This window comes from Pinus tabuliformis, chromosome 7, assembly GCF_031772625.1.
Source record: "Pinus tabuliformis cultivar Carrire ecotype Pingquan chromosome 7, CPIR1, whole genome shotgun sequence".
NCBI classification, from domain to species: domain Eukaryota; kingdom Viridiplantae; phylum Streptophyta; class Pinopsida; order Pinales; family Pinaceae; genus Pinus; species Pinus tabuliformis.
In genome coordinates, this window is record NC_142293.1 from 665402712 (window position 1) to 665474800 (window position 72089).

Here is a 72089-nt window from a genome sequence, read left to right on the forward strand (position 1 = left end):
ATACATACATGACAAAAAAATATATAAGTAACATTTACAATGATATCATAAGGCTAGAGTATGTTAAAGATCAAAGTGATCCAAAGAGTGTAGAGTGTTGGTTTAAGGAAAACACAGAGAGTTTTTTCTTCTACCAAAAACAAGATCTTGTTGAAAATATCCCTTTTATCATAGGCATACAAACAAAGTGGATGTGTTCAATGATGCTGAAATACTCTCACAATAATATTATCTCAATGGATTCAACCTTTAGTACAAATAAGTACGGGGTGAGTACATATTTATCCTAAATCCGATTCATTTATTTAACCTCATATTAATGCATGTATCTTATATAAATATAATTATGCACATTTTTTGTAATGCAGTATCAACTTTACACCTTAATGGTTTTCGACGAACATCACAATGGGGTTCCAATAGCTTGGGTGATATCATCACGCAATATTATAACTCATCTTTCTAAATGGATGTTGGCCTTACTTGCAATTGGAAACAAAGAGCGACCAGATTGGCATGTTCTTTCCTTCATCACAAATGATGCTACTGTCGAAATTGACGCATTGAGGTGATGTGTTTATTATTTTTATAAGAGGCATAAAAATATTGTTAATGTATAATCTCTCTAAAAATTATGTTATTGCAAGTCTTCAATCAAGTGCAAAGTATTATTATGTGTGTGGCATGTTCGTCGTGCATGGTTGAAAAATGTTGGAAACAAGGTCCAAGGGAGGGAAAACCAAATACGCATTTTTCGTGGTTTAGGAGAAATCATGCACATGTGTAAAGATGATAAATCTGTGAGAAAAAAAGTTGAAAGCTTATTTGAAGAATTCAGTGAACAAAAAAGATTTTTGGAATATTTTAGAAATACTTGGTTAGCCAACAACAAAATATGTAAGCTTCTTATTGGTGGTTTTAGTGACTCTATTTTTCATGTCATATGTAAACTTATTAATATATAACTAATAAATTTCTTTCTACAGATATGTGGGCAAAAGCATACAGAAATTTTCCACATTCAAATCAAGATACAAACAATGCCATTGAATCTTACCATCAGTATATCAAGGAAAGGTACCTATGTGAGAAGAACAATGCATGCCATAGAAGGGTTGATTGGTTAATCTATGTTTTGTTGACAAAGGTTGTATTATATTACAATCATATGCACCATTTAAAAGAAGTTGGTTTTGTACGACCCAGAAAAATACAGGAACAATTGAATTCATCCAAGTGTAGAGCTAAGAAAATCCCAAATGAAGATTGTGTGCCTGATGAAAAGAGTAATGACTATTGGGTTCATAGCCAAAATAAGGATACTCGTGACATTTGGTACAATGTCATATATAAGGGTTCTACTCTACACTTCTGCAATTGCAATTGGGCCCTAAATGGAAATATTTGTAAACATGTATTGAAAGTTGAGATGTTAGTGAGTAACACTATTTTGGGTGAAAATGTAGCACCTGGTGTCACTGATCCCAGGACAGAAAAGCCTATAATTTTATTTGATTTGAATGAAACACCTATATTGGGCCCAGAAATCCAAACAGAGCTTTCGCCATGCTTTGATTCTCCTCCCAATATGAATTATCATAATGAAGCAAGCATTGATAATTTAGAGAATTTCTCATACAATGTTGAATCGACCAATGTACGACAAGATAGTGCATTCTCTGAAGATGATGAGATGAAACGTGTTAACTCATCAACTCATGAGAAATTGAGATCCATAATACCTACAAATTTGGAACAGGCATATGCATTGAACAACTTGGTAGACAAAGCATGTCAAGAATACAACAAAATGTTTTTCAATACTATAACTCCATCCAAGATCACTACCAAGAGAAAACATAGTTTCTTGAGTCCAGTAAATAAAAAGAGGCGATGTGGTCGCAAGTCAAAATCAGGGATAGATAAACTACAATTTGAAAGGGTTGGACGAGTTCATGCAAGGAAAAAAAGAATGGATGAACAATTGGAGTCATCTTCTCAAAAACAAAGAAATGTGGACCACGCACCTGAGATAATGCAAGATTCTATTATACCCAATATTGGTATGGAAATTTCATGCTATGCATTGTTTTACGTTAAATGCGATATATTAGCATGTTCAACACATTTGCATGACTGTATGAACTATTTTTATTGTTACAGTTGAGGGACCCACATCTCACAACATTTGAAATTGTCGAATTCATTTATTTGATGAACATGCTATTGAAAAAATATCTAGCATTGGGAACACCACTTCAGCCATTAACACCCCAATATCCTCCCCAAGGGTGCTCCCCCCTATTGTTGAACCAATTAGGATATATCATCGCCCACACCCACCACCTTTTTCCTCCATAAATTCTTCCATGCCTATAACCACCTCTGTAATACCTTCCCAATGCTCACCCCTACCCTTCAGTCATACACCATTCTCATTTTTCAATCGTCCACCCTTAACATTCCAATTTCCCCCCTTAGGTTAATCCCCCGGCCTACAGTGATTCCCACTATCGTATAACCGGTGGGGGTGTATCGCCGCCCACACCCACTACCTTTTCCCTATTTCACATCCACCATGCCTTTATCCAGCACTCCTGAACCATGCCTATATCCGTCACGAAGTGCTCCGCCATCTACCCAGGAAGGGTTGTCTTTTCCATTGCCTCAAATCCTCACGGTGAGAATGAGTATTTGATCAAAATATCATCATGAATTAATGAAATTGATTATATGCCTTTCAATTTTTACAACTAATTGATTATTGTAATTTTTTGCAGAGATATCAATTTGGAAATCCACCTGGGAGTGCTAAGAGGGACGAGGGTGACTTATAGACCCATACTTTAGATCCATCATGATGTTGTTTTTCCATTATGTCATTTATGGGCATGAGATTCCATTATTTATGTTGGAAATGAAGTTCTATTTTGTAAAAAAGAAACATGTATAGTTGGACCTATTTTGAATAAAAATACATAAATTTATACTTGTTTTTATGAAAGCATCTTCATTGAATTTTAAATCCTTATGTGGATGCGATGTTATATTCTATCAATATTACATTACTTTTGATGAATAGTTGTAACGGATTTTGCTTTTATTATTTACAAATTATCAAGTTTATAAGTTAAGTTACTTTTATATTTATATCTTATTTGATGTTTAAAATGTAATCTTAAGACTTATACCTCGCACCTCAAGATTAATCTGTCTAAAAATACATATGCCTTTCAACCTTGATACTAGATAAAAAAACAATAACCACACATTACAATCCAATATCACTTTAAAAATATTCTTACCAAGTCTCTTAACAAATATGTAACCGTAGATATTTTTATCATAAGCTACCATACAATAACGACTCTTAAGTATAAACAAAATATATATCGAAAAAAATATGAAAGCTTGAATATATTTTCACATCCTCAACCCTAGAATATTCATTTATTTCTTTACATATGAATTATAGTTTATAGTTTATGTTCATATTCCATAGATTTTACATGTGAGAATAAACTCATTTAATAAACATGTACTTGTTATTTAACCTCTTTAATCTTTATTAATTTTATTTTTTTTTATGGGGTTAAGGGTGTGATTGGAGAAGAGGGAATATTAAGATTACCAAAATAAAATTACAATTGAAATAGTAAGGAAGTATAAAGTTAAAAGTTGTAAATTTAAATTTTGAAATGGTTAATATTCTAAAGTGAAATGTTGATTTTTAAGAGTGGAAATATCGATGGATAGAAGTATGTATTTGGAATCAAAAAATGTGAATTCCATTAATTTCAAACCTCCAAACTGCGAATTTTGATTTCTAAAGCGTTAAGTGTCATGTTTTGTTTCAAAAATATAAATTTTGATTTCAAAATTGTTAATTTAAATTAAAAAATAGTGAATTTCACTTTCAAAAATAAGTTTTTCAATTCCAAAAGTGTCCATGGTAATTATGAAGTTGTGAATTTTGATTTAAAAATATTTATTAATTTCAAAAATTTAATTATGAAGTTGTGAATTTTGATTTCAAAAATATTTATTAATTTTAAAACTTTAATTTTATTAAATTTGAAATAATAAGTAAAATCTAAACTAAAACATTATGAGTTTTTATTTTAAATGTTAATATTAGTTGTTTTGAAGTGTAAATTTGGATTTTCAAAGTAGTGATATTGGTTTTCAAAATGCCAATTTTTAAAATAATTTCAAATTACAAAAACGACATTTTTGATTTCAAAAATATTTATTAATTTTAAAACTTTAATTTTATTAAATTTGAAATAATAAGTAAAATCTAAACTAAAACATTATGAGCTTTTATTTTAAATGTTAATATTAGCTGTTTTGAAGTGTAAATTTGGATTTTCAAAGTAGTGATATTGGTTTTCAAAATGCCAATTTTTAAAATAATTTCAAATTACAAAAACGACATGCATATACGGAAGATATGCACATACAGGAAAGTTAGGGATATATGGAAGATATGCGCATATCTTCCGTATACGCAAAATTTTCGTATATGCGTAGTTTCTGCATATGGAATTTGCGCATATACTATGTAGATACATGAACGAAGATATGCGCAAATTCCATATACAGAAATTGCACATATACGGAAGATGTGCATATACGGAAGATATGCGCATATCTTCCATATATGCACAATTTCCGTATATGCGCACTTTCTGTATATGGAATTTGCGCATCTACGATGCAAATACATAAACGACGTGCACATTCAGGAAAGTTAGGGATATACGGAAGATATGCGCATATCTTCCGTATATGCGCATATCTTCTGTATATGCACAATTTCCGTATATGAAATTTGTACATATCTTCGTTTATGTATCTACATCGTAGATGTGCAAATTCCATATACAGAAATTGCACATATACAGAAATTGCACATATACGGAAGATATGCACATGTCTTCCGTATATCTCTAACTTTCTTGTATGTGCATATCTTCCGTATATGCACGTCGTTCATGTATCTACATCGTATACGCGCAAATTCTATATACAGGAATTGCGCATATACGGAAATTGTGCATATACGAAAGATATGCGCATATACGGAAATTGCGCATATATGGAAGATATGCTCATGTCTTCCGTATATCCCTAACTTTCCTATATGTGCATATCTTCCGTATATGCACGTCGTCTGCATCGTATACGTGCAAATTCCATATACATGAATTGCGCATATATGGAAATTGTGTATATACGGAAAAAATGCGCATATCTTCCGTATATGCACAATTTCTGTATATGCGCAATTTCTGTATATGAAATTTGTACATATCTTCGTTCATGTATCTACATCGTATATGCGTAAATTCCATGTGCAGAAATTGCGCATATACAGAAACTGTGTATATAGGGAAGATGTGCGCATATATGGAAATTGGGCATATACAGAAGATATGCGCATATGTTCCATATATCCCTAACTTTCCTGTATGTGTATATCTTCCGTATATGCACGTCATTCATGTATCTTCATCGTAGATGCGCAAATTCCATATACAAGAATTGCGCATATACGGAAACTGTGCATATACGGACGATCTGCACATATACTGAAATTGGGCATATACGGAAGATATGCGCATATCGCGCATATCTTCCGTATATTCCTAACTTTCCTGTATGTGCATATCTTCCATATATGTGCGTTGTTTATATATCTGCATCGTATATGCGCAAATTCAATATACAGAAATTGCGCATATACGGAAACTGTACATATACGTAAGATATGCGCATATACGGAAGATATACGGAAGATATGCGCATGTCTTCCGTATATCCCTAACATTCCTGTATGTGCATATCTTCTGTATATGCACATCGTTCATGTATCTATATCGTAGATGCGCAAATTCCATATACAAAAATTTCACATATACGGAAACTGTGCATATACGGAAGATATGCGCATATACGGAAATTGGGCATATACGAAAGATATGCACATATTTTTCGTATATCCTTAACTTTGTTGTATGTGCATATCTTCCATATATGCATGTTGTTTATGTATCTGCATCGTAGATGCGGAAATTCCATATACAAAAATTGCACATATATAGAAACTGTGCATATACGGACGATATGCGCATATACGGAAATTGCGCATATATGGAACATATGCGCATGTCTTCCGTATATCTCTAACTTTCCTGTATATGCATATCTTCCGTATATGCACGTCGCTTATGTATCTGCATCGTAGATGCGCAAATTCCATATACAGAAATTGCGCATATACAGAAACTGTGCATATACGGAAGATATGCGCATATACAGAAATTGGGCATATACGGAAGATATGCGCATATCTTCTGTATATCCCTAACTTTCCTTATGTGCATATCTTCCATATATGCACGTCGTTTATATACCTGCATCGTATATGCGCAAATTCAATATACAGAAATTGTGCATATATGGAAACTGTGCATATAAGGAAGATGTGCGCATATACGGAAAATATGCGCATGTATTTCGTATATCCCTAGCTTTCCTGTATGTGCATATCTTCCATATATGCACGTCATTCATGTATCTGCGTCGCAGATGCACAAATTCCATATACAGAAATTCCGCATATACGGAAACTGTGCATATACGGAAGATATGCGCATATCTTCTGTATATGCACAGTTTCCGTATATACGGAATTTCTGTATATGGAATTTCACATCTGCGATACAGATACATGAACGACGTGCATATACAGAAGATATGCATACACAGGAAAGTTAAGGATATACGGAATATATACGGAAGATATGCACATATCTTCCGTATATGCCAAGTTTCTATATATGCGTTCATCTTCCCTATATGCACAGTTTCCGTATATGCGCAATTTTTGTATATGGAATTTGTACATATATTCATTTATGTATCTACATCATATATGCGCAAATTCAATATACAGAAATTGTGCATATACGGAAACTGTGCATATATGGAAGATATGCGCATATACGGAAATTGCGCATATATGGAAGATATGCGCATGTCTTCCGTAAATCCCTAACTTTCCTGTATGTGCATATCTTTAGTATATGCACATCGTTCATGTATCTGCATCGTAGATGCGCAAATTCCATATAGAGAAATTGCGCATATACGGGAACTGTGCATATACGGAAGATATCTGCATATACGGAAATTGGACATATATGGAAGATATGCACATATCTTCCATATATCCCTAACTTTCCTGTATGTGCATATCTTTCATATATGCACGTCGTTTATGTATCTGTATCGTATATGTAAAAATTCCATATACAGAAATTGCGCATATACAGAAACTATGCATATACGAAAGATGTGCGCATAGACGGAAACTTGGCATATACGGAAGATATGTGCATTTCTTCCGTATATCCCTAACTTTCCTGTATGTGCATATCTTCTGTATATGCACGTCGTTCATGTATCTGCATCATAGATGCACAAATTCCATATACAAAAATTGCGCATATACGGAAACTGTGCATATACAGAAGATGTGCGCATATACGGAAATTGGGCATATACGGAAGATATGCGCATGTCTTCCGTATATCCTTAACTTTTTCGTATGTGCATATCTTCCGTATATGCACGTCGTCCATGTATCTGTATTGTATAAGTGCAAATTCCATATACAGGAATTGCGCATATACGGAAGATATGTGCATATACGGAAATTACGCATATACGGAAGATATGCGCATGTCTTCCGTATATCTCTATGTACATATCTTCCGTATATGCACGTCGTTTATGTATCTGCATCGTATATGCGCAAATTCAATATACAGAAATTGCGCATATATGGAAACTGTGCATATGCGGATGATATGCGCATATACGGAAATTGCGCATATCTTCATGCGCATGTCTACCGTATATCCCTAACTTTCCTGTATGTGCATATCTTCCGTATATGCATGTCGTTCATGTGTCTGAATCACAGATGCGCAAATTCCATATACATAAATTGCGCGTATAAGAAAACTGTGCATATACGGGATATATGCGCATATCTTCCATATATGCATAGTTTCCGTATATGCGCAATTTCTGTATATGGAATTTGCGCATCTGTGATGCAGACACATGAACGACGTGCATATACGGAAGATATGCACATACAGAAAAGTTAGTGATATACGGAAAACATGCGCATATCTTTCGTATATTCGCACATCTTCCATATATGCAGAGTTTCCGTATATGCGCAATTTCTGTATATGGAATTTGTACATATCTTCGTTTATGTATCTGCATCGTATATGCGCAAATTCAATATACAGAAATTGCGTATATACGGAAACTGTGCATATACGAAAATTGCGCATATACGAAAGATATGCGCATGTCTTCCGTATATCCATAACTTTTATGTATGTGCATATCTTCCGTATATGCATGTCGTTCATGTATCTGCACCGTAGATGCGCAAATTTCATGTATAGAAATTGCGCATATAGGGACACCATGCATATACGGAAGATATGCGCATATACGGAAATTGGACATATACGGAAGATATGCGCATATCTTCCGTATATCCTTAACTTTTTTGTATGTGAATATCTTCCGTATATACACATCGTTTATGTATCTGCATCGTATATGCGCAAATTCAATATACAGAAATTGCGCATATACGGAAACTGTGCATATACGGAAGATGTGCGCATATGCGAAAATTGCGCATATACGGAAGATATGCGCATGTCTTCCGTATATCCCTAACTTTCCTTTATGTGCATATCTTCCGTATATGCACGTCGTTCATGTATCTGGATCGTAGATGCACAAATTCCATATACAGAAATTGTGCATATACGGATATTGTGCATATACGGAAGATATGCGCATATACGGAAATTGGGCATATACGGAAGATATGTGCATATTTTCCGTATATCTCTAACCTTACTGTATGTGCATACCTTCCGTATATGCACGTCGTTTATGTATCTGCATCGTATATATGCAAATTCAATATACAGAAATTACGCATATACGGAAACTGTGCATATACAGAAGATGTGTGCATATACGGAAAATATGCGCATGTCTTACGTATATCCCTAACTTTCTTGTATGTGCATATCTTCTTTATATGCACGTCGTTCATGTATCTGCATCGCAGATGTGCAAATTCCATATACAGAAATTGCGCATATACAAGAACTGGGCATATACAGAAGATATGCGCATATCTTCCGTATATGCATAGTTTCCGTATATGCGCAATTTCTGTATATGGAATTTGCGCATTTGCGATGCAGATACATGAACGATGTGCATATACGGAAGATATGCACATACAGGAAAGTTAGGGGAGCATATCTTCCGTATATGCACAGTTTCCTTATATGCGCAATTTTTGTATATAGAATTTGCGCATCTGCGATGCAGATACATGAACGACGTGCATATACAGAAGATATGCACATACAGGAAAGTTAGGGATATAAGGAAGACATGCACATATATTTCGTATATGCGCAATTTCCGTATATGCGCACATCTTTCGTATATGCACACTTTCCGTATATGCGCAATTTCTGTATATTGAATTTGTGCATATATTCGTTTATGTATATGCGTCGTATATGCACAAATTAATTATACAAAACTTACGCATCTACGGAAACTGTGCATATACGGAAGATATGCGCATATACGGAAGATATGCGCATATACGGAAATTCCACATATACAGAACATATGCGCATGTCTTCCGTATATCCATAATTTTCCTGCATGTGCATATCTTCCGTATATGTACGTCGTTCATGTATCTGCATCGTAGATGCGCAAATTCCATATATAGAAATTGCGCATATATGAAAACTGTGCATATACGGAAGATATACTTATATCTTCCATATATCTCTAACTTTCTTGTATGTGTATATCTTCCGTATATGCACGTCGTTCATATATCTACATCACAGATACACAAATTTCATATACAGAAATTGCGCATATACGGAAATTGGGCATATACGAAAGATATGCGCATATCTTCCGTATATGCATAGTTTCCATATATGCGCAATTTCTGTATATAGAATTTGCGCATCTGCGATGCAGATACATGAACGACGTGCATATACGCAAGATATGCACATACAGGAAAGTTAGGGATATACAAAAGACATGCGCATATCTTCCGTATATCCGCAATTTTCGTATATGCGCACATCTTTCCTTATATGCACAATTTCCGTATATGCGCAATTTCTGTATATGTAATTTGTACATTTCTTCGTTTATGTATCTACATCGTATATACCCAAATTCAATATACAGAAATTGCACATATACTGAAACTGTGCATATACGGAAGATATACACATATACGGAAATTGCACATATACGGAAGATATGCGCATGTCTTCCGTATATCCCTAACTTTCCTGTATGTGCATATCTTCCGTATATGCACGTCGTTCATGTATCTGCATCGCTGATGCGCAAATTCCATATACAAAAATTGCGCATATATGGAAACTGTGCATATACGGAAGATATGCGCATATCTTCTGTATATTCCTAACTTTCTTGTATGTGCATATCTTCCCTATATGCACATAGTTTATGTATCTGCATCGCAGATGCGCAAATTCCATATACAGAAATTGGGGATATACGAAAGATATGCGCATATATTCCGTATATGCACAGTTTCCATATATGCGCAATTTCTGTATATGGAATTTACGCATCTGCGATGCATATACATGAACGACATGCATATATGGAAGATATGCACATACAAAAAAGTTAGGGATATACGGAAGATATGCGCATATCTTCCGTATATGCACAGTTTCCGTATATGCGCACATCTTCCACATATCCACAGTTTTTGTATATGCGCAATTTATGTATATTGAATTTGTGCATATACGATGGAGATACATAAACGACGTGCATATATGGAAGATATGCACATACAAGAAAGTTAGGGATATACGGAAGATATGCGCATATCTTCCGTATATGCCCAATTTTTGTATATGCGCATATCTTCTGTATATGCGCAGTTTCCGTATATGCGCAATTTCAGGATGTGGGATTTGCGCATATACGATGCAGATACATGAATGACATGAATATATGGAAGATATGCACATGCAGGAAAGTTAGGGATATAAAGAAGATATGTGCATATACGATGCAGATACATAAACGACGTGCATATACAGAAGATATGCACATACAGGAAAGTTAGGGATATACAGAAGATATGTGCATATCTTCCGTATATGCCCAGTTTCTGTATATGCGCATATCTTCCGTATTGCACAGTTTCCGTATATGCGCAATTTCTTTATATGAAATTTGCACATCTACGATGCAGATACATGAACGATGTGCATATACGGAAGATATGCACATGCAGCAAAGTCAGGGGTATATGGAAGACATGCGCATATCTTCCGTATATGCACAATTTCCATATATGCGCATCTCTTCCGTATATGCACAGTTTCCGTATATGCGCAATTTCTGTATATTGAATTTGTACATATACGATGCAGATACATAAACGACGTGCATATACGGAATATGTGCATATACAGGAAAGTTAGGGATATACGGAAGATATGTGCATATCTTCTGTATATGCGCATATCGTCCGTATATGCACAGTTTCCGTATATGTACAATTTTTGTATATGGAATTTCCGCATCTACGATGTAGATACTTGAGTGACGTGCATATATGGAAGATATGCACATACATAAAAGTTAGGGATATACGAAGACATGCGCATATCTTCGGTATATACGCAATTTACTTATATAAGTAATTTACGTATATACATAATTTACGGATATGCGCATATCTTCCGTAGATGCACAGTTTCCGTATATGCGCAATTTCTGTATATTGAATTTGCGCATATACAATGAAGATACATAAACGACGTACATATATGGAAGATATGCACATACAGGAAAGTTAGGGATATATGGGAGATATGCGCATATCTTCCGTATATGCCCAATTTCCGTATATGCGCACATCTTCCGTATATGCACAGTTTTCGTATATGTGTAATTTCTGTATATGGAATTTGTACATATCTTCGTTTATGTATCTGCATCGTATACGCGCAAATTCCATATACAAGAATTGTGCATATACGGAAGATATGCGCATATACGGAAATTGGGCATATACGGAAGATATGCGCATATCTTCCGTATATCCCTAACTTTCTTGTATGTGCATATCTTCCGTATATGCACGTCGTTTATGTATCTGCATCATATATGCGCAAATTCCATATACAGAAATTGCGCATATACGGAAACTGTGCATATACGGAAGATATGCGCATATCTTCCGTACATGCACAATTTTCGTATATGCGCAATTCTGTATATGGACTGCCCTTTAACTCAAAAACCCTCTCCGACCTCTGGACTGGATTCATCTGAGGCAAATGGCTTTACCAAAGTAGAAAATCGCAGGAAATCCCACAAGAAACAGGCCTCAAACTCCAAAATGCAATATACCAGCTCCTCCAAGCCCTCTACAAGCAACAACTTTGAAGTCTTAGCTAACCAAACTGACCCAAGCTTGGATTCTCCCACTCCACCCGAGACAGAGTTGATGAAAGATAAACATTTGAAGCAGGCAGATCCCACAGCGCCTCAGGCAGATCCTCGATTCAAGGGAGCCTCCTCCTCAGATAAGCAAAAGGTACCAGCATGGAATACTCAAGTTATGGAGGTGGATGCCCTACAACCTAATGCCAGTTTAGAAGAAGAACCAAGTGAGGAGTTAAATTATCCACAGATCATGGAGGAAGAAACAGAAGCAATAGATATGGGGGAGTTGGACATTCCAGGCCTGGAGCAGGCTTGTACTACAAACAATTTTGACAACATTCCAGATGGACAACTTAAGAATCTGGAGGAAGTCTTATCTCGTGCGCAAAGGCAAAAATCTTTAGGTATCCAGACTGGTGGCCCTTGGGACGGAAGATTTATAACCAAAGATATCAAAAAGCGAGGTAGGAAAACAGATCTCCAGCGAACAATCAGAATAGGACAAATGTTAGTGGACTCAGGCAGGTATTCCAAGCTAACCAAGTACTACAACTCTGATCATAATCCTTCCCAATGAAGTTAATCTCTTGGAATATAAGAGGGCTCAATGGCCCAGGGAAAAATCGAATCCTTAAAAACATGATAAAGCAAGAAAAACCTCAAATCCTTTTCTTGCAAGAGACCAAATGCAATTCAAGTGCACTAGATAGATTTGCAGCAAAAGTATGGCCAGGAAGCTTCAATGCTGCAGTGGATGCTGATGGGGCTTTTGGAGGTCTGGCAATTGTCTGGGACTCCCGAGCAATCAAGCTAGACAATATCCACGCAAGTAGGAATTTCCTACAAGCAACCTTTCACATCATCGGGACAAATATACACGGGCTCTCAACCAATGTATATTTTCCACAGGAGGCATCGCTTAAAGCTGGAATCCTTAACACTCTCTCTGCAATCAACCATGACAGGCCACACCCTTTATGGATTTCTGGAGGAGACTTTAACATGATTACTAGGCTGGAAGAAAAAAGGGGAGGAAGATGCAGAGGAAGTCAGGAAGGGATACCCCTAAAGGACTTCATTCAGAACAACTGGCTCATCGACCTACCCTTCAATAATGGTGTATTTACTTGGAACAATAGGAGAGCAGGTAAGCAGCAGATCACTTCTCATCTAGACAGGTTCTTGCTCTCAGACAATGCTATTCATCTTGGTGGAGACTTCGCAGCCTCCATTTTGCCTCTTTCAGGATCTGATCACTGGCCCATCTCCCTCCATTGGTCGCGTCCTGGCAATCTGATCTGCAGACTGTTCCGCTTTGAGGCTTTTTGGATGTCTCATCCGGATTTCCAAGGCTTAATCAATTCAGAATGGAACAATTTTTCCCCTCCTCCAGGTTCAAAAATGTTCCAATTCCAGCAAAAGCTTAAGCACCTCAAAAGCAAGATCAAACGCTGGAATCACACTTCTTTTGGTAATATCTTCCAGGCTCAGGAAGCCCTCGAGCTGGAAATGAAGCAATTGCAGCAGAGGATTATTACTGAAGGCCGCTCAGAGGACCTGTCAAAACAGGAAAAAGTTATTGAAGCGCAACTCACAGAAAGGGCTAAGCAGGAAGAAACGTTATGGAGGCAAAAATCAAGAGTCAGATGGCTTAAAGATGGAGAGAAAAACACTAAATTTTTTCATAGTACCACAATCCAACGCAGAATGAACAATAACATAACTCATATTCAGAATGAGCAGGGCGTCAAAGTGGAAAAGCACGAAGAAATTGAAAGCGAGCTCCTCAATTACTTCAAGCAAATACATCGCGAGCCAATTGCAGATAGATCACAGGCTATAGAAAAAATTACTCGAAACATTCCTAAACTTATCTCAGAAGAGCATAACCAACTACTTCTCAAGCCTGTGGACTTACAAGAGGTGGAACTAGCAGTTCGACAACTGAAAGCAGGAAAGGCTCCAAGCCCAGATGGATTTACCTCAAACTTTTTTCACAATTTCTGGGATTTGATCAAGATGGAAGTCTGGCGAGTGGTTGTGGAGTCACGATACTTAAGATAGATGTTTCTAGGGGTGAATGCAACATTCATAGCCCTGGTTCCCAAGGTGGACATGCCAAGCACACCTGACAAGTACAAGCCTATCGCACTATGTAACATAATCTATAAGATTGTCTCCAAAATCATTGCCTCTAGGCTCAAACTGCTGCTTCCTCTCATCATCTCGCCTAAGCAATCTGGATATGTCGAAGGTAGGCAGATCACCGATGGTATCATCTTAACTCATGAAATAATTCATTCCTTGAAGATTTCCAAGAAGCCAGGTATGCTCCTCAAACTAGATCTCTCAAAGGCCTTTGATAGCCTAAGCTGGATGTATATTAAAAAAGTTCTAATTGCTTTTGGATTTGCTGCTCCCTGGGTCAGATGGGTCATGAGCCTCATCTCTTCCTCTTTATTTTCTATTTTAGTCAATGGTATACCCTCATCTCCTTTTCATCCTTCCCGGGGAATTAGGTAGGGGGACCCTCTATCCCCTTTCTTGTTCGTTATCATGGCAGAAGGATTAGGCCAAAGTATTAAATCAGCTCAGCAATCCCTCTGTCTCAAAGGCCTATCCTTTCATAACTCTCCAGCCTTCACACACCAAAAATTCATTGATGACAACATGCTTTTTGGGCATCCCTCGGTCCAGGAAGCCCGACTGCTCAAGTCCCTTCTATCAGACGTTTCGGAAGCCACAGGTGCCTCTATCAATAAATCCAAATCTCAGATCTTCTTTTTCCATACTCCTTCTTTAACTCAGGCAGCTATAGCCCGTATTCTAGGATTCTCCATTGCTACCCTCCCATCCAAATATTTAGGTGCTCCTCTGACTGCCTCAGCCCTAAAGCACTCCTCTTGGAAAATCCTCTTAGAGAATCTGGAGGCGCGGCTATCCTCTTGGACTCACAGATCTCTAAATATGGCGAGTCGACTTGTCCTCATAAAAGCAGTACTTCAGGCTATGCCGCTATACCTCTTCTCCATCCTTGCAGCACCCAAATGGGTTCTCAAAGAAATCAAGCTTCTCCAAAGATCTTTTCTCTGGGGCAGTAATGGTCACAAGCGAAAGTGGGCTCTGGTCAAATGGGACACTGCTTGTCTACCAAAGAAATGGGATGGTATTGGTTTAAGGGATCCCTCTTAAAGCAATGAGATCATGGAAGCTAAAATCTGGTGGAAATGGCTTACGGAGCCTCTCACCCCTTGGGCCTCTCTGTGGACGGCTAAGTATGCAAGGAATTACCCAGCGGAGGAACTAATAAGAATATCAGAGGTTAGCATGGGTTCCCTTATATGGAACTTGGCCAAGAAACACAGGAATCTCATTCAGCAGCACAGCTTTTGGGAAGTGAAGAATGGCAACACTGCAAGATTTTGGGAAGATTCATGGCAGCAGATGCCCAAATTAAAGGACCAAATCCCTCTTACTCAACCCCTGGAGCAGGAGATGCAATCTTATGATAAGGTGAAAAACTTCTGGAGAAATTCACCAACCCAAGAGTACCGAGAATGGCTCAAGGCGGATCAGATTTTAAGACAGGGCTCGACACAAGTCCAACAAATTCTAGACACAGAATTAACAAAAAGAAGAATTCAACATTCTAATGAAAAGGACATTCTTCGGTGGGGATATGAAGAAAGAGGTACCTATTCTACGAGAGAGGCCTATAATATCATTATCAAGGCACATACAGTGAAAGATCCTCTCTGGAGCATAATCTGGGACCCTTCCATATGGCCGAAAATCTCCACCTTTCTCTGGCTCCTATGTCATAACAAGATTCTCACGTGGGATAATCTCAGAAAGAGGAACTTTCATGGGCCCTCAATATGCCCTAATTGCAGACAAGAGGAGGAAACCATCAAGCATCTAATGCTGTCCTGTCAGACTGCGCGCAAGCTCTGGGAAAAGGTCAGTTTCCACTGCCAAAAGGAAGGAAGAACTCATGGAGACACCATTGCCACTGTGCGCAACTGGGATCATAACCCTTATCAAAGCAAGATTTTAAATTTCCTTTGGAAGCTCATTCCAGGCTTTCTCATGTGGGCCATATGGAAGGAGAGAAACAACAGAATATTTAAGGATCACTCTATGCAGCTGGAAGATATCTGGAAAATAATCTGCCAAAATATTGAGGAAACCATATCTCTCAAAACCTGGTATCAGGAGGATCTCCCAACTAACCCCCAAGAACAATCCATATGGGCCAATTGGAACTTCCAATGCAAGCAAGAACAGCTTATCAAAGGAACAAAGCCTCTAAGGAACCATTTACCTGAGAAATGGTTACCTCCCCCTATGCATATGTACCAGCTAAATTTTGATGGCGCCTCGAAAGGCAACCCAGGAAATTCAGGCTTTGGAGGGATTTTCAGAGATCACAAGGGGGCTCCTCTTTTAACCTTCTTAGGTTCAAAGGGATGGGATACCAATAACTCGGCAGAACTGGAAGGTCTCTGGCAGGGACTAATTCTTGCGCAAGATAAAGGTTTCTTCCCGCTCATAATCGAGGGCGATTCCCAGATCATCATAAATATGGTCACAAAAATCCTGCAAGGATCCTCCTCTGGCAAAGTGAGCAACAGCTGGAGAATGGCAAAAAGGCTTGAACTTATTGAATGCTGGCTCTCCTCTAACAGAGCGATCACTTTAAAGCATATTCGAAGGGAAGGGAATAAAATTGCGGACTTACTTGCTAATATGGGGGTTGATTGTAGGATGGATCTTCATGTTGGATCAATTTCAAGCCTAGCATCTGAATCTCAACTCACGGATTACAACAACCTAGTGAAGAAGGAAATGCAACAGGAGGAAGGAGAACACCCGGATGCGGGTGAAATTAATGAAACATAATGAGCTTATTCACTGATGGACAGGCTGGGTACTGCCAGCTGCAGCTCTACGTGGCTTCCCAGGATTTCACCCGATGCAAATTGGATAGCCTTAAGAGAGGTAGATTTGGAGGAATGTCTGCATTAATGGCTCGCTTCGTCCAAGGTGATGCTTCAACTGTTATATTCATGGCGCTCCGTTTTATCCTCTCCGTAACTTTTTCTCAGCCTCCATGCTCCAGGTTCTGGCCTGCAGCAGGTCTGTGGTCTTGTTATGCTGAGGGTCGTGATGGTAGGCTAGTCTATGCAATTGGTGGCAAGCTTTTAATTGCCCCTGAGTTTCGAATTGGGCTGCACTCTCAGGCCCGTCTTGAGCGAACGAAGAGGTCCCTTGTGTTGTTCTATAGCCCTCCAGCCATTGCCCCTGGTCTCATTGTGCGCTCCCCTCACCGCCTCAACATGGTGCGTCAAAGTATGAGGAGTCGCTCCAGGGGACACCGAGGTAGCCGAAGGCGTTCGAAGGTTAGCGGTTCTGTGGATCCTGCCTTGCCTCCTATTACTATCCCCTCCTCTACGGTGGTTTCGCCTCCTCATAGCCCTTCTCGCAGGCCGACCCCGAACAGTGCGTTCCAGACCACTCACTTCAAATTTCAGAGCAATCTCAGTAGGCCAATGATCACCGCTCATATCACTATTATCCTTTCTGAAGAAGAAAGCCAGCTTCATCCTCTGGTGCGAGTGGTGTCTGAGCAATCTCAAAGTAGTGAGCAGTTTACGGCAGAAGGAAGTCCGGTGAATCGAAAGGGCAAGATGCTCGACAGAGGAGACGCTCCTAGCGGTATTATGCCTTCTGATGCCATCATCCCGGTGGACGGGGAAGGCAATTCCATGGCCACTCATCACCCCACGGCGAACCCAGAAGGCGAGAAGGTAGGAACTGAAGATATGTGGACTGGTATTGCGTGTCAGGAGGTGGAGATGCCTCCGAATGAGGACGTGGAGGTATAATGCCACCTGGGCATGCCCAAACTTCTTTTGGTTTTGCTGATGTTTTATATGGTCAACCTCAGGCAATTTTGTTTGCAGTTCTGGTTTAACATCTACAGCCAGATGATTTTGTTATTCCCCTCGAGCAGCGGCAGTATAAAGATCTTCTGGGCAGCTAGGGAAAGTCTCTGTCTTGCTTTCGTGTGCTTTCTTATGTTATGCTGGTCTATCTCTGGTTTCGATATCTGTTCTCTTGTCCTCTATAACTGCTTCTCCCAGGCTCTCCCTATACTGGGGTAGGTTTGTTGTGTTGAGTGCTCTCGGGTGATGTTATCCGAAGCCTCAACTCCTTGTAATATTATTTTACTTTTTAGTTAATAGAATTAGTCATTTACCGAGAATTTTTTTTATATAAAAAAACAATGATATATATGTGATTTATAGTGAAGAATATAATATTTCTTTTTGAAGTGAATTTACAAAAGATAATTAATTAAAAAAATAGAATTTTAAATCTCTTTTGCATATAAATGTTAATAAAAATATAAATAAAATCATAATTACCTTTTTTTCTTCTTTCTTTATTTGATATAATTTTTAAGATTAATTAAATAAAATAAATTATGAATTGATGATAATATTTATGAATATCATTTTAATTTATTATGTTTTTAAAAATTTTGAATAATTTAGTTAATAAGATGATGTTGATAAAAATGAAAAAGTAACTTTAAAATGAATGAAATGAATCATATAACAATAATAGTTGTTTTGGCCCAGTTAAGTTTATTTTGAGTGGTTGAGAGAAATTTTTGTTATTCTCTCCACAAAAGTTTAATTATTGTAAATGATATGTTGAGCTCATGTTGAGTATATTGTTGCAATGACTTTGAATCTTGTTGATTGGCCTTGTGGCTAGAAGATTCTAGGGTTTAACCTTTATAGTCTCAAGTGGTCATCCCAATTGTTGATCCACGTAATGTTAGTCTCTTCTGACTAATAAATCCAAGGTTCAAATACCCATGGTTTGATTTACGGAGAGGAGATGAAGCTTGATCCCAATTGTCGATCAAAGTAATGTGCTAAAAAGAAATTACTTTTCAGACTCTATATTGTAATTATTATTATTAAGTTGGTTATCTCGATTATTAACATAGATATTAATTTTTAAAATATTTGTGGATAATCCACATATAAAGAATTAATATTAAACCTAAAGTGTAAAAATAAGATAAGCATGGCTAAAATAACTTCCAATTTTTATGAGTTTCATATTGTTCAATTTCCAAAACATTAATGAAAGATTTATCACATTTTTTACATTATGAGGATTGAGAGTGCTTTCTCTTAAACTCTCTAGTTTATACTCATATTAGATGTAAACTAAGGCAGCGATATAAATGAAATGTTAGGTAAATGGAGAGAGGCATGAATATATACTAGAGATTAAAACACTTCATCATAATACATTGAATGTTGCTAAAATTTAAAAAGCCATAAAAAATAACTAAATTATGACATTATTTTAAATTATTATTATTAATAATACTAATAAAAAGATTATATATATATATATATATATATATATATATATATATATATATAGATATATATATATATATATATATATATATATAATAACATTTTTATCCATAGAGATTTATCCCACTTTATGAGAAAGTATTATAGTTCATCAATACCACATGCCCCAAAAAAAATATTCAAATCATTTTTTGTATTACCAATTTTTGACCTTTTAAATAATAAAAAAAATAAGATCTTAAAGTGTTTGTTTATATGTTTTTCAAATACAGAAATAAAATAAAAAATTCTAAATAATTATTTCCTATTTGAAAGTTTGATAAATCATTTTTCATAACTACCATCATCAATTTCTGTAAATGATGAGATATTGAAGTGTTTCTTTATATATTTTTCAAACATAAAAATAAAATGCTAAATAATTATTTACCATTTGAAAATTTTATAAATCATTTTTCATAACCACCGACATCAATTTCATCAGTTTCTGTAAATATATGTTGAAAATATTATTTAAAGATACCAAATTTCATACTACCAAATTCTAACGCTATACTAAGTATGCCAATTAATAAATTATTCTTTAAATTTTTTAATATTAAATTAGTTTCAATTAATATTTGGTACCGAAATACATTTTGCTCCAATTTTTTGTGAAAAAAAAAATCATTCATATAATATCATTGAAAATTACATTATATTATATATATATGTATTAGTTAACGGCCCCATAAATAACAACCATTTAGCAAAAAAAATCTCACATAGAGAAAAAGTGAGATCTATGAACAAAAGATACAAAACAGCAGAAAAGAAACGGTTGATAACTGTTCGCAGAGTGGTACAAACAGTGCAGCCCAAAAGATCATAAAGATGTTGACAGTAAGAATCTGTAATCGCAGACATAAAAAGAGTGGATAACTATTCGCAGAGTTGTAGAAACAGTGAAGCCCAAAAGACAATAAAGAAGTTGATAGCAAGAACCTGTAATCATAGACATAAAAAGACAACATGCCGAAACAGAATAGAATTAAAATTTTATATTTAAAAGGTCCATCTACATAAATTTTTATTTTTATTTAAAAATTTAATTTTTAAAATAAATTTATCCACTTATTAAAATAATTCTTTATTTTCTGATTCTTTTATCAATATCATGTAAATCTTTCTTTTCTGATTCTTTTATCAATATCATCGCACCCACTGCCATGAAGCTGGTCCAATTGAATGACAACCAACATCCAACATATTAATAGAATATATGAACATGAAAAAGCAACCTCATAAAGCAACTGAACCAGAAGCATCCTGGATAGATTCTTTTGTACTAGAAATATAATAAAATTCAAATAAATGAAATCTATATGAATACATAAACAAGAGTGAGAATAGATAATATTTCAATTTTAAAAGAGAAGTTCAGAAGTTGGGGTTATCTTTATTGTGTACATTTTGAAAATACTTTAAAATTTAATTGGAAGTAACCAGATTAATTGGTTGCATATTCCAAAAATATACTGAAATTCCATAAGTTAACCTCACCGCTATGCATTGAATGTGGAAATATTTTGAAATCTACAATCTGAATAAGTTCAGCTCACCCCGCATCCTGCTAGCTAAATATGAAATGGAAATTCTGAATCAACATATACTAAATAAGCAATGAGCAGAGCAGCCTCACTAACCCCCTGTATCTTTAAAGAAATGGAAATTCTGAATCAACATATACTAAATAAGCAATGAGCAGAGCAGCCTCACTAACCCCCTGTATCTTTAAAGACATACTTAGCACCTGGAAACAATTTTTGGAAAAAAAAATTATGTATTGAAAAGTCCAAAAAATATAGAGATTTCATGTGAGAGACATTGATGAAAACCAACCAAAACCCATGTCAATAAAGTCCTTCTAGACCAACCCCTGTAACAAAAGCGTCTTGTTCGATCTGCCACTAAACATGCTCAACTCTAGCCAAACTATCCAAGAAATAAGCACTACCAAAAGGAAATGGTTTCCACTATATATAGAAAATACAAATTTCACACCTACATATCTCACTACCAAAATCATCCAAGCACTTTCAACAAAATTTCCATTTCGGTAAATACAGTATGACTAATAAAAATTCATGTCACATTAAAAATCATAAATCCAACCTTTCAGCACGTAGAAAGAATCACAAACATAATGATCCGTAAAGCAGGGATTCCTCATTCTAGTAATTCTTTATTATTTTATTAAACATTTATTCAAGATGCCACAGATCGGCATCTATGAATACATAATAAGATATAACTTATATTGTGAAGCACTGTTCTGTGCATAGTGTGTTCTACTTGTCTGGCTCCTTCAACATTTTCTATTCAAACAATGTTTTCATCACCCAAGGGGGTTTTGATATTGTGGTATGACTCAACATAACATATGCCTTCAACTAGACAAAATCAGAATATCTTAAAATACTTATGTACAACGGATAAAAGCTTTTTGTGTATTGTTGTACCTTATTGTGAAGTAAAACTGTGATCAGCAATCTAATAAAAGAAAGTTAATATATTGAAACTGTCCTTGTAGCCCCTTTATAGACAAAACAATGGCTAAAGTTATATTATTGTAGCCTAAGTCATTTAAACTTGTTGGAATGTTTAGCCTTCAAAGTAGCAAACCTAGTGGGTTTAGTGAGAGCAATGCTAGTTGAGCATATATGCTCTATGTATTGTTTGCGTGACTTGAACCCACGTGCTTTCAAGTCCTTTGGCGTGATTTTGGTCCTTTTAACCATAGCATCAACATTTATCTTTTTTGTTTTCTGTGGAAATTAAAACATTATCAATAAATATCAAAATCCACATAGATATAATGAAAATATGGGGACCTTGTAACGAATATGAAGAGACAATGCATTGACTAGCTATCAATAAATATCAAAATCTATATAGATATAATGAGAATATAGGGAACATGTAACGAATATGAAAAGAAAATGCATTAACTAGTCATTAAAATATGTCAATGTTATTATGAGCTAAGATATGTAGTATATAACTTATCTCTCTTAATTTGTCTTGAAGTCTAGGTGAATGCCGCAATGGTTGAGGAGAATGTGATTTTTGCTGAGTATCATGTCCACCATCATACATGTGCAAAGGTGTTTTAGGAGATGTATATTCATTACTCTGAACATTAGATTATACATAGATATAAGTATGTGACTCAAATAGAATTAAATGTAAAAATATGATAAAATTATAAGAGTATAAATAAATATAATCTTACCTTGCATTGTGACATTGGACATGAAGATGGTTGTAGCATTTGAACCATTTCATTTCCATTCTTCTTAAGGCTTCGACAAGGGGTTTTCATTGATTGTGATGGTTCCAAAGGGAACACCTGCACCATAAATAAGAAATAACACACACACACACACATATAATCAAAACAAATCAAGGATAATGATATATAATACAGAACATCCATTTCTCATCCCATCATTATGGTAAAACATAACAATTTATATATTAATGTTTTTAGTGGAATAGGTTATATGGATTAAAAACTTACTGGCCCAATAACCCCTTGAAAACCTTGAAATCTAGGTGAGCGTCGTAATAGTTGGTGGCTTGAATTTGGGGAATTTTGTTGATTAGGCTATGCATATCAATAACAATGAGAAATTAGTATACAATTATAATAAATATAAATATTATTTAATGTTAAAATGTCTAAAAAATTAATATATGCAAAAAAATGGACTCAACTGTGTTGTCATTGTCCTGATTAGTTTCATCAAAGTTTAATATATGGTTGTGCCCATCTAATCCTTCTTCCCCCACATCATCAGGAAGCTCAATCCTTAATTTCTCTTTTAAAGCAATATCTATGCGCTTCATTGTCTCCATACATCTACGAGGTAGACTCTGATCCCAACGTTGAATTTTTTCACAAATCCTTTGCTTTGAAGTATCGTTAAGCTGATAAAATGTAACAACTGACTGTGAAAACAAGTTTCAATGAATTTAGTCCACAACAATAAATTAATATTAATAAAAAACATATACAGATAAATACTAATAAATACTTACAACTGAAAGAATTTCTTCATTGACAATATTAATAAAAAGCATATACAAATAAATACTAATAAATAATTACAGCTGAAAGAATTTCTTCATTGACAAATCTTTTATATGCTTGTTGTCGTGCACGACATAGCCTTGCATCTAAATCATATTGTATTTTGGCATTTTGCCTCTTAACTACACTTGTTGATTTGACCACCCATGTAGCATTTGCATCTCTTACTCGACCTCTTTGACGTGGAGGAATTGGTGGGAGATTGTGGGTGGTAGCCCGATGATGATTAAGGCCAGATAGCTTAGATCGACTCAAGTTCCCCGCACAGCCACCAACAAGACAAGTGAACACTTGCTTGGTGCCTTTGATAGTTACCTCCCATTCATGTCTATTTTCCTCCATTTTCTTACTTCCTTATAAATGAATATGTAAACAATAGTGTTGTTAAAAACATCATAAAAACACTTTAAAGTAAAAATAAATATTCATATCTATTTTTTTGTGGTTACCATAACTATCAATTTTTATAAAATATAGGCCAAAATATTTAAAACAACTCTTCAAGATTCTTGTTATATCAATTTGCATGATTTGTAAATGTTACAGTTTTAAGTTCTTGTTAGATCAATTTACATGCTTTGTAAATCTGACAGTCTTAAGTGAACACAGGTTGGGATAAGTGGTCTCATTGGGACTACATGGTTCCCAACAAAGCCAGCCCCTCATTAATAAACCTTCTTTACAATCCAATAAATATTTTTTAGAAGAAAATGTTGCCCTCTCTAATTGACTACTATCCTTGTGTTAAATGGAATTCCCCGCATCCAATATACCTGCTGGATACCTTAATATACAGTAGACATAAGCTCATGAGATGGAAACAAGCTTGGTTCAATAATACCACACTACAAAGTGATTCTAGAAACTGATTTAAATCTCAAGGCCTTCAATGTACTTACTTTTATGATTTACAGGATTATGATATAAATTTTAGGGTCTTCAATGTAATTTTATAATTTTGAATTTGAAGTATTGAAATTACTGGAAATTCTACTATCAATAATATTTGAAGTCAGGACATAGCAGAAATCTTACAATAGTGAGGAGATATGGTAAAATTATATAGCCTTTCTTTTTGATAAAGCTATTTTAAATATCGAAATTGGCCAACATTTGCTTCACTGGTAATGGTGTTATGCTCTTCTGCTACACGGACGGGGACTAGATGACAACTATATTCGAATTATTTAAAAAAAAAAATTGTATTTAAATATACAAGCTCTCTCTCTCTCTTCACATTTTATCAAACAAGGACAAAATCATTTTCTCTGCTAACTTGTCCCTTACAAAGACTTGTAAGCTTGTACTATAACTGTCAAATTCACTAATGCTTGGAAGCTCGTAATCATGTAATACAATTCACATATTTGCTCAATAAATATTCTTATAACGAGATGCCGGTGTAGTTTGCAAGCGTTTTATACGAGATAGTTGCAATTAATAACCGGTAAGGCTCTCCCCTACATATTCTTGTTGCATTTGGCATACTTTACTTCTATTATATAAGTTTTAAGAAAATTTTCAGGTCGAATGGTGGAATAAATTTCTTTATCTGCATATTTCTTCCTTTTGATGTGTAGGATTTAGTTTCTGTGTTCTCTAAAACAGTGTACATCAAGATTAAAATGACTTCGCAATTTGAACATAAACAATATGCTTTCGAGTCAGTTATTCTTTTGGATCGTCGCCAGATCCGAGTGGCGGATAATCTAGTGAAATTAATGTATAAATCTGTAGAAAATGTTGAATGCTTCCGAATCTTAAATGTCTTAAAGATTTAATTCAGATCCGTCGGGAAACAATGAAAAGATCTTTTATTTCACCCTCATCCGATAAGAAGCATCTTTACACATACGTTGGAAGAGATCTGTCGGAAAGAGGAGAAAAAATAAGGAGGATTACTAGTTAATCCTATTGACAGGATGTGTTGCAGAAATTTTGTTAATTTCAGTTTCTGTGACACATTGTCACTACCTAGTCCCTGCCTACATACTTTTCTTGTTCTCAAGAAAGCTATTCTTGATTTCAAGAAAATAATTGCCGCGGTTTTCGAAGGATCAATACCATACCAAACCCTAGAATTGCGCTTAAGATATGAAAATTTATTATTACGCAGCTTCTATTTTAGATCAGTTCCATAAATTATAAGCTTGCTCTTCACTATATGCTTTTATATCATCTTTAAATTTCTGCAACATTTCATGGCGGGCGTCTAAAGATTTGATCTCTGAATTCGTTGTGTAAACTTTAGCAGGAGATTCCAGAAGGTTTCAAGTTTCAACAGTAACATGTATATTCCTCAAAATAAGATATCAGCGGTCGTGCTATTGATCGGTTGCGAACATTGAGATTAAGGTTTCTGATCTTTGAACAGTTAGGGGACGAAGGTACGCTTCCCTGTCTTTCGGTGAAAGGAGAAGGCGCGAATTACGTATGCTGACTCCAAGGATGAGTTAAATTTTCCATTGCGATTTCTCTCTATCGTTTCCCTAGGCAAGACAAAATATTACGAAATGAAACTCAATTAAAAGGACAGATCCATCAATTATTTCTATATCAAAGAAGTTTTCCAAGACCAATGAAACAAAATCAAGGAGAATTCCAACAATTGTTTTTAGCTTGTCTAGTGTTGTTTCTACACAAGATCACTGTGTTCGGCAATGGCGAAATTCCTTGCAACCGAACCTGTGGTTAAAAAACAGTTAACTTCCATTCGACTTTAGCGGCGCTTGTCCATACATGCTAGATAGCCACTACTTAGAAAGAGGTGATATATATTTGAGAGAATTTCGGGTTTTGGATTTTACTGATTCCAGCATCATCATTCAGCGGTGGCAAAGTGAAAATAAAAAACCCAAATGCTATGAGGATTCAGATATCCTATCAATTTTCAAAGCACAATTTGGCCTTACGCACAAGACAGAGGTCGAAAGAGCATTTGAAATACCTGTTTCGAAGAAGTGCTACAAGGGATCACCTTCTGTAACCTCTGTTCGCCAGAGCTCCACAGTGAATTTGTTCAATGGTTGGATTTTGAATTGCTGGGATTTGAGCAGATAATGTATCGAGGATGGTTGTTAAGGCGTTTATGAGCCTCCACGCTGGGTTAGTAAATGTTATTAATACACCAAAGTGGAGGCAGGCAGCTTGGCGGGCAGGAACACGACAGACGGCAGAGTCGCCGGAGCTGGGTGACTCGTATTCGCCGGAGGTTGGAGATGGGATGCATGTAACATGCATGATCCATGGTCAGGTCTGAGATGTAAGCGAGCGATGACGTCAAGGGGGCTGTCAGGACTGTGTAAGGACATAGCATTTATAATGCTATAGGGTTGGAAATAGGAATTGCCGTAATTTTCGTAGGCCCACCAGATCCAATATATGTCATCTGTTTAGCGGTCACTTTCAAAAGTTTTCGGCTTTTTCTTTTAATGTACAAACCACATGATATAAAGGTGATTCTTATAATACGTAGTCAACCATGAGCATCAGAGAAAAATATTTACTAGTAACTAACTGAGAGTGCAAAGGAATGCCGAGAATTTGGAAGGCAACAATCAAGCAAAATATATAGGAGTTGGTTTTAGTGCGATTTTTTGGAAGTTTTTCTGGGGGATTTTTTCGGTTTAATTTCTCTAAAATCTAGCAGAAATTCATTGAAATCACAAGATTGATGGGTAAAACCTGCACAATAGAAGTGCCCTAGGGGTTTTCATGGTGCTCAATCCATATATACAGTCAAAAAACTAGTTTAAATAACGCAAATCAAGATTTCACATCAAAATTTTCACCAGATTCTGGCACCAGAAACTCCAAAAAGACGCACTATAGACAACTCCAAATACATATATACAATGAAATACAATCGAAATTTGAGTTTTGTAAATATTTTAAAGAATGTACCAAGAGATTGAATTGAAGAAGAATGTTACAATAACATAAATGTCCTCGAGGTTAAATTTAAGAAGAAAAATACATAACTGTGCTTAGTCTCTACCTGCTCATGAGCGCCTTCCTTTTATAGATTTAGATAACAAATACAAAATTCACCAAAGTTCATATGGTCCGAGGTGCCCATCACTAATTTCATATTATCATGAGAGATATGTTGAATTCCAAGCTTTTTCATTAACCCTTGTACATTGTCTATAGTAACCATGCCATCGTCATTGTTGTCCAAGCTATTGAAAATTCGAGAGAGGTCCCATGTTTGAACGAAGGGTGTGTACCTTTTATTTACAAAAACACTACTCATTTAAGAAATTATACCTTTGGACAATTAGTATTTTCCCAGATCACTTATAATATGTGGGTCTTTGGATTCAAAGTTCAGAAAACTTAATTTTCATTACCTCAAAAACCCAAACATGAACATAAAAGTTGCAGAAGCTATAAAATTTTTGAACCCAACTCAGGGACATGGATACAATAATGCTCCAATACATATCCATGGAAGACACATTTGAAAATATACAGTTTTTTAATAAAAGATTAGACACCATCTTTGGCATATGGGATATCTATAACTTCATGCAATTGAAAGGTAAAAGAAAAAAAGGTCAGTTTTTCTTAGGCGCTACATAATGATAACTAAGAAAACCTGTGATTCCTTTTAATAAACCTTTGGTTGTCTTCCACGAATTTCCATGAAATTGTGCAGAAAAAACCATTGAATTTTGTATTAAGAAGCCTGTAGTTCATTACTATAAAACTCAACAGAAGCAACCATGAATGGCTCTATCCATGTGTCGAGATGTTTTTTAATATATATATATATATATATATATATATATATATATATATATATATATATATATATATATATATATATATATATATATATATTTCAGAACACATTACATTACCTTACATTGATACATTGATACAAAGTAATAGAGAATCTGTTCATCCCCTTCAAAAAATGAAAATCTATGACCACACATACGTTTCAGAAAACATCAACATGCATTGATACAACAAAAATGAGAATCCGTTCATTCTCGACAAAAAAGAAGCCATATTGCCTTCAATATTATTTCTTAACGTACAAAATTAAGCTCTTAAACTAACTAATCTATATACTAATTCAACGGAACTTTGAGCAATCTGTTTCTACAAAGCTCAATCGATTATTCTTTAGATCAAAAAAAAAATGAAAATCATGTTGTACTTTGTTGTTGATGATAGACTGATTCACATTCTCATCATTAAGAGATCTCAGAACATGCATACAAAAGATTTTATTTGTTGTGTGATTGACGAAGAGATTTTGCCATGGAATGTTGAGCTTCGCCCTGCCTCTTAAATGAAAAGACAAATTTGGAAATTCAAGGTGATTTCACTTAGCACCAGAAACATCAAAACAAGGCACACTATAAGCCAGGTTATTACTCAGTAGGCAAGAATGCACCCAAGGATAAGGCACATAAGAGGGTAAATTGAGCATGAGAGCTTGGTAGACGCAGCTGGCAAGGGAAACACTAATAGTGCCACTATCAATTATAGTGCCTCCTGATCCATTTCCAAATGAAAATACCTAACGATCTATTAGCAGGATCCAACCCCTGAAACTGATTTTCGTCACACCCAAATAATAAAAATAGCAATTATAGTGCCTCTTGATCCATTTTCGACTGCAAACACTTGGCGATATATTGGCAGGATCCAACCCCTGAAATTGATTGTCGTCACATCCAAATAATAAAAAGTTTTACCTACTCTCATTGCATTTATGAGAGTCGTATTGATCACATGCTTACCCTTGAGAGCTACAAGTTTGCCAAAGGACATTGAACTGGCAGTCAGGCCTGAAATTTCATATCCTCTCTACCCTTCATATGAAAATTTGATGAGATTTTTACATTTTTCATGACCTTAATTTTACTTTCTACACAATTTTGTGAGTTTCAACCTTCATTTATCTATTTCAACTATTCTTGCATCTCAAATTTTATTAATCTTCCTCAAAGAATGGCTTGCTTTTTCTTAAGTTAGGATATGTGTTTTGAGATAGCATACAACCATACTTTTAAGATTTTATAAGGTTTTTCAGCTTTTGGGGTAAATAGTTTTTATTATGTACTTAAATTTTAACATGTGAAAGGCACTAAAGAAATCCACATAATTCGGATGATGAGGATCCTCAACCACCATTGGATGGAATGGAGTTATGCATCCCTCTAGATATAATAGAGGTGGAAAACCTGCCTCAAGAGGAAAATACTAAACGAAAGTAACTAGTTGTTGAAGAACCATGGCCCATAACTAATGAACACTATTACCATTCATGTCTTAGCCTTCCAAAATTAATTACACAAACTTTTACCCTCATAAAATTAGTTTAACTTACTTAAGTGTTGTAACTTTATGCCTGGATATTAATATCACAAATTAAATAATTCTTCCCAAGATAAGGTGGAATATATGTAAATTTCACAACAAGGTAAAATAATTTATATGAATTCAAAAGCTACTAACAAATTGAGTGAGGGTGAACACTTTTCCATCTAACTATAGGTTTAATTGCATTGGTCCTTTCTACAATTAATTACCTCCTAGCTAGACCCTTATACCACAAGGGCAAATTTTGTAGAGTACTATCATATGATTTCAAGAAAAAACAACTTCTCAAAGAATAACTTCATAGGAGAAGCTCCTCATTGATTTTAGGAACCATACAAAGTGATAGAAACACCTTTTACTAGCCTTACATGACACAAAAGTGATCCTTCTTCGTTATTACACTATGGCTGAAGCAATTCCTCATTGCAATGCCTTCCCATGTGGGTCACTTACTCTAGCACTTATAATGAGTCCCCTACATGATTTCATTATACAAATATAGGTTTTAAATTGGTGTTACACAAGCATTGTCTCAACACAAGAGTATCTCTCCTCTCTCTTTTCTTTGCATGTAAGTTCAACTCCATTTCCAACTCATGTGCATCAACAAAAATCATGATTTTCCTTTTTTCATGCATGTTTGGGTCATCCACAATTTTCAATGGATATATTTACCCATTCCATGCATTTTTTATTAAGAGGACTTTCTCAACTACCATTCAAGGTTCTATAACTACTCAAAATAAACACTTGAACCAATTAGTTTTTAAATTTAATGATATAGGTAAGAGGGAAAAAAATTAATCAAATATTTCAAATATCATGACCAAAATAGTTACTAAGACAATGTGAAATATAAACTAAATCCCAAAGACCCTCATTATTTCGGCTCTTAATATCATGATCCTTATCCTTGTGCCTCCTAATCTATTTATTTAGCACTTTCATTCATTAAATAAAAACAAATATATAATGACTTATTCAATTCAATTTAACATAATGATAAAAATTCATACCAAATTAAAACAACATTTACTGTAATTATTTACAAATAATGAAAGAATTAAAATTGAACATCATAAATCTTAAAATTAACTAATTATTTGAAGAAAAAAAAATTGAACAAAATTTACCGTCTAACTATGAGATCATGGATACGCCCATGTTTATTAATAGTGAAGTAACCAGTCCTAAGTATATCAATCTATACAATGGAAAATAATTTAGTGTTGAAGTACTTGAGTATCTCAGTCGGTAACAAAATTAAGAAAACCCATTGTCTTAGACTTCTCCTTTTGACTACATTATAATAGGATTACAGTATTTTTGTTTACACTTTTGATCAATTATATATTTTGATTCCATAATCAGATTAGGGAGTCAACATGAACAAGTCAGTTGTGCGAAATGTCTTTCATAGATCATTCCAAAAAGACAACCATAAATTATAATCATGAATATGATCATTTTTACTTCAATTCATATCAAATTCGACATGCTTGGCTTCAGTCGAGAAGATTTTAATATTTTTTTTAGATAAGATCAGTTGAAGCATAGACGTGAATGGGACAACAGGAATTTGTCCCCCGTGCTTCTTGTTAGAAATTTCGCTATAAAAAGAGGTTTACCAGAGTGTGTAAACATTTGCAGACAAAAGATGGTGGGGACTATCGAGAAAATGAGCTTGATTTTCCTTGTGACAACATTAGCGATCTTCATTGCAATGACGATGATCACAAGTTTTCCTTCTGTTCCGCAGAGGAATGATGACAACAAGAAAGTGGTACGTTTTGCATTGGAGGTTTGTGCTACAACAAATGGGGATGGTGCGGAAACACGTCAGATCATTGTGGGTAGGATTTCCAAAGCCAATGCGAAGGAGGAGGTTCAACTCCCACACCAACCATCTCCACCCCCAGCAGATAGGGAGTTGCATCCATCATGACCGAAGATATTTTCAATCAACTATTGAAGTACAAATATGATAACAAATGCAAAGCCAATGGGTTATAGCTACTATTATTGCTTACTATGAATTATGATAGCTAATTGAAACTATTAAACGTCAAAAATTTGTTTTACACATCACATTCAACGTTTTCAATTTCTTTCTTTTACCATCGATGTCTAAAAATCTAAAATACGTTCCACCGAATGTGAAATTCCAAGCTTGTTCCAGTGTTATACGCAGGGGTGTGGCAATATGAAAATTTGTGACTTATCTTGTGGCCTAACTGAGAAATTAATGAAAATTTACCCATGTCAAGCCCCATTATTCCATCCTCTGTAACCCCTAAGCTATTCAATGCACACCCAAATGAAAAAGCCTCTAATTTTTTGATGCCCATGTTGACTGTCAAGTTTAGGTCATCCACTTCCATATAGGCAGAGGAATTTGAAGAGTCTAAATAACCGCTTTGATAGCTGCATTGAGAATAAGTTGAGGAATTATCACAAGAAGGATCTAGAGCATCAAGAGAAATAACACTAAGAGTTGTAAAAAAAAACAATGAATGGGTTGTTAAGAACACCATTTTAGAGCGGGAAAATGGTTATAAGAGAAAGGATGATGATATTGTCAGTCAACTGATGAACAATGTGAGATCAGGTCAATCCAAGTTAGTTTCAATTTCTTGAACCTGATAATACACCTTCAAATTAAAGAAACTGATACCCCACTGAAACAAACATGTCAATATCACTCCACGGAGCAAGAAAGCAAACTAGAAGGCTCAGCTCTCTCTACATTTCCTCGAGGTCAATGAGGCAACTGCTAAACAATGAAGGAAGAAGTTAAGGTCACTGAGACAACCAGGTCGAAAGCATGGGAAGGCACCGAGGCTTTGTAGATGTTTTCTAATGTGTACGTAGAATTTTAGAAATCAATGAGAACGTAAGAAGGCTCCTGGAAGGTGCGCTGCAGGGTTATGTGCCACACTGTAGGGTTATGTGCCCATTGAATAAATCTTAATGTGCCCAGTGAATAAATCTTCGCCACGTCCTAAAAGAGCCCCACCGTATCAAGCAATAAAATACTTTTGACCTTAAGAAAAGCTACCATTGAAAATATGACGACATCAAGGACGGGTCAATAATGACACGTGGCAGTTTTTAATTAGAGGAAGGACAACGAAAATGAGGCTTTCTCATTCGCTACAGTGAACAATGTCTAGAAATCCAAATCCTGTAGTGAAAAATGCCTCTGATGTAAAAAGGCTCATGAAATGAAGTAGTTTTTCTTTTGAAAGAAGGTGGTAAAATTTATGAAACATTTCTTATTTATTTTTTATGGTTTATCATCTTCCAAAAAACTTTAATTACACATATTTGAAATCACAATTGTGAAATGTGTTAGGAACATTTTTCAACAAGGTAGATCTCATGTGTTAATGTTACGATCCTTCGGTACATTTAGACAACATGGAAATGTCAGTATACCCTAAAGTTTGAATAATAAATGTCGGTACAACCTAGAGTTTAAATGAGAAATTTGAATAATAAATGGAACAAAGTTTTATGAAAATATTTAAAATCTAAATAACCTTGAATCAAATATGACCTGTCCTATGATTCAACTCTTTAAATTAAAGTGCGTAATTTTTCAATCATGGTTAAAGCACGTAGTGACCAAAAATTTCAAGCATAGATTCAGATGGATAAATCCCACGACAACAATTAACGAGCCTACGCATGGGCAATAAATGTACCTGGTTGTTCGATAACTTCCCTGCCAAAATCTAATAGTGGGTATATACAACCTCGTGTATTTATGGTTCATTAGCAAGTTGGTTATTTGAATCGAAATCTAATTTTCTTGACAGATATATTTCCAGTCAAATTTATACTTTGAAAAATATGTGAGATTTTTATCCTATGTCCCGATTCCAAACTTCTTCCCAACATCCATGTATTTTGCGTTTCCTTCATTCTTGGGTATTTTCGTTGTCACCTCTCTCTTGAAGATGGGTGCATTTAGCCTTGGCCTCAACCCATGTTTCCTTGTGACCTCAGAAAATATTAATAATTCACTAAGGAAATCATTGAGTGATGGATTTGAACGATATCTCCAACCATTTTGACTTGGGAATACCAGCAGGACGGTGCAGCGCATAAATCGAAAAATGGTGCAATTTTTTTTGGTTACCTGTTATATTTTATTTTTAAATAAAAGTTTTTGGGAAAAGTAATAGACATCATTCCCATCGATCAGTGTTGGGTGAGTATTTTATGATATTGGCTGGAATTCTTATACAGGTATGCAAAGATGCGGAAAGAGCTGCAGGTTTAGATGGATTAACTCTTTACGATCTGGCCTTAAGCATGCTACCATTTTACCCCTAGAAGAGAAATTGATCATACACTTACAGTCCATTATTGGTAACAAGTTTTCTTTCTTTTCCTTTTTCCACACTCTTTATTTCCTCCATTTCCTACTTCTTTTATACTTATTTCACATAAGTCTCTGCTCTTCAGTCCATTAACATGGTGAATGCATGAAATTGACGAGGTAGGTGATCTCAAATTATTGCCCATTTTCCTGGACATACGGACAATGAGATCAAGAATTATTGGCATTCTTGCATCAAGAAGAAGCTCACCTCGAAACACTCCATGGTACCCCTTTCATCCTCGACCTAATATTTACATTTGAATAGATATGAAATGTAAATATTGATAAATGGAACAAAATTTTATTATATATATATGTACGTATGTATATATTATTAAAAAATTCCTGAGATAATTGATTAGATTTGAATATAATCAATATTGATTTTTATCATAAAATATTTTATTTTTATTATAACCCTCATATTTTATATTAATTTTAAAAAATGCACGTGCCGACATCAACTTAATTTCAAGTGCATAGCCCTCACACTAACCTATGGCATGTCTCTTGGCCCAATAGTGTGAATTGATATGTTTATTCTAGTTGATATGCGAATGTGAATTGATATGTTTACTCTAGTTGATATTGCATATACTCTAGTTGATATTGCATATCAACTAGAATAAACATATCAATTCACATTATTGGGCCAAGAGACATGCCATAGGTTAGTATGAGTGCTATGCAGTTGAAGTTAAGTTGAAGTTGGCACGTGCATTATTTAAAATTAATATAAAATATGAGGGTTATAATAAAAATAAAATATTTTATGATAAAAAAACAATATTGATTATAATAAAAAAAATGAATATGATAGTTTTAATTAATATTATTATAAAATATCAATAACTCTACAATCATTATACTTCATTAGTTAGTTATCGATATGTGGCAAAATATTTTATTGTAGCAAAATATTTTACTCACTCTTAGCTAGAATTCAGCCATAAATAAATATTCTACCCTCACTCCCATCTCATTCTCAACCATAAATAAACTAGCATTTGCACCAAGAGGTGCAAAGGGCATGCCGATAGTGTTTTAGGTGTTTTACCCTTTGAATATATATACATTAACATTTGAAATACAAGGGTTTCTAATGTATCATTAAAGGTTGAGGATCGGCTAGTTGAAAGGGCTTAGAGGTGGTTTGATCGAATGGGCTCAGAGGCTGGGTATCTCTTCAAAGGTCTAGTGTGTCGAGGGGCCCGACTATGCGAGATGTCATTTTATAAGAAAGGCCATATATCGATGATGAGAAACATGCCCCCATGTATCGACAAGAGCTCCTTATTGCTAAATTTGTTGGTGTTGGTTCTAATACTGATCTTGCATCTACAAAACGAAGGTATGATGCTTAAAGCGAGGGAACTTGACCTAACTATTGATTTCAAACTGAATTTAGGGGATGGCAAGATAGAACTGACCTCATCCATGACCTCGTTTTCCTAGTCATTGATAATTCACTCTAGGATTACAAATCGGTAAAGACTATACATAACTTTCTCTATGAATGTAGCCAATGTTGCTTGCCCTATCTAATGAAGGATATAATAACCTTACCATTTCATCGAAACTAATAGATAATAGTACCTCCATTATTCGAAGTGCTACGAATTGTCATAATCATAACAAGGAGCATACCCCCGAACCAAGGGAAGGGAACACCAAAGAGGAAGAGATTAAATTTTGATTATATGTAAATGTATTGAATGTAAGAGTAAAAATTCATTTAAAGCAAGTGTTGCAGGGAAACTTAGTGCTTACGACTCAAGTTAGGAATTATGCTCTAGAAAAATTTACATAAAACATTATAACTTGCATTAGGCAATAGTAAATTAAAAATGGTTAATAGGTAAATCGAATCTTATAGTATTTCTTTGGAAGGAGCTAATAAATTGAGATGCCTAGACATTTACAATATGTTATTTACCCAAGTGTGAACTATTTTTAAATATTTTATTTTTGTATGGTTTTCTTGCAAAGCCTAGAAATGAAAAATCATTGCACAAATACTTAATAATCATTCTTGAATATCTCAACAATATCCAAAAATGGTGGATAAAATATGTGAGGCAATTATCCACATGAAGTTATATTGTGCAAAGGGTGAAATAAGACCTTCAAGTTATGGTTGATTCAAATATTTTAGAAATAGTTCTTTTAATAATATAAAAAAAATTATGTTTTTTTGAGACTTAAATAAACATTTAAATGAAATAATAATAACAATATTAATATTAAATTAAATTTATATATATTATTACAATTCATAATATTTTAATCTTGTTTTGAATGTGGTTGTGTCAAACATCACTTTTGCAAATACAATGGTAGAGATTTTTGAGAATTAAATTTTGTTGAGCACATCATTCTCTTTTTCATCCTCCTTCATTCTATCTCTTTTGGAATTAAAGAATGGATGTTAAAATCCAAATAAATAATAAAAACTATTTGCTAGAAGGAAAATAAACAAGAGAGGTTTAAAGAGAAATGATGCATCTTGGTTTTTACACCCTCAGAAAAAATTCACATGTCCCTAAATGACTCTTTGAAGCAAGTTGCAACTCATCATAAAATTCAAATCAAGAATAATTCATTGTATCAAAGGTTTATTCATTTTTATAGCTAGGCTCAACTAACTTGTCTTTCCAAATAAGTGGTAACTTGACAACATCTTTTGGATTGAAGAGAGACTTGACTTACCTTCCATCCACACTTTTCTTTATTTATTTGCATTCAAAACACAAAAAACAACTATTTCTTTATTGAATCCATGCATACACTACTTATGAATTTTTTTGTTTGAAGGGATATATGTGCATCATTTCTCATGTGTAGCAATGAGAAACGAGTAAGAACAAATTAGAAAAAACATCTCTTGGCCCTAAGGATTGTAGGCACATTTTTTGTCTTATAATAGATGTAACAAAAATATGAAATGTGGATAAGGACATAGCTTATATAATGAGCTTCTTATAACATAAAAGAAGCACTCTCATCATAGTGTAAGGAGAAGACCATACAACAAGCTAGTATTAGTGGACTCAAATTGAAGTTGGGCTGCCATCTGTAATAACAATAAATGACCTCCTTACTTGCTTGTTGTATATCCCAATTTATAATGCCATCATTAGAATCATAGGTAGCAATTCAATTTGAAGAATAACAAATTCATACAACTGAGTTGGGTTCATTTATTTTTCCTTTTTTTCTTTTGTTTACTAGTTGAATGCATACTCTTTGCTCCTTTTCTGACTATAATTTATATTCCCCTTGTGTGTGGATACATTTGATGATATCTATCGATTGTAGGAAAATTATCTCTTAGATGAAAACAAGGTGTGTGTTGTTTAATGCACGTGACTTAACATACCAAGTGGAATTAGCATACCAAGTGGAAAAAGAAGATTGCAACAACAATGCATGATAGTATCAAAACATGGTAAAATTCCCACCACACTCTCCTAATTTATATATAAAAAGTAAAAAATGCACTATAAAAACTTTGATATATGGAATGATTAAAGACTTAACTACATCAAAACCTAAATACTTACCACTCACAAATATGTTCTATTAAATTAATAAATAAATCTCATACACTAAATAAACTCAGATCAACCAATTAAAATTTCCTTTAATAACCTATATAGTAAATAAAAAATAAATTGTTTTCACAATTAAATCAAATTAATATAAAAATACTACAAAATATAATACTAGAAAATATATAATACTAAGATTAACTAATATGATGAATGGGAAAATTGAGCATGTATGAAGAATCTTTTGCAACATGTGTAACTTTTAAACATGAATCCAACATGTAGGTTGTATACATGTCTTTATGAAATGACCGAGTGGCACGACTAACACATCAAATGGTACAAAGGTCGCAGAGGAAACCTACCATAAAAAAATTTCATAACCGACTCCATCCAATGACGAAATTTCAATTAGAGCTTCATTTTGTTTCAACAATACTCATGGAGGTCTAAGTTAAGAAGTAAAATATGGCTTGAAATGGTTGTGTTATGTTGATTCTCTATGCATTTCTAAGGCTGCAATCATTTGCAGTTGTGGAATCTCATTGTCCATGACAAGACAAATATTTAAAATGCAGCTCCTTGGTTTTATGTGGCTTCAACCAGGACTGACGCCAAGTTAGAAGTCGAGTAGAGCAAGAAGGATTTGAAAAACTGGTCATATGGAACTATGTATCGCAACCTTGGACCCTCAACCTATGTTGCTCCCTATCTCTCTTAATGGATACTTTTGCTCCTACTTTCATACTGGTAAGCTAATTCGAATTACAAGGACTTACATGAATAGCTTAAAATTCTACTTTCATACTAGTAAACTAATTAGAATTCCAAGGACTCACAGTAATATCTTAAAATAGTCCTATGAGGGCAATGCATTTGAATTTCAACAGTTGAAATGTTTTTTTTTTTGGTTTTTTAATTATACATAATGTTTGTGTTTTTTCCAAATTAAGCAGGCGAGGAAAGGCTAGGTTGGGCGATGAATAATGGTTTAGTTGAAAAATATTTGAGTGTGGGAGACATATACAATCCCTATCAGGTCTATATTCCATGTTTTTAATATAGGAAAGGAAGAGAGGCTTCAGTTGATTGGTATTCTTGATAGAATTGGAGAGAAGAACTGGGCATATGATGGAACAAGACCAATCCCAGGTCAGGAAGGTTGTCCATAGATTTCTTTGGTACATTTTTTGTTACTTTGATCTATTTCATATAAAAAGAAAAATATTTTTTTGATTCCTTTGCAGAAGCAAGCTTCTCTTCTAGGTCTTTCACCATTTTCTAAGACTCAGTAAGTTGGTCTTGCATGTGTTCAAGTTTCTCTTTGGTTGCATCGAGTGCAGTTTCTAGATTAGTATTTTGGTCTCCAATTGCACAAGCTCCTTCTCTATATCTGATTTATGTGAAGCCATAGCCCCTAATTCATACTCTAATGACTTCTTTGATTACTGTGCAAAAGAATGTTTCACTTGCAGGTTTTCCACCATTTGGTCAGACTCAATGAGTTGGCCTTGTTTGTGCTCAAGTTTGTCTCTGGTTTTGGCCAGGATATTCTCTTGATTACCTTTATGGGTCTTCAATTGCATAAAATCCTCTAAATCTTCATATTTGTGCACATGGGTCTTCAAATTAGATTCCAATATTGCTTTTTCAACTTGAATGCTATTAAGATTCAAAATTATGTTTTAGCCAAGATATTCTCTAGATTATCTTATGCATCTTCAATTGCATAAAATCCTCTTCTAAATTTGCAAATTTGTGTACATGGGTCTTCAACTCAAATTCCAATCGTTCTTTTTCAACTTGAATGCTATTAAGCTTCCTAATTATGCAAAAATTTCTATTCAACAAGGGAAGTTGAACATTATTATTATTTTCTTGTCTCGAAAGTCTTTACTAGATCAATTATTGTGCAAACTAAACCGGATCATGTCAGAGGTTTGATTTTCAAATTCAGAGGCTTCATTTTGTGAAATTTCATCATAACCATGTGCAGAAATTGAAATTTCATCATAATCACGTGCAAAAATTGTCCTAACTAGGGATAGGAAACCTATTAGTTTAATAATTAACTGTACAATTTTTTCTTTTCCAAGTAAAAGTCAATCCACTAGTTCAACAAACTCTGGAATTCTAGCATCTAGCCTATGACCTTCAAAAGCTCTAAGCTGTGTATTTCCAGGTTGTTGAGTTATACATTGTACGAAGTTGATAACACTGGAAATAGTACTTGCCAACTGTACTTCAATAACAAGAATTTTACTTCCAGAATCAGAAAGAAAAGTTGATTCTACATTCATGAAAGGTATACTACAAACATAAGGATCAGTTCCACTTTCATCAACTACAGTTGGATTTCTTACATCCTTTAATACCTTGTGCAATACCTTGTGAAAGTTATCACCCTCAGCTTCAATATTGAGGATTAAAACAAGCTTATCCTGAAGACTAACTAAAGCAGATTCATTCAAAACATTTTTAGCTTGCAAAGTAGTTAATTTTTCTTGCAAATAAGTTATTTTTTTGACTAAATCAGAGCATTCCTGATTGGTGGCTAAAAGCTCCAACTCTCTTTGTGTAGGATTATCTTCCAAGGAAGCCTTCTCTTCTTGAAAAGATGAAGCACTTAAACCTCCTACAACATTCTTCTCAATCAATTTATCTTCCTTTTCTATTCCTGTCTCTCTGAATATAACAAAAGGCATGGAGGCTAATTTCTCCATCTGAAGAAAATCATCCATCAAGTCAACCTTGGGTGCATCACTAAGATTTTCAAATTTTCTAGAAGCTTTTTCTTTTCTAAATTGATCTACTTCTACAACCAGTGTTGAGGCCCATGAATCTGCACTAGGATCACCATCATTCCCATCTTCTGAAATTAAGGTTGAATGCTTGGTGGATTTCTTGTATTCCCACTTCTTGATCCTTCTAAATGTAACTCGATGGTAGGATTTTGTCGCTGTCTCATAAAGGATTCTAATTTCTAATTTGCATTCATAAGTTATTCAATCTCTTTATGAGCATGTTCCCTGGGGCTATCATTTGATAACTATGTAGAAGAAATAGGTGAAGTGGCACCCCCTACAAAAAGACTTCCTAAATTTCACTTCCCTAGCTTCCTTTCTAGTCGTCTCTACTTCAAGTTTCATTTAAGTCAGTGAAACAGGCCCTGGAAACCTTTTGCACACTAGAGCCCTTAGTCTTTGGCACCCCATTTCCAACTTAGCAATTTTTTTAACAATTTCTAAATGTTGTTCTTTCGCTGCCTCTACAACTTTATTGCATATGTCCCTTTCATCAATATCGAGTCCATTTCCTTATTAAGTGAATGAAGAATGAATTTTGTATTTGATGGAAGTATTTTCATTTTCAAATAAAAAGCTTCACTTGAAGAACTTTGATCTCAATCTCAGCTTCATTTTTGGCTTCATGTATTTCCCTTAACTTTGAACTTTCCTGCAGAGAATTATCCATTGTATTATGCTCTACTTTTTCCTCAAGTAGCAACTACTCCAATTCAAATATTCTACCATCAAGATCAAACTTCATTTTGTCCCATTTTATGGCCTTTTTGGTCACAACCTTGTGAATTTTCTCTTGATTTTCCTCTCTTACCCATTGAAGCTGCCTCACACATTTTTTCCAAGCACCATCCAAATGGATAACTCGACCTTCAAGTGCAAGGATTTTACTGCGTTATGGTATCAAAATGTTGCTTTAAAGTCATTTCTTTTGTTTCAGACACAGTTGCTTCAACTACTTTCCATTGTGAAATGGACCATCAAACCTTCAACTACTCAAACCTTCAGCTACTGGATCAAACTCATCACATCACATCACATCTAGTTGTTGTCATTTCTGGATTATGTGATGCTTTTGATCGAGATCTAGTTGCTGCGATTGGATTCACCTCATCAGTTTTCTTTGGGATTACGTTCCCAGAATTCCATCATCAGTTAGTAATTCTGATGGTGGTTATGCATGCCCTTGGTATCATCTTATTCGTGCTAGCAACTATTAGTCATGGCGGGGATATTTTCTCCTTTTTTACTAGTCAGCTTTCGCTTCCCCTCTTCTTGCACGCTCGGTCAAACTTGTTGTTTCATATGCATGACTGGTTAGGTATACCAATCCAAAATTAAATGTGCAAAACCAATTCAAACTTCAAAACATAAAAAATCCTATAGGTTTCATTCTTCCATTTCCCCGAATTCGACCATACATCTCATCCTTCCATGGCAAGTCTCATCCTTCCACGACGTCGACGAAGCTTGGTGGTAACACATTGTTCGTAATTAGGTGGACATGCCATGACGAATCTCTACAGTGTCGACAAGAAGAATCTCACAATAAAATGTCTATAGGCATAAATATATTAATATTTATGTTAAGTAACAAAATTTTAAAAAAATATAGTAATTAAAAGTACAAATTTCAGTTGTAAGCACCAAAAAAAGTGTATAATTTTTATATTTAAATAGACTACATTAAGTATAATCTTTATACCTAAACATACTTTAAAAATATTTCAATATAATACCTAAATAAACTATTTCAGTATCTTTGTTAACAAATATATTTCATTGTCATCCTCATATATGTATATATGGAAAGAAAGAAACTAGAAAAAAATAAAAAAGAAAACATTAATGTTGACCATGATAAAATATTTTAATATACTAATAGAAATAGCAATTGAATGTAAAAAATAATCAATTACATTTTAGTAAAAGGGAGATGTGTAATTCATTCAATACTTGATATAAAATTACTATTTACAAAAGTACTATTATATCATGTTAAATAATATTCACGTATATTTCAAAATATATTAATAACAAAATAGAAATTTTAATAGGTTCATAAATAAACATTTCAATACCCATGTTAGGGAAAATATTTGAATGTTAACTATGTATATATTATATATGGTTAAAAAAATAAAAACTATACATATATTATAAAAAGAACTTTATAAAAGAAATTCTATCAATCTCATGTATGTATATATGGAAAGAAAAAACTAGAAAAACATTAATGCTAACCATGATAAAATATTTTAATGTGCAAAGAGAAATAATAATTGAATGTAAAAAATAATCAGTTACATTTTAGTATAAAGGAGACATGTATTTCATTCAATGCTTGATATAATGTTACTATTTGCAAAAGTACTAATATAGCACATTAAATAATATTCACTTATATTTCAAAATACATTAATAACAAAATAGATATTTTAATAGGCTCATAAATAAAACATTTCAATGCGCATGTTAGAGAAAATGGTAGAGAAAATATTTGAATGCTATATATATTGTAACATGTATAAATATGAACCAAAAATTGCCGCTAAAAGGAAAAACCAATTGCGATTACATTATCTCTACTAATTAATAAACTCATACATCAATATATACTGAGCAATATATGATATGATCATAATTAGAATAATATATATATTGAAATTTAAACTTGGCACACCAACATTAAACTGTGTTTGTCGTTAGATTTCAATACACCATATACAACTACCTGCCTTGACATAAGCTTGACAACAGTTTGCATTTGATGCCACCTACCTCGTACAAATCAATTATCATGCACTGACCATTGGAGACACCTGGAAGCATCACCTCCATCCAGCTGCAGGGATCTTGATCCTTCGCTCTTATTGTTTAGTCTCGGTTTGAGGTAACTGCCCTACCCGAGTGCGCGAGATTGTTATTCATTCTGCTTCCTTCCCATTAGGGTTTGGATCTGCAATATTCTACTCGATGCTCTGTGCATGCCTCGAGACATCATTCACCCAATAGGTAATATTGATACTTAAATGTCTTATGCTCTCACCAGTGAGGTGGGTTTAAAATAATTGTTTTCAACCATTTTAAATCGCTTGGCTCATGTAGATATTCCCTCTTTCCTTCTGACAAAAGAGGTACTAGGCCGACAGGGATGGCTAAGGCTGTGTTCACACACCAGGTAGCGTTGATTATTTAGTTATCAAGTTAAATATTTACTCTCTATTGTAATTTTTCTTTCCTCCAAGCTCTAATCATGGGTTACCTGTAGGGTTCGACAAGGGACAGTTAGTAGTGCTTCACTCTCACATGTAATAGACTATATTTGGAATTATTCCTCCATTGACAATTTTGAATTGGTCTAGGTTTATTTTGGGTATTTCTCTAATCCACTTCTTTTGTTGACCAGGTTTGTTGTTCTCCACCACCCTTGCACCACAACTTCAGCTCCATGTGGCTCTAACACTAGTCACTCCTTTGTGTCCCAAGTTTTTACCCTATACCTTCTCAGTCGAAACCAGGGTTTGACTATGAAGTATTAGGTTTCACCAAAAGGGTTAAATTTGTTTATTTGCTACTTCCGATTCTGAGTATGGTCGATTCCTCTTTGGGTTTAATAGGTTATTTCTTACAGGAATCTCTTTGATTGTGTGTGGCATTATGCCTTGTTCTTTTCAATTGCAAACAAGGTTCTTAGTATAATGTTTTTAATGAGGAAGATTTTGGATAAAAGAAAGACATTTTTATGTTTTTTTAAAAGAGAAAACCCTCGGTCTCATGTATTTTATTTAGAGGAATGACCTCCTCAGTTTATGTTTGACATAGTTAATTGGAGATCAAATGAAAAAGATTACATGTTTATTATGAGTTCTCTGTTACAGTGCCATTATAATGTGTATATGAATAACACAGCCCTTGATTCTTGACAACTTTGTTTAGGTTATTTCCTCTACTCTATAGAGTGCTTTCTGGATTCTATAGTTAAAGTAGTCTACTGTCTTCATGGAAATCCTTTAATTATTTTTTCTTATTATTCTATTGGGTTTTTCAATGGATGTTATGCTTCTCAGAACTTGGGTTATAATCCTTTCTATTATCACACAAATCTCATTATTGGCAATACAAGAATGATTTTCTTTGTGTTTCCTTTTATGAAGTTTTAGTTGTTTTTCCAAAGGTTTTGAATCAGTCGAACTTCTACTATTTCACAATGAATATATGTGTCTTTCATTTCCTATTCCGAGTCTTGAAACAAGAATTGGGTTATTATATATATTCCTTAAAATAAGAAGTACACAGTTATCTCTTGAACTCCCACATTCCTGTAATTTCTCAACGTGCACCTTGCAGTGGTTGGAATCTAGACTAACCGGGTCCTACTCATTGCCCTTCGGGTGTTTGCTAAAACTTGGGTTTGATTCCAAATTAGCATAAGCAAGATTTAGGCTTGCAACCCCTAAGGCTTAACCATAATCCTAAAATATATCATGAGACCTCCACTGTCATTTATGTTAATGTCATCGATTTTCTTAGATTTATAACCAACATTAAGAAAACGCTTATTTATATATTTTATTTACAACAGAATATACTCATTCTTTTCTTCTCAGTAAAAAAAATTGTTCCAGAATTACAAAGATCTTGCAGTTCTCCTTTTAAAATTTAAATAGTTAATAAGGAAGAATCATCATAATGTCCTCTTATCATTTCCTTACATACCTGCTTTCCATTAACACACAAACAGTACATAATTTCTGTAAAAAGATCCTTGCAGAGATACTTATCTGATTTCCTAGTTGTATTATAAAATATTATCTCTAGGAAGATCTCACCACCCAACATTGAGGCTAGCAATTACATTTGGTTTCCCATCGAGCTTCTTCCTCTCTAGATAGAAAAATCCAGCATTGAGATAACCTATCCCTGAACCTCAAGTCTACCCCAGTCCACTCCAGTACTATACTCTCAAGGATCAACCTAAGGGTTCCACTGGATCAAGTCCAGCTCAAGAACACCTCAGTCAAGCAACATTCCTTCTACCATCATAACGTCCTATGATTGACTCCAGTTTTCATTTCTCTCTAATCCTCGAGTCTTTTTCATGTCATCCTTGGATTTTTCCACTGAGATGGGGTTTTTGTCCATCTTTAGGGAGAGAGAAAACTGATAAATGATTCTAACTCTATGGGAATTAAATATACATTTTTAATTTTCCTTTTTATTTATTGTTCTTGGTCCACAACCGTGACCTTCCAAGTCATATAATCATTTCCTTCATTTTTTATTTTCATACATTTTATTTTGATGCAAAGTTTTCCTACCATACCTCTTTCACCAAATCATAAATTATTGAGTCATGTAAAGTAAAAGTAACTAACAGTAAAGCAAATATTCACAGCAATGGGGTGTTACATCTTCCCCACCTTGTGTGAAACACAATCCACCGTGTTCAATCCATCTTTTGGAATAATTTTGGGTATGCTTCCCGCATGAACTCCTCATCCTCCCAGGTGGCCTCTTCCGAGTTGAAGTGCTTCCATTGCACTTTAACCGGGGTGATGGATCACCTCTGTAGCATTGTTTCTCTCTACTCGAGGATATGTTAGGTCTCTACCAGGAAATCTCCATCTGGTCGACCTTTTACAATAGCCATACAACAATTAGTTCATGGAAATCATCATATCAATGTAAAATTAAATCTTAAAGTGTTACCTAAACATCTTGCTAGTGAATCACATGTTTAGGGTCATACACATATCACTTTAACAATGAGACATGAAATACGTTATGAACTCTTATATGACTGGGTAAGGCCAGTCGATATGCCATTGGTCCAATTCTTTCTAATATTTGGAAAGGGCCACAAAAATGAGGGGCAAGATTTTCACAATGAGTCCATCTTAAAGTGTTTTTCTTAGGCTTGATTCACACATACATGTGATCTCTGTCTCTGAATTCTTGAGAGGTTCTTTTTTGGTCAGCATAAGCCTTTTGCCTATCTTAGGCAGTCTTTAAATTTTGTCAGACTTTCCTTACCATTTTTTCCATATCTACAAAAAATTTTTGCCCTAACATTAATCCATTTTTAGGACTATTCCAATTCATGGTTGTTTTACACCTTCTCCCATATAACACCTTGAAGGGGCTTATCTTCAAAGATTCATGAGAACAGTTATTATATGCAAACTCCACCAAATGCAGATATTCCTCCTGCTTGATGGGCTACTGCATAACATATATCTGTAGCATATCCTCGAGTACTTGATTCACACGTTCAATCTACCCATCGATCTCTGGATGGTATGTAGTACTAAACTGAATCTGAGTTCCCCATCCTATAAAGAGGGCTCTCTAGAACCTGGAGGTGAATTTTACATATGTATCTAATATAACTATCTTAGGAATACCATGCAATCAAAATACTTCTTTCATGAAAATATCAGCAATTTGAACTGCCTTGAAGGTAGATTGTACTGGAATAAAATGAGTTGTTTTACTGAGTTTATCCACGATTACCATGATTGAGTCATTGTGATTTTTAGATCTGGGTAGTCCTATGATAAAGTCAAGTGTAATGACTTCCCACTTCCACTCAGGTATAGGTAATGGTTGAAGAAGGCCAGTAGGGTGTTGGTGTTCATCTTTGACTTGTTGACACTCTAAACATCTTGCCAAATATTCTGCAATATCTTTGTGCATCCCCAACCCAAAAATAATCTTTTTTTATTGCTGAAAACATTTTCTGGTACCTGGGATGAGCAATATAAGGACTCTGGTGAAATTTGTCCAGAATTAGTTGTCTAACTGAAATATGGTTGGGGACATATATCCTTCCCCTAAAAGTTAATAATTGATCCTTATTTATACTATATTCTAGCTATTTTTTCCTGTCTGTTAGTCTGATGATCTTGCTGCCATAAAAATTTATATTCTGATCTCTCTGGGAAACTTCTTTAATTTGCTCCAGAAATTTAAATTCTATTTGATTATAATGCAATTCATAAACACAATGCATTCTTCTACTTAGTGCATCTGCAACACAATTTTCCTTTCCTTTTAGATGTTTGATGTCAAATTCAAATTCACTAAGAAAGGCATTCCACCTTGCTTGACGAGCATTTAAATTGGGTTGTTTGCACTACAACAAAACCAGCGATTAGCGTCCCTTTTTACTTCTTTTTTTGCATCTAGAGCCCATTTTTGGTGCTATTTGCATCCATTTATCAAATATGGTGCAAAACTTGACACAAAATTTGCATCAAGTTTTGCACCAAATCTTACACCAAGTTTAGCACCAGGTATTGCAATAGGTTTTGCACCACGTTTTGCACCAAATTTTATGCCAAGTTTTGTGTCATCCTTTACACCAGGTTTTGTTCCAGGTTTTGCATCAAGTTTGGCACCTAATTTCGTTTGACATACTTTTGCATCCTCATTTGCATCCACTTTTTGCACCTACACTTGCATCAGCTTTTGCATCCTTTTTTAAATCATTTTTTGCATCCATTTGTGCATCCCTTTTGCGCCAAGTTTTACATCGAGTTTTGTGTCTAGTTTTGCATAAAATTTTGCATCTACTTTTGTTGCATCCACTTTTCCCTCTTGTTTGGCATCCATATTTACATCCTCTTTTGCATCTATTATTGTACCCACTATTGCATCTAATATTTTTGTGCCACAATTAGCGCCTAGTTTGGCACCTCCTTTTGCACCCACTTTTGATTATAATTTTGCATCCACGTTTGCATCCTCATTTGCGTCTAGGTTTTCATCAACTACTACATCTATTTTTGCATCCCTTTCTGTATCCAATTTTGGACTGGGATTTGCATCGGGTTTTGTGTCTCGTTTTGCATCTACTTTTGCATCGACTTCTATTGCATCCACTTTTGCACACAATTTTGCATCCACTGTTGCACCCATTTTAAATTTCACTTTTTGCATCCCTTTTTACATCTTCATTTGCATCATACTTTGATTATTTTTTTGCATCTATCATTACATCCACTTTTGTTATGCCACAATTTGCACCATGTTTTGCACTCACTGTTGTATCCACGTTTGCTTCCAATGTTGCAACCATGTTCACATCCTCTTTTGCATCAAATATTGCATCTATTTTTGCATCCACTTTTATGTCAGGTTTATGCATTGGGTTTTGCATCTCGTTTTGTATCTACTTTTGCATCTACTTACATTATATCCATTTTTTGCATCCAATTTTGTTTTTCCTGTTGCATCAATGTTTGCTTCCACTTTTACATCCATTTTTGCATCTTATTTTGCATATTTTTTGTCTATTGTTACATCCACTTTTGTTGCACCATATCTTGCGCCTACCATTGCAACCACATTTGCTTCCACGTTTGCATCCCCTATTGCATCCACTTTCGTTTCATCCATTTTTGCATATACTTTTGTTTCCGTTGTTGCATCCGCATTTGTTTCACCACAATTTGTGCCAAGTTTTACACCTACCATTGGACCCATGTTTGCTTCCACTTTTGCCTTCATGTTTGCATCCAAGTTTGCATTGACAACTGCATCTACTTTTGCATCCACTTTTGTGTCAGGTTTTTCATGTTGTTGTGCATCTACTTATGTTGTATCCACTTTTCATCCAATTTTACTTCTATTGTTGCCCCCATTTCTATGTTCGCTTTTGCATCCCTTTTCCAACACTCATCATATTTTCTGCATTGATGATATTCCTTATGGCATTGACAATTATGAACAATTGATGACAATGCCAATAATATTGACAATGATGAAAATGAAGATGATGGCGATGACATGAATTGTGATTATGATGATAAAGACGATAGTGGTTACAATGACAATGATGATGATGGCAATGATTATGATGATGACGATGCTAATGACGTTGGCGAATCTTCCCAATTTTAGATGTTGTCATTGTCATAATCATAAGCATTATCTTTGGTGTCATGATCATCATTTTCATCTAGGTCATCATCAAAAACAATAATGGCATGAGTGATGATGATGCATGATTACAACAATGTCGATAGAAATTACATTAATGATGATGATGGGGATGATAAAAATGACAATGACGATGATAATGGTGGTGATGATGATCATCATCGATCATCTGTCAAAAATAGAGTTGTTATTTCTCTTACGTATATCAATGTGTCCTAAACAACCCTTTTCTAGCACTGATCACATTTTTTGGGTTGATGATATTTCTTACAACATCTACAATTATGAACAATTGCAAACAATGTCCATAATGATGATGATGATGGCATGAATGGTGATTATGATGATAATGTAATGATGGCAATAACAATGACAAGGATGATGGTGATGATGATGACAATGATTATGATAATGAGAATGACCTTACAATCTTATGGATTCGTGAACAATTACTAGTTTCAATACCATCTTCTGGATACGTATTGCTATCATACTTTTAAAATTTTATGTCTCTCTTGAGGTATCTTACTATAATGGTGTTGTCAACACTAGAAAGATATCTTGTTGTAATGGTGGTTCTAATGTTAGCAATAGCAAAGTTTTTGTTAACTTTTGGTTAAAAAAAACCGATTTATGCAATTATTTTGACAATCTATGTAAAAAAGTAAATAACATCCAATTATTTTGACTGTAGTCCCATTGATTATCATGAATTCACCAGTCTGAAGACCATCTTCTACATACATATTATTATTAAACTTTTTGCATTATATCCCTCTTATACCTTGTGGTAATGGCAATATTAGCACTAGAAAAATATCTTGTTGTAATGGTGATGTTAGTATTAGCACTAAAAAAATCACTAAATTTTGGTAAAAAAAGTTTATCATTTATTTATTTTTAATTTGGGAAATTTTTGTTTTTATATTTTTTGTTTTTAATTCTATTTTTATGAAGTAATATTTTTTTGGGTTGAATTTTGGTAGTAACTAGTTTTTGGTCTAATCATATGTATTAACCATGTTCTTTATGCTACAAGTATAATTGTTGGGACAAAATTTCTCTTTCAAATAAGTTGCAAAAAGCATATAAATGGAAGAATAGCGATGACAACTATTTTCATTGTCCAACTGTTCAGTATATCATGTATGAAAATATTCAACATTTTTATAAACAATGGATTAGAGGTGAGTCTGTAATTGTACATAATGTTTGGATGATACATAAAAACAAAGTTTGTTTCATTGATGTGGTTAGGATCTACTTTGGATACGAAACCCTAGGTTTGGAAGTATGCAAATAATGAATTTGGTTTACCTTTGATAACAAATGAAATTTTATTTCTTTTTCCTCGTAAAACCAAGGAAGATATGGCAATAATTCTCGTTAGAAAACTACTTCTTGTTGAAGGTTTATAATTGGTTGCAAAAGTTCAACAACTGGGTATAGAAGTTTTTAGTTGCTATTAAGGAAACAATGTGATTATAGGTTTTAGCAGACATAGATCATTCTTGGTATTTGATTCACTTTGACGATGGCCTCTTCTGACTAATATATGAGATTGTGAATTTGTTGATATTTTTTAGATTACCAAGTAGATATAGTTGTTTATAGGAATTTTGTAAAACCTAAAGTATTGACAAATGGTTTTTCATTGTTAAGCAAATTTAAGTCAAATTGGGTTGCAAAACTTAAGGAGAAAGCAAAAACAATTGTTAGTGGTTGTGAATTGATATAGTCATTAAATAATTCCCAACCATTTTCTTTGTGCTACAAGTCTAATTTTCAAGACAAAATTAATAATTTTGTTCAGTTACAAAGAGCATATAAGTAGAATAATATCAACCGTACTGGAAACTATTTGTAGTGTCCATTAACTATTCAGTATATCATGCGTGAAAATATTTAACATTTTTAAAAACAATGAAAATGACAAGTGAACTTGTAAATATACAGAATGCTTGGATGATACATCCAAGACAAAGTTGCATTCATCAATGTGTTCAAGATCTACCTTGGAATAGAAACCATATGTTTTGGAAGTGTGCAAAAAAATAATTTGATCTACCTTTAAAGATAGTCTAGTATGGTAACCTTTTATGACCAATGATTTTTTTTTTTTCTCATCATCATCATATACATATATATATTAGAAACCAAGGAAGATATGATGATAATCGTCATAAAAAATGACCTATGATAGTGGTGGCGATGGTGAATATGATGACGATGACAATGGCAATGAGGATGATGATTAAATGATGATACCGATGACAACAATACAATGATAGGGACCCTATGCCATTAGGGATTCCCTATATGGGGAAAATATTACCTGCGTGTGGGAAAGTTATTATTGATCACAAAAATGAATAAACTCAGTAGAAAATTTGAATCACCTTCATTACCCATCCAAATATCCTTAATAATTCGAATTTTTATTGTAGTGTAGTTTAATATATTTGTGTTAATTAATTCCATAAATTCAACTTAACAAGTTATATTTGTGTGTTAAGCTATATTTGTCTATATTCACAATATGTGACAATTTATACACACATAAATTATTTTCATTTTGTCTCAGTCATAACTTCATATTATTTCTAACCATTTTCAACTAATAGATGAAACTAACCATAGTAACTCTTATCTAACTAACTGAGCTTGTTATTTCCAACCAACAAACCATATTAACTAACATACATTTTAATGACATTAATTGCATCAAGTAATGAGTATACCTATAAGAATATTCAAAACACCAATTTAGATTATGAGTTCTAAACATGGTAATTAAATGACTATTACAACCAAATAACAATGAATCATTTCAAAATGGGACATAATAATTGTCCTTATTTAAACATGAATGACATACCCTGTAAATTATCTAGAAGTCTTCATTTATGTTATCATCTGCATCTATGTCTTCCAATGCTTCCTTGTCAATGTTCATATGTTCTTGCAAGAAATTAATATTACTCTTCCTAAACCATTCTGCTAAAGTCATATTGTGATCATCCTCATCTTCACCTTCGTCATATTCTATATCAATAAAATTTGTTTCGTCATCAAAAATATCAGTGTTACGAGATCTATTAATTTGATCTTCATATTGTATATCATTAATATTACCTTCTTCTATAAGATCATTTGCCTTTGGAAATTGTTGGTTGTCATGGTGAATTGCCTCATCTAATTTATCATTTTGTGAAAATACACCTCTAGCCCTGCTTGTCCATACTGCTAAAGGAATGTTGTCACCATCATCTAGTTCACAGTCCTCTGGTTGAACATCATCATTGATGCCAATTTGTTCTATGTTCCCCGATTCTTGAACTATATTTGGTTGGTCATCATTACTTTTCTCTGTATTGATTGAGGCATCTTCGAATATATGCCTTAATCTTGGATCATAATGAATGACAAATATCCATTTTGGATCCAAAATATCTTCATAGAAAAAAACCTGCATGTGAAGAAGATAAATATATTAGATCTCCAGTGGTATCAAATTTTATTATCAATGAGAATGTATATATCCACAATAAAAAATGAATTACAAAATTACATACAACCGTTATTTCTTATATTTCTTATATTGTTTTAGTGAAAAAATACCTGCTCACAATGAATTGGTAGAACATAGGGCTCCTTATCCAGTGGTAGGTATTTTGATGAATCTATAGAAAACAATCCACTATGGATATCATGTCTCCGTGTCCTGTCAAATGCTTCATACCATTTACATTTAAAAATACTACATTTGAAAGAGCGGTAATCTAACTCAATAATTTCTTGTATTTTTCCAACGTATTGAAGATTCCCTTCAATAACATTTTTATCTTTTGAACTTGCTCGACTTGATTGCTTGAAATCAACCATGACCCCACAATCGAAGGATCGTCTTTTTGCATCTACTCTTTCTACACGATAATGATGACCGTATGCCCACATTGCAGGATACTTCCTCACCTGTGACAAGCCATTTACTTGAGTGAAATTAAATATGATTGTGCATAGTTAAATAGTTAACAATGTGATTAATGTATTCAAGCAACATTTTGTAATAATTCAAAATTTACCTTTTTTTCACATCCTCTGCACATGTTGATCTCATCTTCTATTATGTTTGCATCTATTCCTTCCTCATCTATTTGGTTTTGAATTTGTTTAGAAACCCATTCTATTGTGCATTCTTTTCCCCATTGACCGGAAATATTAGTGGGAAGTGGGGTATTCCTTGGGTTTGATATCTTAAATTGTTTCCTTGCTTCTAACACTTCTTTCCTTTTTATATCATACATATCAATCCATTTATTCATGAATTCCATTTGGTAGAGGACAAATTTGTTGAGCACAACACTTTCATCAACACCTATTAAAAATCAACATGTATAATTCAAACTTAAAATATTATTCTTTCAATTCGGGAAGCCCAAAATGATATAGTAAATGATTCTAAAATAACTATAATAATGAATATTTTACATACCAATTACTTCTTGAACACCATTAGTTTGAGGCTTTTCTCCATCTATAATATCAGATGCACGTTCTTGATCCCAAAATTGTGCACCATCTTCAAAATCTTTACCAAGGAATTCACATAGGAAGAAAAATGCTTCATTTAGTACATACCCTTCAGCCATGCAACCCTCTGGATGTGCCTTCTGTCGGACATATCTTTTTAGGGTTTTCATGTATCTCTCAAAGAAAAACATCCATCTTGTTGAAATGATACCTGCCATTTCAATGTCATCAACTAGATGTATAAGTAAATGGACCTGTAGGTCCATGAAACTTGTAGGGAGCTCCTTTTCAAATACACATACAATTTCTGTGATTTCTTTCTTCCATCTTGGCACTTCAGACTCATGGATCTCTTTAGAGGTCACCCACCTAATTAGATATTGTCATTAAGTTAGTATGAATTTTTAGTGACATTTAGAATGAGATATAATATATCATTGTATCATATAGAGGAACATTTCATACCATGTAAAACCTTGTAAATATCAAGCGACCACATACCTCGTAAAGGCTGACAATCGACATATGGCATTCCTTAAGTCAGTTGTAAGGCATGAATCCCCTCTTATTGCTAGTGGCATGATATGCTATCAAACCAAATTATTATAGTTCATTAGTATTGATTTATCATAATATATCAAAATAAGTTTTAGTAAGTAAATGATAAGAATAACAATTAATTGATGTTAATACCTTCATAAAATTGTGATAATCATGTGTTTTGAATCCTGTGATATGTCCCTCTACTGTAAAAGCTTTATTCAATGATGATCCATATCCAGTGGGTGTTCTTATTGAACGAATCACATTTTTTAGTTGATCTAACTCTTTCCTTTTTAGTATCCATGGAGCTTCTGCATATGATTCATTTTCCTTACTTGGCCACAAATGTCTTCTATCAAATTTGGTACGTGAAAGAGCAATATCCCTCCTTGATGACAAAGTGTCTTTATCTTTGCTAGATATATGTCGAAAAATAGAATCAGGGACATTTTTGAAAACATGCATAGGATATTAAATGAGATATTAATAGATCCTTCCAGTAAGGGAGATCATAAAATATGGATTTCCTTTTCATTCCTTTTGGCATTTCAACCATAACTTGTTCTGGTTCCTCAATTGAATGATCATGAAGAAAAAATGGTTCCAAGCTTTTGATTCAGCATCTCCATACATTTTAAGCCAATCAGCTGGACCCATAACCTTGGGAGGAGGTTTATTTTCAATTTTTCCATCAAATTGATTCTTTAGGCGGCTTCTGAACTTATGGTCAGGTGGTAGAAAAACCCTGTTGTTTGCATATATAACTTTGTGTAGATCTTTAGAATATCGCCCCTCAAATTGTTCTGCACATCTTGGACATGCAAAAATCCCTTTTGTTTGTAGCCCTATAATCAATAACTAGCTTACATAAGAAAACAATAATAATGTAATACTTATATACAACTTGAATTGAAAATAAATTATGATGTACTACGAATATGCAAATTATTTGATCTCTTACCAGAACAAACACCAAGTCCTGGGAAATCATGAATTGTCCAACATAGTATGCCATAAAACATGAAGGACCTATTTGATGGAGGACGTGATATGTCATACATTCTTATGCCTTTCCATAACAATTGCATCTCATCAATAAAAGGTGCAATGTAAACATCCATTTTTTTCACTTGATGTTTTCCTGGAACGATGAGAGTTAGCATAAGGTGTTCCTTTCTAACACTCATCCATGGGGAATATTGTATACTATCAGTCCAACTGGCCAAACACTATAATTTGAGCTTAGGAAAGAGAAAGGGCACACTCCATCCATTGCAAGTCCTAACCTAATACTGCGAGGTTCATCCTTGAATTTTCTTGGCCATTTTTCCTCTATATGTTTCATTGCTTTGGAGTCCATAGGAATTCGCATGAATCCATCTTTACTCCTATTCTTTGCATGCCAATCCATCAATTGTGCAAGAGATTTACAACGAAACATCCGTTGTAGTCTAGGAATAATTGGCATGTGTCCTAAAACCTTATTTGGAACTGTAGAACCTTGTACATCCGTACGATATCTTTTCTCTTTGCAAACAGGGCATTCTTCATTGTCTTTATATTCATCTCTATATAAGATGCAATCATTTTTACATGCATGAATTTGCTTATATTCAATCCCCAACTTGACTAACAATTGACGCGCTTCTCTACAAGTTGATGGCAACACATTATCTTCAGGGAATATTTTATCCTTTAGAGCCCTGCAAGTTTTTTTTTCAAACCTACACGTTAAAAATGTCATTTATAACGTTGTTTATATACCATAATGTAAAATCCACCTCAAATTAAATTAAATGAAGTTAGTACTTATATTCTAATTGAGGACACAAATTGACAGTGCAAAACTAGAAAAATAATTCAAATAATTACTTTAGTAAGGTAGTGAAGCTCTTGTCTGACCAACCAAATAATGACTTGATTTCCAATAATATTAATGTGCATGAAAGCTTGGATGTTCTACTTGCACCCGATTTGAACACCACTGTCTTTGCTGCTTGCTTAATTGATGCATTGATGTTGATATCATCATAATTATGTTGGCGGTAGTTTCCCTCTATATCAGCATCATCATTATTATGCATAGGATCATCACCCTCATCATTGTTTCCATCCCCAAAGAAACTTGTGAGCATTTCATTCAATCCTTCTTCATGCATTACATTTCCATCGACATCTCTACTCTGAGTAGTGGATGGCATGTCATCAATGTATGCTAATTTCATCAATTCCTCAAATTTTTCACGTGGTAGTGCTCTCTTCAATGCTTCTCTTCTTCTCCTAGTATGGTTTAAAGGATGAATTGGATCATCTCGTTGAATTCTTAATGGTCTAGTTGGATCTTGATCATTAATAGGTGTATCATCAACATCGTTTACCTATAATTAAATGCAACCATTATTTAATGTTAGATAGCAATTACTGTATAGAACATGGATCCATTTCAAAGATATACGCAATAAATTACTCAACAAAACAACATTATACATGTATACAATAAATTAAAAATATTATTTTTGAACACATTATTTTAAAAACAAGCCACATTAATTTCATATTCTTAGATTTTCTACCTTAGGAACATCCAAAAACAACAATTGTCTCAAATTATTCATCTATGCATGTAGTATCATCATGACCAACCTCTTGTTCATTGTGTTGATTTTCTATTTCATTTACAAACTCCATTGTCATATCCTCTTCCACCCATTTCTTTTTGCGTGATTTAATTGTACGGCGTAGGCCACGTCCATATGCAGGTATTTGTATTGGTCTATCAAAATGATTAAACTCCTCATTTGTTCTGATTCCATTGCCAACCTAAAATAATTGATACATGCATTATTTTTTCCAAGGTTAGAGATTAGACTATATGATGTACTTATATCGTCCATTAATTTATAACTGAACTTATTTATAACACCCACAAAGTATAACAATTGTATCAAAGTATTCATTCCATGTATTATCATCATGACTAACCTCTTGTTCATTGCCACCAATTTCTATTGTATTTGTAGAGTCAATTGTCATATCTTCTTCCACCCACTTTCTCATGCGATGTGCTTTAACAGTATGGTGTCCACCCTTGTGTACATATTTTGGTTGTTTTACAGTAAAAGGGTTCAACTTTGTATTTGTTGAAAACACATTTTCCACCTAAAAGAATCAACGACATGCATTATTTTTTTTCAAGTTTGAATAATAAACTATATAAATTACTAGGTTTAGGAAAACAAGGATCAGGAACTAAATTTCATTTTATTATATTTCATAAATTAATGTAATATTCAAGTACCTGATGCCCTAAATCATGTTGTGTGTCTTCATTGGAAATAAATTCATTTGTTTCCATGGCCTCTCCTAGCACCTGCAATACACAACAATGATAACAATTTTTATTAAAGTCATCTATGGAATTGTTATAGTCTTATTTCTTATTCCATTGTTTCAACCATTCTATTTTTCATGTTAGCTATTTGCATTTTCAATTATGAAATTCTCCACCATTGTTGTGACACTCTTATGATAATGATTGAACCCGAGTTGAAGTCTTAACTTTTCATGCAGATCTACACTTCTGATTATTAGGGTCATATCTATTGAATTTTGGATATATACTAGTTTTTAACATGGATATCAAGTTGCCTATCTAGTTTGAATGTACATTAGGAACATAGCGTTGTTTGAATCCTATGGAGATTTCAATATTTAGCGAACATTAGATGTTGAACATATTATACTACCATGTCATACATGTGAAGCATATTTAATATATGTTAGATGATCTAAATTACACCTTTGCATTAATATTAATACACAAATAATATTTTTTTCTTATTGGAAAAAAAACACTATGGCATTTCCAACCTAAGTCAATAATGACTAAAAGAATTATTGCATAAATAAATAAATCCTAAAATGATGCCTAAGTGATCTATTCCTCCCAAAGAGACAGGAGTAAAGTATAAATGGTACAACTATGGGCACTACAATGTAAACAACACATGTTCAAACCTTTACAGGGGTAGAGCCTCTATGCACTGTGCATGAGGGAAGGTGTTTGATATCTTATAGTTGGTTTCCCTTCATCACCAAAGTGGATTAGGTTATGAGTGGATTGGCAAAGCAACCCTTATTTGTTCCTTTTAGTTTTTGAGAAATCTCAAGTTCAACTAGTGCTAGTAAATCTTCTGTTCTCCTAAGATATAGGCTTCCCAGATCAAAGTACTGGTTACCGGGGGTTGTGGGTTTCTCTATTGAAGGCATTGAACCTTGCCAATAGAGCCAAAAAGAATAGACAGAATAGGATGTCTTATATACGTATTAACAACTGAATCGGAATTGGGAGGATGAAATAAGAAAGAAAAGAATAGACAAAAACATATATATATATATATATATATATATATATATATATATATATATATATATATATATATATATATATATATATATATATATTGTTTATACGTATTATTAACAAATGAACTTTAGAAAGAGTTCTTTCTGAGGCGGCTATAGCAGGAGGCTTGGATGCGTGAGAGAGTTAACCACTCTTACCTGGATGCTCGGATGCCGGTAGTAGTGCATCGATACCATATCTTTATGCGTGTGTGAAATCTCCCGCTTCTTAATTAGTGGGCGGATCATTTGGTTACTCAACTGCAACAGGATAGGGGTTGGATGGTGTAGTTTCACTGGCCTCAACTGCTTCTTCATTAGCTGGTAATCGTGCTCCAGAAAACCCCGATCCGCCCCTCATTTCCATGTTCAATGGCCTGACCAGAGCGTTCACTCCAGAAAACCCCGATCCGCCCCTCATTTCCTTGTTCAATGGGCTGACCAGACCGTTCACTCTAGAAAACCCCGATCCGCTCCAGGAAACCCCGATTTCGAATAGGATAGAAAGCGGAAGGAGGGGAATTGGGAGGATAACCCGAAAAAGAGGCGGCGGGAATGAAAAAAAAGCCAGTGCTGGAACCTATGGATCTCACTCCCATGTTTGATGTGCTGATCATAGATCATTCGCACACGAAAACCCCGATTCGCTCCAGAAAACTTCGTAGATCATTCGCGGCAGGAAACTCCGATTCGCTCCAGAAAACCTCGATTTCGAACAGGAAAAAAGGCGGAAGGAGGGGAATTGGGAGGATAACCAGAAAAAACGCGGTGGGAACGAAAAAGGGCCAGCACTGGAACCTATGGATCTCCTCCATCTTCAATATGCTGACCATAGAACATTCGCTCTGGGAAAACCCTGATTTGGAATAGGAAAAAAGGTGGAAGGAGGGGACTTGGGAGGATTACCAAAAACAGAAAAGGACGCGATGGGAACGAAAAAGGGCCAGCAATACCAGATCATCGTTAGATTGAAGTTATTGAAGCTATTGGTGGCAGGAGAGAAGGAAAGTGCACGGGTCAGGGAGGCAGTGGGATATGTTCCCTTGTTCAGGTATAACTGATTCTATTCTTGAAACAGAAGCAGACATTTCAATCGATTTTGTAGACTGCAAGAATGTGTTCTCTCATCAAGATATGTATGATTTTGTTCCAGATAAAAGATGGATTGTCTCAGTAATGATAGTATTGATGTGTTGTTCCCTCTGATGTAATGACTGGTTACAAAGTTTGTAGGTTTTTTTACATGACTCTCGCCACAGGAAGTCTCTCGCTCTAAATCTTTATTGTTCTTAAGGGACCTTGTTATTGCTCTCAGTTACAGTCTCCCATCTCTTGTATACTACATTGTACACTGTTCATCCATTCATCAATGGTCACATTGACATAGAGACATTGTTCCTTTGCGACATAGTAGGCTTCACTGCACATATGTGTCTCACTATCCTCTGTATATATATAGATGTGTCTTTGGCTCTACACATAGATGTTCCAACATGCAAAAGTGCACCTTGTGATCTTCCTATCAACTTCTTTTCCTTCACTGTACCACATGGCATCCTTTCTGCCATCTGACTACTGTTCCTACCTTGCTACTTAGACAATCAGAGGTACTTGTTGAATGGTGGGTCCTCCTTCTAGGGGATGCATTCTCCTTGAGTTGCTTTGTCTGCAATTTCGGCTTGGCTTGTGTTTCTTATATAAGGCATCCTGTTCAGCATGTTGAGTGTATTAGGGTGGAGCTAGACTCCATGACCACTCATGCAAAAAGTGGGCCCTTATGGGAGTGCAAGACTCTTGGCAAAACTTATCACTTTGTGACAATTAAATTCGTGTGTTCTTCCCTTGGCCTGAGAGTCAATTTGGTGGTATGGTGACAAAAGAGGATAATTACTTTGAACAATGGGGATTTAATGACTTGGCTAGCACTTTGAGATGAAGATGTAACCATTTCAATGCTGGAAATCATTGGAAAGTAACCATCAACTGCTGTTGCACTCATAAACTTGTTGGCTGCGCTGATAAACCTACTAGTTGCACTCACTACCTTACTGGTTGCATTTTATGTTCTACATCTGGAGAACAACATTTCATGTTTTACATGGCTTTTGTATCTGTGTTATTTTGGTTACCATTGCCTGTTCTACAACTGGAGGACAACTTTTTACGTTCTACATGGCTTTTTTGTCAGTGTTATTTTGGTTGCCATTGTTTAGGTGTTCAGGTTTTCTTCCCTCTTTTGTAAATTAGTGATAGGAGTTGCTTTTTCGTAATAGTAATCAGAGTTGCTTTCTCATATTAGTAATGTAAATGCCTAATAAATTTGAAGTTACAAATTTAGTGGAAGTAATTCATTTTTCTACTCCTAAAAGCTTGTGTTAAGAGTAAGAGGGCTATTAATGGGACATGCCACTGTAGCAATAAGAATTGCAGTGATTGTGGATATGGATATCACAAAGATAATTGAGAATAGAGACTAAGAATGTCTATATGGATAACCCCCAGTCTCCCAATTTGCATTTATCTGTTCATCAACCATTCGTACAACTTAGGATTCATAAGAGGCGATGCATCATCTGCAAGGTACATCGCCCTAAACCAGTCTTATGGCCTGGCGAGAGAATATTGGTTAGGCCCTTGGGGTATTGTCCTTAGCAGAGAACATTGTCCTACTAGCTTAAAATATAAAAAATTTCCATAAACTTTGTCTTCCAGTATTCAGCTGTCAAGTTTGGTCTTTCAGTAAAAAAGCTTCGGCATTTTTTATCATCAGCAAATAAAATTTAAAAAACAGGGTTCAACAGGGTTTTAGTGTTTCCATTCAATTTGTTTTATAATCTTTGACTTAATCCTCATTATTTGAATTAAGTTTGTTTACTATCAATCTTTGTTCCCTCCATTGGTCTTTGCCCGCTAGCAATTGAGAATAAATTAGCCATCCATATTCTCTCTTACGGCTAATGGCTGCATGCATGGAATTCACTATTACTGTGTTTTTAACCAACATACAATGTGATGACTCTATCACATTGTATTTATTTTTCATATCACGTTTGGGCCATTGCTACGTTAGCTGGTAAAGATAATTGTATCCATAGTTACCAGACTCAGCTGAGTTAACTTGGCTAGTCTGACTCTGCTGGGATCTAAATATGAGCAGATCAGACGGAGTTGAAGCTTAACTTGGTCAGAACTCAGGGTCTAACTCAGACTCAAACAAAACTTGAGAGTTATCTTAGGATCTGACTTGGGCTTGGCAAGAATCAGGTAAAACTTGACAACTAGAAAATAAAAGTTTTGTCCAAGTTATTTTCTTTTGCCCAACTTTCCTGAATTAAGTCTTAAGTCTTGCCTGATTTTAAGTCAAACCTTGATTCTTTGTCCATGCTGAGTTGCACATAATGCTTTATAGAAACAGTTTCCTTAATGCTATTTTATAGAGACATATAATTGAGTTCAGGATCAGCTGATGCTTCCTTCACTTTGTTTAATGAGGTTGTTTGTATTTCCAGAATCTCTTTTAGGAAGTAGCTATTCCCTGAATATGAAGTTATGCATTATTTCTCAGTTCTCAGTTTTCTTTTTTGTTATGGATAAAAGATGTAGTGAGCATGCTATGCCAAGTTTATTCATAGAGATTAGTAATGAAAATCCAAATACAGCATATAGAAGATTAGGTTGACAGTGGATGGTTGATTGGCTCCAAAGATACTATAATTATATTTTCCTTTCCAGTGATCACTTTGTTGGTGGATTTTTTTGGTATTTTTCACTTGTCCATGCTTCAGTCCTGTGTTTCAAGCTTTGGAATATAATTTCCTTCATTCCATTGTTGCTCAAGTTCAACAGCTTTATTGCATCTAAGCTTCACTCACTTACACACAAACATAGGAAATGCATAGGAATTCGTTTCATTCAGAAACGGAACTAGAATAAAGAACAAAGGAAGAAAACATCTTTATTTATCAAAATTGTGCTGATTATTATTGCTAAGGCTTAATACCATCAAGAATGACTGGTGAATAGGACTACAACAAGAGAATGGAAAGCAAAATTTGGGAATTTTACTTCCATGAGGAATGACTTATGCATAAAACAAAATTTGGTCGTTCTCATTATTTACTACTTACAATCACAGTATTCCCTTTCTCCCCATCTCGATGCTATATTTAATGGAATTTGATATTGTTTTTATGTTGATCTTGAACAACACCATAGGTTGACTGATTCGAATTTGGAAAAAAGTATGAAAGGTATAGCCAAAATTATGCTAGCAAATCTAGGTCCAACATCTATAGTGTTCTGGGATATAAAAGCGAACACGAATTCATTCTTTTATTTTTTAAACAAGAACAATTTATGTTTATATTACGAAAGATAGTTTACATACTGTGAAGTCTTGTTTAGAGGCAAAACATACTTAGAGTGACACTTAGCTACATAAACAGCTGCATTGAAACCGACTTCCTGAGACAGTCATCCTTATAGTTTGTAATTTCTCAATACTGCTTTGCCGTGATTGACAAAACTATTCACCACTTGTTAATATGTCGAAGTATATCTTTGTCTGCCTTACAGGAACCCCCAACAGGGTATCCTCCAGAGGAGTGTCATTTGGAGTAGAGTAAGAAGTGCTTGAATCAAAGCCTTCGCTCCACTATGATGGGAGGTACTTCCTTGAAAGCTGACCATAGATTCTAGCATATTGGGATAAGAAAACAGAGTTATTCGATGGAACTTTTCTGTTGCATAATCTCTGTACAGAGGCCTCTTGAAGCTGGGATTTCGTCTCTTGAAGTTGAGAGCCTTTTGAAGCTAGGATTTGGTCTCTTGAAGTTGAGAGCCTTTTGAATCTGGGATTTGGTCTTGTGAAGTTGCTTTGTAGGGAGTGAGAACTTCAATAGTTGTTGGTCTCACTTGCAAGGAATTAATGCTGGAAGCCAATCCTTCACAGAGAGTTGAGAACAGAGGAAGCACGGAGAGAAGGAAAGCGTTCCCAATATAGCCTGCTAGCTGAGTCATAATGTCATATGTTGAAGCAAGGACACCACACCTCTTCCAGCTCCTTGTTTTTTGTGTTTCATTTTCATGGAAAATTCGGACATGTTTATATTTTTTTCCAATACAAGGTGCTTTCCCTCCCAAACGTGGAATTTCCTTAGAGTCTCTCTAAATCTGTTTATGTTTCTTTCTATCTCGACATTCAAAGAACTTGAAATTCCCATTTATGAAGCTACTACTACTTGTCAGTCTCTAAGTACTGTTAGATCTTCTGAGGTGTTCTTTTGTAAGTTTTAATATAAGTATTCCTTTTGAGTGATGCCAAGGATTCTACATAGTTGTTGGTTGCTACTCCAATGTCCCAAGTTAAATTTTCAAATAATCTTCCTTTTGTTGTTAAGATTATCCATGCCATGAACGAATGGCTTGGATCTCCTTTTGATGTTCATCAAAGAGCATTGTTAAAATCTTCGCATCCAATCATTAATATAATCAAATTTGCAGGAGATTACTTAAATGGGATTACATTCATGTACTTTTTTCGGTGCTGGTTTCCCTCCCTTTCTCTTCCCAATTTGCCAAATCATAACTATTCTTCCAACCTTTTTCTTGTTGGCTTAATTCACTCTGCCTAATTTTTGAATTTTTCTAATCAAGTTGGCATTGATTCTTTAGACGTATTGGGAATATACCTATTTTCATTGAATATCTTGTCATTTTGATCAGCTGTATCTTCGAAAGAGAATAATATTCCAAATTACCTTTATAATTGGCTTGTTTTTGAATCCTTCAAGCAATAAAAGAAACCAGTTACTGAACAGTTCTTCTTTAGAAGATGCTGTAATAGAGGAGGGGAGACTCATTTCTATAACAGAAGAACGTAGGAAAGGGGGTTTCGTTGTTTACAAAACAATAGTCACATCTTGAAGGATCATTGATTCCTTGTTTCACCAGGTTCTCCTCTGTTAAAAGTGTCTCATTTGGCCAGACATTAAAAGTCAAGTTTGGAGATGGAATAGCTCAATTCGATCTTGTTTCATTTGATTTCTAGAGAGAGGAAGGATCCGCTCCTTCCAAGAAGTTTGAGGTATCCTTCTTTAATAATCTATTTTCTTGATTAGGTGCCCTGTTTTACTTATTCCTTTCTTATTGGAGCTTTCCCATCCGGGACTTGGGTCGAAGTTTGAGGTATCCTTCTTTAACAATCTATTTTCTTGATTGGGTGCCCTGTTTTACTTATTCCTTTCTTATTGGAGCTTTCCCATCCAGGACTTGGGTCAGAAAGGTCCAAAGGGTGTTCAGAGTATTAAGAAGGGAAATGGGATAGATCCACTTCGTTTAAAGGGGAAGAATGTGAATCAGCCTAGGAGGATATATGTGCCAAAAATGAAGGATTGTTAACTTTAGACCATCTTCTAAATGGAGAGAATTCCAGATTTGATATTTGAAGGGTTTCCAAGGACACGGTTTTCGAAATCTTTCCACAAGAGGCATCCTTTGGCTGTAAAGTTAGATAGTTGTATATTTATAATTTATTTCAAGCTCATGGCCTAGCTAGACACTAAAATGATGTATGAGACCCACTTGTTTGTGAGACAAAAAACCCTCTCCACATAACATTTGCATTATTTAATTTATAATAGTGTATATCTAGACTAACTCTGGTTGTGCCGTTTTCATTGTTTAATTTACAGTGGTATACATACCGTAGCTTTCTAGAATAACTCCTATTGTACTTGTATTTATGTTTGCTAATGGTGTCCCATGCAAAGCTTTCTAGAATATCTCCTATTGTACTTGTATTTATGTTTGCTAATGGTGTCCCATGCAAATCTCCTGTTACATTTTAGTAAAAACAATGTTCACATATTTGTGTGGAGATGATGCTAGGTACCAATTCTGACTTCTTAATCAAAGGGATACTTTCATACTTCCTAAATGCTTCCAACACATTATATTATCGTGCAAAGTTGTTGTTTATTGTTGACAACTATTTGTGCAATGCATTTCCATTTAAAAAAACAACAAAACAGAACTCACAAAACCTTCATTGAATTCACATGCATATGATGGGCGTAGAGCCGTCACATGCATTTCATAACATATAGTTTGAGTGGGATGTACTAATTATAAGTAGCGTCTTTTATCTTGTAATCCAAACGATAAAGTTTCATAATGTAATGACATATCAACCTTCGACTTACTGGCTGCCATTATAACACCAATGGTATATCCAACAATGCAAAAACTGGATATACCAATAATTTATGACTTAGCAAGGGTTGAGATGTCCTTTGTAGTGAGGGTGCCTAACCTTCTAGCCTTATCACAACAGGCGAAACATGCCCCTTGGAATTGAACCTGGGTGGATAGGAGAACAAACTATGCTCCCAACCACTTGAGCTACTAAGACAAGACAATAACCTTTGTGGTTATTGATTGGCACGGATGGACATGACAAAAGGTTGATAGCTAAAAATAGTTAGTTTATAGGTACCCTTGTTGATGGCAAGGTGCACCATGGACATGTCTATTGCCCTTTGTCAAACTTGGCACGTTGCAAATTTGTGTAGCTCCCATTAGTTAGGCCTACTAAGAGAAGCTCGGAAGGGAACTTGGTGATTTGCAAGTATGACGCATGATGAACAAGATTGGCATAAAGAACTTGATTAGATTTTATAGACTTGTGATCCTAGGATACATGTAGATTCCAAGAGTTGGGGATTTGCTATTTTAGGGTTGCAATGGATGGGTAGAAGTGCCCTAAGGCGTAAGCATCCGAGAGTACAATTGTACAATGCACTAGTTGGGTTCACATTCATTTGGCACACATCCACTAGATGAACTTCTTATGTGCACCATTGCTAAGCACACTTGGGTGTGATGGGCACATTTGTTGGGTGTGTGGCATCTCGGGCCCAACGTGATAAAGATGTTTGATAGTTGATGGAACAAGAATGAAGTGGGAAAATGCACCATTGGCCACACATTCGTCAGGCACACATCAACTGGACACACTTGTTGGGTGTACCTTTGTTGGTTGTGCTTGGGCACCTTCAGCACAGCAGCATTGGATGTCAGATAGTGGATGGACAAGAAGGGGCAGAGACTAATAGGCACACATATGTTAGACATGCTTACTGGGTGCACCCTTAGGCACCATTGGCTACACATTCGTCAGGCACACATCAACTGGACACACTTGTTGGGTGTACCTTTGTTGGTTGTGCTTGGGCACCTTCTACACAACACCATTGGATGTCAGATAGTGGATGGACAAGAAGGGGTAGAGACTAATAGGCACACATATGTTAGACATGCTTACTGGGTGCACCCTTGCCATGTGTGCTTGGGTGCCTTGGGCACACTTGTTAGGTGTGTTGTGACTTAAGCACAACACCATTAGATGTTGGACAATTTGAAATCAAGTAATGAAGGGGGTTAAATGCATCATTGATCATAGAAGTTGGTGATGTGGACACTTGAGTCCACTTAAGCATAGAGAGGTTTGTAATATGCCAAAGAAGGATGCAAGTGTGAGACAAGTCTTGTATAAGTAGTGGACACCTCAAAGTTGCTAAGGCATCATCCATTGATCATTCACCAAGAGTGTAAATGAGCTCGATTATCGTGCTAAGTTCAAGGTTGGCATGGTAGGGTGAAACTGCACTAACTGAGTGAGAAGAAAAAGAAGACAAGAATTACAAGAGGCAATCTTTCAATTTTTTAAAGGGTTTGGATTGTGAAAGTCTATTGGGTAGTAGTTAAGGCAATACTTTCTTTGACTCATTGTATATCTAGAATAAAGTTGCAATTATGTTGTTATATATCTGTGACATTTTTTATATGATAACAATAAGGCACTTGCCTTGGATGCTACCTCTACTTTGTGTGTTGTTATAATATGTTTACTTGAATGAATGTTATGTTCCTTGCAATGTATTTTGTTGGTTAAGTGTTAAGTATTGTTGGGATGTTTTAAAGGTTGTGGTGGGACATGTGCCTATTGTTTAATGAATTTGATTAAGTTGGATTCATTTGCATTTGATACATTGTAGCTTACAGTAGAGTTATGAGTAGACCTCAAGTTAAAGTGTGTAGTGTGGTTGTTGTAGGTGTATGTTGGCCAACCGACTGTGGTTGAGTAAAACTAGTGTCACACAACCTCAAGAGTCAAAACAGGCTTGGGGAAACTTAGGTTCTTGTAGAAAAATTCTAGCAAACTGTAGGTTCATGACAAATCGTATCAAAGCAGTGCAAATGTTCATTATGTTTGACCAAACTTGAGGCAAATTAGTAGGTTTGGGGACAAAATCAACCACAAGAGTGACTTAAAGGTTGGAACAAAAACTTTGTTCCTTTTTTAATCAAGCAATCAAGACTACATTTTTGCACAAAAGTTGAATACTTCAACCTCTCTTAACCATGACTTAGAAGGGCGCTTCAAGCTTCGGTGGCAAGTTAAGCAGGTTGACAAAAGTAGGCTGAGGTAGTAAAGTAGATTGAGTCTTTGAGACTTCGGGTAGATTCTTTGCCCATACCTATATGCAGATGGATGGTGCAAAAGAAGAGTATGTGATGACAATGAAGCAATTGAAATTGCCCAAATCTAGTGTTAAGAATGTTGTTTGTTTCCTTTATTATCAGAATCATTTTGCTATTGATTTTCCTTTGAAGAAGATGTTGGAAGACTTGGAAGTACTCCAAGTGCAAAAAATTTAGAAGATAAAAACAACAGTGTTGGGAGGAGCCCAAGTGTACCAAACTTCAAAGGCATAGGTTCTTGATAGGCAAATTTAGGGTAGTAGTTTGGTAGGCAAGTGTACCAAACTTTTGCATGTAGTTTAATATATTTGTGTTAATTAATTCCATAAATTCAACTTAACAAGTTATATTTGTGTTGATGGGTTGAATTTGTTGTTTGGATGGACTCTATGGTATGTAATCTTAGTTGGATTTCCAATATACTTTTAAACCATATTTTCATTTTATTTTTTAGTACTATTAGATATTATATCTTACCTCATTTTATGGTTAACATTGTATAACAAAAACATGCGTTGTGTTATGTAATTAATACTAACATGTAATATTGATTTTTTTTGTCAGAATGCTATAGGTAATGATTGCCAAGACGATGATCCAAATTATGTTCAACATATATCAAGAGATGATGAGGATGAGGATGAGGATGATGGTGGTGAAGGAGGAGATGATGATGATAGTTGCGGTGTTGGTGATGATGTGGATCAGAGTAATGAGGATGGTCAAGATGATTATGAGGATGATCTTGGTGGTGGTAGCTAGGCATGCACATGCATTGTTTTTTATGAAGAAATTATTGTGTAGAATGACATTGTTATGTTTAGATGGGTGTTGTGAATTTACCCTATATCAATGAGACATTTTGATTTTGTAATCATACGATGAGTTTGATTTATGTATGTTGTTAATTTATCGTAGAATAACGATATTCATGAAATATTTTGATTTGTTAATCATATTTGAATTTTAGTTGTTTTGATTAAAAATAATACTGATTTTATTAGTATTATGTTGCTATTTTATACATGTTTTGAAAATTGTTAATGGCACATTGTTATTTTTTTGGATGGATGTTGTCAATTTCTCTTAAATTTCTTTACAAATGATTTTGAATTGTGATATCTGCTTTAATGATATTTAGAAACTATCATATATTTCACTATGAATCTATAAAGGGGGTCATATATGTAAAGAAAAATATACTCTATATAAGAAGTCAAATGCGGATGTAACCATGGATGCAAAATTGAAAGTAAAATTGGATGTTAAACTAGGAATTAATACAAAATGCAAACAATTGACATACAAAGTGTTTTAATTAGAAGTGAAAAATTGTGCAATAGTTGACACAAAGAAGGGAACAAAACATGGCATACAAAAGGATATCAAATTGGGCAAAAACAAGGACACATAAATGGGCACCAAATTAGATGCAAAAAAAGACAACAACTAGATGTAAAATAAGATGCAAAGTTGAGCGTTAAAAAGAAGCAAAAAACGTTACAAATTAATATGCCAAATGATGATGCAAATAATGGTGTAAATTTGGGATGCAAACTTGGGTGCAAAAAGGAAAAAAAAAGATGTAAGAAAAGACATAAAACAAGATGCAAAATGGGGCTGAAAAAAGGTGAAACCAAGGATGCCATATTGGATGTAAAAAATGATTCCTAATCACATGCAAATTTAGGCTCGAACTCAGACACAAAATTATATGCAAATGTGGACACAAAATGAGGCAAAAAAAGATGCAAATTTGGATGGTGAAAACGATGTAAAACTAGACACCAAAAAATGCAAAATTGGATGAAAAAGTCGGTGTAAATAATGGTGCAACATTGGACACAAGTAGACAAAAAATGGTGCAAAAAGGGGCATAAAATAGCTTAAAATTGGATGCAAAACTTGGTGCAAAAACAAATACAAAATTAGACGTAAAAAATGGCTCTACATTGAATGTACCATTAGACACAAAATAAGATGCAAAGGTGACTCAACATAAGATGCAAATATAAATGCAAATTTGGATGCTCAAAATGATGTAACATTAGATGCAAGAGATGGTGTTAAAAATGATGCAAAATTGGATGAAACAAATGACGCAAAATATGGTGCAAAATGAGATGGGAAAAATGGAGACAAATCAAACGTAAATGTGGATGTAAAAAATGGTCCAAAAAAAGATGCAAAAATGGGCACAAAATGGATGCAAAATTTGGTGCTAAATCAAATTCAACACATGGTGCAAAGATAGGCACCAAAGCTGGTGCAAAAATAGAAGCAAAAACTAGTGTAAGACTAGATACAAAACCTGGCGTAAGATTAGATGCAAAAACTGACACAAAATGGATGCATAAAAAGACGTTAAATTGGATTCAAAATACAGTGTAAACTTGATGCAAATGATGGTGCAAAAATGGAAGCAAAGAATGACACAAAATAGGAAGCAAAAGAGAATGAAAAATAGATGCAAAAAATGACACAAAACTAGAAGCAAAACCTGTCATAAAATAAGATGCAAATCTTGGTTCAAAATTTGACGCAATAAATGATGCATAGTTTGGTGTAAAAAATGATGCAAAATCTAGCGTGAAAAAGGATGCAAAATCAGGTGCAAAAAAGGACGCTTTAAAAATTGTACAATAGAGCCAGATTTAGCGCCAGGTTGCTCATCACAATTACAAAAAAAATGCACTAAAATCTGGCGCTAAATCTGGCGCAAATCGCTGGTTTTGTTGTAGTGTTGAAATAACTTGTCACACTATTATGGTCTGTCATTAGTAAAAATATTTTTCCTAAAAGATAGTGCATCCATACTTTCAATGCATGGACAATAGTGGTTAATTCCAAATCATATGCAGAATATATTTGATCATGCTCCTCCAT

The 72089-nt window shown here is 34.6% G+C and overlaps 1 protein-coding gene and 2 long non-coding RNA genes across 3 annotated transcripts; 2 read left to right on the top strand and 1 right to left on the bottom strand.

Annotated features, from left to right (window-relative positions):
• Positions 1 to 13245: 13245 nt before the first annotated feature.
• LOC149249205 (uncharacterized) lies at positions 13246 to 14670 on the top strand. Its single transcript, XM_089452313.1, has 3 exons — positions 13246 to 13435; positions 13754 to 14247; positions 14350 to 14670. Exons 1-3 carry the CDS (start codon positions 13246 to 13248, stop codon positions 14668 to 14670), a joined length of 1005 nt encoding a protein of 334 aa, XP_089308439.1.
• Positions 14671 to 23072: 8402 nt separating this feature from the next.
• On the bottom strand, positions 23073 to 23872 carry LOC149249206 (uncharacterized). The gene is made up of 4 exons (XR_016265819.1): positions 23775 to 23872; positions 23578 to 23664; positions 23290 to 23406; positions 23073 to 23189 (listed from the first exon to the last, which is right to left on the bottom strand). It is a non-coding gene; the product is annotated as an uncharacterized LOC149249206 (long non-coding RNA).
• A 45694-nt stretch (positions 23873 to 69566) lies between these two features.
• LOC149249207 (uncharacterized) lies at positions 69567 to 70009 on the top strand. Its single transcript, XR_016265820.1, has 2 exons — positions 69567 to 69595; positions 69768 to 70009. It is a non-coding gene; the product is annotated as an uncharacterized LOC149249207 (long non-coding RNA).
• The last annotated feature ends 2080 nt before the right edge of the window (positions 70010 to 72089 follow it).

Excerpts from the sequence above, each read along its gene's own strand:
- LOC149249205 (XM_089452313.1), top strand. The coding sequence starts at position 13,246 with ATGATAAAGCAAGAAAAACCTCAAATCCTTTTCTTGCAAGAGACCAAA. Across the intron at positions 13,436-13,753 it reads GCTAGACAATATCCACGCAA|GTAAGCAGCAGATCACTTCT; the intron begins GTAGGAATTTCC and ends ATAGGAGAGCAG. Across the intron at positions 14,248-14,349 it reads TATGGAGGCAAAAATCAAGA|GGCGTCAAAGTGGAAAAGCA; the intron begins GTCAGATGGCTT and ends CAGAATGAGCAG.